This window comes from Dendrobates tinctorius, unplaced genomic scaffold (genome assembly GCF_039654945.1).
Source record: "Dendrobates tinctorius isolate UK_male_01 unplaced genomic scaffold, ASM3965494v1 ptg000001l, whole genome shotgun sequence".
Classification (NCBI taxonomy): Eukaryota; Metazoa; Chordata; class Amphibia; order Anura; family Dendrobatidae; genus Dendrobates; species Dendrobates tinctorius.
The window spans coordinates 7279416-7351504 of record NW_027361669.1 but is presented as its reverse complement, the minus strand read 5'-3'; the positions used below and the strand labels follow the sequence as shown (position 1 = coordinate 7351504).

Below are 72089 nucleotides of genomic sequence, written 5' to 3'. Positions count from 1 at the left end.
AGAGATGTAGACATGGTCCTCACTGCCTATCATGATGTGTCTGGTAATTTTGGAGTGCAAAAGACAGAAGCCACAGGCCACAGGCGATTCTATTGGATTGGCATAAGAGGAGACATTGAAAAATGGTGGCAGGAATGTCACACGTCTGTGGCTATCAAAACTGTGAAAGGTGATCATAAAGCACCACTGCATCCGCTTGTGAGTTGACGTCCATTACAAATGGTAGCCATTAATCATCTGAAGGTAGAGGCCAGCAGGACAGGCCATAGCTACATCTTAAGCATCATCGATCAGTACACCAAATTTGGAGTGGCCGTCCCTGTAAAGGATTTAACTGCCCTGACTACACAGCGGTGGAGCAGGGAGAGGTAAGTATTGCAACTTGCAAGTGCTGTGGCCATGACCAAGCAGGGGGGCACACTTGTGAGAGACGATACTGGCACAGGGCCCCTCATAGTACGCTGGTGTGTTTGATGGCGAGTGGGCCCCCCCACCGTCAGAGACACTGTATTGTACTATGAGGGGCCCTGTGCCAGTGCCGTCGGCCATCAGTGGGCCCATCCACCTGTTCAGGGCAACGACACTTGTCCGGGTGCGCCAGGTGTTGACCCCAGCCCTGGGGGGTGGGGTGGTCAGCCCAGTTAGGGAGATTTAAAAATGGCATATGTTGATGTGTAGGCTGGACATTCAGCAGCTGCAAATGGCAGAATTGGGCAAGTCCGAGGAAGAGGAGGACAAAAGCGAGGCAGTTTTCTGGCAACCTATGTGTCATCAGGGGAAGGTGAGACAAAATCCTTTGAAACCCATGCAGGGTTCATTTTAATGAAGGTTAGATCATCAACATTTTGTTGGGAGTCATTTCTGCCTCTCCTTTGCTGAAATCTAGATCCTCACATTCTGCAGTCTCCTGCGCTTTTCCTGCTGCAGAGGAGATTGCAGAGGAGATTGCCCTGTGGCAACTCTCTCCAGAGGCTAAATCCTTTGTTCCCTCATCTGAGCATGCTCATGGGATGAACTCCCATTGGAGTTCGGGAGTCAGGTGCTCAGGTCCTGTGTCGAATCCCATTGGCTCTTCCTGGAGCCTTGGGGATTTCCGGAAGGTCCCGTTCGGTATAAAAAGCGCGCAAGGCTGTTCCGCCATGCGCTAGTATATTCATATTTGCTGCTATGTGTTTGTTGATGGATGCTCGGACTGGTGAATGACTCTTTTGAAACCCCCATTCCTCTGATAATATGTCTGTGTGAGTGTTTGAGTTCTGCCAGTAGCAGCGCTAGCGCCAGCGCGCATTTGCTCCATCTACCACAGCAGCTTAGCGTCTGACATCGCGCCTGCGTTACCTGCGGTGTCACTAGGTGGCACTATCCACGCCGCGCTGCAGAAGCAGCTTATTAGCGCGTTTGCGGTTGCAACGCTTTGCACACTTGTCTCCACGGTAGGTCTCTACAGGTGTAGTGCTGTCATATTTTAACTACTCCGGTGACCAGTTACCATCTGTGTGCTGCTGAATTCTTGTGCACCTAGCAGGTTCAGCATACTTATATTTATTATTTGTCTATACAACTCTGTGAGTTCAACAGAGTCTGTGCTATGCACTTTGGGTGTAGTTTAACCCCGTGCACACTGCCGCCAAATTGCTCTGTCGTCACTTAGCTGCGGTTTTCCATCCTCCGCACGGTGGACCCCGAGTGGCAAAGGCACTTTATATTTTTATTTAGTGCCTTCCGCCACTCCTAACATTATACTAGCGCCAGGGTCTGGCTAGTGATGGCAGATCAGCAGCAACTTATGCAGTGCATACGGCAGCTGGAGAACCAGCTGGTTACTCTTGAAAAGGCTCTCACCGCTGCACAAGCTACTGATGCTGCTGTACAGGCTCTAATTGATGCGGTAGCCTGTATGTCCATGTCCAACTTTGCACCAGCAGTCACCCACCTCCTGTTACCCGATAAGTTTTCCGGGGATGGTGCCTCCTGTAGGGGGTTCATCAGCCTTTGCTCAATCCACCTGGAGCTGCTGGCCGCGCAATTCCCTATGGAACGGGCCAAGGTGGCATTTGTTATATCCCTACTGTCGAGCAAGGCTCTGGAATGGGCTACGCCTTTGTGGGAGCGCGGTGATCCTGAGATACGGACCACAGGGCACCTGTTAATGGCCATCAAGCAGGTGTTCCTCGGCCCACGGGTCATGCATGACACTTCTCTGCAGTTACTCGCACTGACTCAGGGGTCGCTCTCAGTTAGCCAGTATGCCATCCGTTTTCGGACACGCTGGGGTGGTCCGACAAGGCACTTATCCCCATTTTTTGGCGTGGGCTAGTGGAGCATGTCAAGGATGCTCTCTCAACTAGAGAGATCCCCACCAGCCTGGACGAGCTAAATGTCACGGTCACGTGTGTCTGGATTCAGCGTGTACCGCAAGGCGAACCCATAAGACACATGTGACCCTGGATACACTGCCTCCAGTGGGGCGAATTTAAATAATAAACACGTGCAGCTGAATGCAACGCCTCCAACTGGCGAATTTAGACATTACACGTATATACAAGTCTGGAAACCCCGCCTCTAGTACGGCGAATTTAAACAATAAGGGAAACCTGGGAAACATTAACAATGGTGGGCCCTGCGATAGGGAATAGGGAAGTGGAGACCTCCTGAGTTCCCCTGAGCCAGTGTCCCTGCACTCCTAACGTTCCCTATGCCGGTTCCGCACCAGGTGCGCACAGGAACCTAAAAACCCTAGCTCGCCCTGACCTAAACCCTCACTAGGGAATTGGTCGGTGCGGAAGCTAATCCCACCACTGCACTAAAACACACATGAGGAAAGATGACAAAACAGGGGAAACACTACTTAACTTTCCTCTGTTGCATACGCTCCCAGCAACAGAGCCACCACCTGCGTGCATCTTCTCCTCCACCCGGATCCATCACCATAACTGGATCCTTCACCATAGTGCAGCCTTGGAGCAGAGTCCATCACCAATTGCAGAAGTCCAGTAACAGAGTCCCAAAGATGAGTTCAGCTCCTGCCCAAAAAAGTCAAGCATGCTTGAGTCCAGCAACCAAGTCCCGCAAGCTGAGTGCAACTCTCTCCAAAGTCGCCACTCCACCAAGCCATGCAAGCACTTCCTGCCAACACCATAAACTGTGACTCCACCACGCCATGCCAGCTCTTCTTGCAGACCACATAGCTGCCACTCGTCCCCTCTGGCTGGGCTGCACAGGACTCATGTTCAGCTTTTTCCTCACCCCAGGCTTACTTGCCAAATGAACACACAATATCACCAACAGTGATTGAACACACCTGGCTCTCTTTTATAGAGCCTATCACCTGTTTTATAATTAAGTGCACATTAAACCAAAGAAACTAAAGTGCACTACCGCTCACCACCACCGGGGCAACTTAGAATGAACGACACCACGTGTAATAATTCTAATGGCCGCCGGGGGCAATCACACCATTTTGGCACCAAGCCAAAGGAAAATAGTTCACTTTGTCCATTTAACTTGTCAGATCCAGCCTGGATCATGACAGTACCCCCTCCTTAATGAGGGGCCTCTGGACCCTCAAGACCAATCCTCATAAGGGAAACGCCTACAGCGGGGACGCCCAGATCCAGAGTTCACCCCACCACCACCTGACCCCTCAGGTTTATGACAAACGCACCGCTGGTATTGGCAATACATGTTCTGGAGGAACCACTCATCTCCACAGCCCCGACCTGGGGAACGAGTTTATGTATGTGTATGTTTGCTATGAGCTGATCAGACTCCACAACACACTTCCACAAGATGTTTTTTGGTGGCCACCCATACATGCTCGTTCACACACAGGTCCGGACCTGAACGTTTATTGTCACACATTCGTTTGTCATATTTTGGTGAACTCATTCTGGACTCAACAACAGAGGCGTCCCCCTGTGCCACAACACTCACACCCCCGCTATTCACCAAGGGACACCACCTTCCAACCCTTTCACCATGAGGTCTGCGCCTCCCAGGGTTGGTTAATGGCGAGGGGTGAGATTTGTCCCTACTCCCTCGCAGCACACCTGCTGCTCACACCTGGAGGAGAAGGGAACAGGAATATGGAGGAAAAATACACTCGCTGGTCGCCTTCCTCCACACGACCAGGAGGGGGCGGCTTCTTCGGTGGTATTGAAGATTTGGCGTGAGCCCCGCGGACTATAACACCAGTCTGCTCACTACAGGGATGTACCCCTTCACCTCGGGGAACCCCAGACAGGACTATGTGGATCACCAACTCCACCCACCTGTCTGGTTACATCCGCCTGTATGAACAAGTCCCGCTCCCCAGCAGCGACTCTAGGAGGCTACTTGCCAAAGCCGCCATTTTGATTTCCTGGTTACCTGAGCAGTGGCCCCAGACCTTGATAACTGCTGCTGCAGCGGCTCTAACACACCATGCCGCTCCCCACTCACCTCAGTGAGGCCCGGCAGCAATTACTCACAGGTCTCCACATGGCCAAAGCTCACCAGGAAAAAAAAAAAAAAGTATGGTTGGTGATAATGTCACGGTCACGTGTGTCTGGACGCAGTGAATACCGCAAGGAGAACCCATATGACACACGTGACCCTGGATAAATCGCCTCCAACTGGCGAATTTAGACATTACACGTATATACAAGTCTGGAAACCCTGCCTCCAGTACGGCGAATTTAAACAATAAGGGAAACCTGGGAAACATTAACAATGGTGGGCCCTGCGATAGGGAATAGGGAAGTGGAGACCTCCTGAGCTCCCCTGAGCCAGTGTCCCTGCACATAAAGTTCCCTATGCCGGTTCCACATTGGGCGCGCAACAGGAACCTAAAAACCCTAGCTCGCCCTGACCTAAACCCTCACTAGGGAATTGGTCGGTGCGGAAACTAATCCCACCACTGCACTAAAACACACATGAGGAAAGATGACAAAACAGGGGAAACACCACTTAACTTTGCTCTGTTGCGTACGCTCCTAGCAACAGAGCCACCACCTGCGTGCATCTTCTCCTCCACCCGGATCCATCACCATAACTGGATCCTTCATCATAGTGCAGCCTTGGAGCAGAGTCCATCACCAATTGCAGAAGTCCAGTAGCAGAGTCCCAAAGATGAGTTCAGCTCCTGCCCAAAAAGTCAAGCATGCTTGAGTCCAGCTCTCAGCAACCAAGTCCCGCATGCTGAGTACAACTCTCTCCAAAGTCGCCACTCCAACAAGCCATGCAATCACTTCCTGCCAACACCATAAACTGTGACTCCACCACGCCATGCCAGCTCTTCTTGCAGACCACATAGCTGCCACTCGTCCCCTCTGGCTGGGCTGCACAGGACTCATGTTCAGCTCCTTCCTCACCCCAGGCTTACTTGCCAAATGAACACACTATATCACCAACAGTGATTGAATACACCTGGCTCTCTTTTATAGAGCCTAACACCTGTTTTATAATTAAGTGCACATTAAACCAAAGAAACTAAAGTGCACTACCGCTCACCACCACCGGGGCAACTTAGAATGAACGACACCACGTGTAATAATTCTAATGGCCACCGGGGGCAATCACACCACTTTGGCACCAAGCCAAAGGAAAAAAGTTCACTTTGTCGATTTAACTTGTCAGATCCAGCCTGGATCATGACACTAATTCCTGTCTCCTCGCGTATCGACCTCCGTTTTTCGGAGCGCGGTATGGAGTGTGCTCACCCCAAGCAAAGAGCTAGCTCGGCTCCCAAATTTTTTGAACCTCTTGAGCTGCCTGAGCCAGAGATTCTACCCCCGGAGCCCATGGAGGTGTCTCGCACCGGTTTTGATACAGGTCCGACCCAAGAGCCCATTTGCGGTTGTTACCATGTGTGTGCGGCTTCTCAGGAAGCCAGCTCCCCGCAATGCTCGGAATCTGAACCGGTCGTCAAGACCTTTGTCCCTCCTCATCTTAGGACTCAGGTTCTCGCCTGGGCACACGCGTCCAATGCGCACAACCATCGGGGCTATATGCAAACCACGAAGTTATTGGCCGGTGCGTATTGGTGGCCCCACAGGGCTCGGGACATCAAAAGATTTATTCAGGCATACACCTCATGTGCTCAGGATAGTCTTCCTAGGCAGAGGGTGGCGACAGTCGCCGACTCACGGAGACGCGCTGTTGCATCGGCCGCTCCCGCCATTTCCCAGGTGTCTCTTCTGAAACCTGGTGACCTTGCCTCCACTGATGCTGTCCACGTGTCCCGGTTTACCGTCTCACCTACCAGGACACCAAGCTCGCCTTCGGACGAAGGGCACAGGTTGATGGTCCGGAGGGCTCAGGGAGGAGGGGCCCTGGGGGGTAATGTTAGGAGGCAGATTTCTGCCTCTCCTTTGCTGAAATCTAGATCCTCACATTCTGCAGTCTCCTGCACTTTTCCTGCTGCAGAGGAGATTGCAGAGGAGATTGCCCTGCTGCAACTCTCTCCAGAGGCTAAGTCCTTTGTTCCCTCATCTGAGCATGCTCATGGGACAAACTCCCATTGGAGTTCGGGAGTCAGGTGCTCAGGTCCTGTGTCAAATCCCATTGGCTCTTCCTGGAGCCTTGGAGATTTCCGGAAGGTCCCGTTCGGTATAAAAAGCGTGCAAGGCTGTTCCGCCATGCGCTAGTATATTCATACTTGCTGCTGTATGTTTGTTGATGGATGCTTGCACTAGTGAATGACTCATTTGAAACCCCCATTCCTCTGATAATATGTCTGTGTGAATGTTTGAGTTCTGCCAGTAGCAGCGCTAGCGCCAGTGCGCATTTGCTCCATCTACCACAGCAGCCTAGCGTCTGACATCGCGCCTGCGTTACCTGCGGTGTCACTAGGCAGTACTATCCACGCCGCGCTGCAGTAGCAGCTTATTAGCGCGTTTGCGGTTGCAACGCTTTGCACACTTGTCTCCAGGGTAGGTCTCTGCAGGTGTAGTGCTGTCATATTTTAACTACTCCGGTGACCAGTTACCGTCTGTGTGCTGCTGAATTCATGTGCACCTAACAGGTTCAGCATACTTATATTTATTATTTGTCTATACGACTCTGTGAGTTCAACAGAGTCTGTGCTATGCACTTTGGGTGTAGTTTAACCCCGTGCACACTACCGCCAGATTGTGCTGTCGTCACTTAGCTGCGGTTTTCCATCCTCCACACGGTGGACCCCGAGTGGCGATGGCACTTTATTTATATTTTTATTTAGTGCCTTCTGCCACTCCTAACACATTTTGGGTAGACAGACTGGTCCTTTTTCTGTCAGGATTGATCCAGCAGCACTGAAGACTCTTTCAGATAACACACGAGCAGCAGGGCAAGCAAGCTCCTGTATATTGTGCCAATTAAGGCCCGGTGTCCAGTTTATAGGCACAATACTCAAAGGGGAATGACCTGTGAGAGCGAACATTGATATGGGAGGAGAAGTAGTTTGTAACCATAGTTGACAACTGCTGTCTCCTGTCATTTGCAATCGATGCAGCATTACCAGTCGTGTGAGCGGTACTTGAAAAATCAGTCCACAACATGGTCATGAAACCCTGGTCTCCAACGCCACTTCGGCTGTGTGCACCATGAACACCTCTTCCATTGTGCCCACTACGGCTCGTGGGAGAACCAGCATCGCGGCTGTGTGCTGGGAAAGCCTAGAAAGAAATGGTTTACCAGAGTTGCTTGTTTGTTAGCCAATATTATCTCTAGGTTCTCCTGTGGCATGATGTTGTGTAATTTGCCTTTGTAGCATGGATTGAGGATGCTGGCCAACCAGTAGTCGTCATCCTTCATCATTTTGGCAATGCGAGGGTCCCTTTTTGGGATCCGCAAGGCATAATCACACATGTGGGCCAATGTTCCAGGTGTCAAAAATGCACTGCCACTGCTGGGTGGAGGAGCACTTTCTGGCAAATCCACATCCCTACAGTCACGCACAAACCCTGTACCTGACCTTGGAACGCCAACATTTTCTCTTGCCCACTGAGAAGCATCCTCCTCCCCAAAATAATCATCCCCCTCATCTTCCTCCTCTTCTTCCTCTTCTTCCTCCACCTTGTCCAGGATAGTTCCCTGAACAGACAATGGCTGACTGTCATCAAGACTTCCCTCCTCCTCCTCCTCCTGTTCCTCCTCTGCTGCAGACACCTGATCCTTAATGTGCGTCAAGCTTTGCATGAGCAGATGCATAAGTGGGATGCTAATGCTTATGATGGCGTCGTCTGCGCTTACCAGCCGTGTGCATTCCTCAAATCACTGAAGGACTTTACAGAGGTCTTTCAGCTTTGACCACTGCACACCCGACAATTCCATGTCTTCCCTCAAACTGCCTGCCTATGTATCCTCCCACAAATGCATTACAGCCTGCCTCTGTTCGCACAGTCTCTCAACCATGTGCAGGGTGGAGTTCCACCTTGTTGCAATGTCTATGATTAGGCGGTGCTTGGGGAGGTGGAGCAATCGCTGCAGCTTCTGCATACGACTGGAGTGTACGGGCGAGCGTCGGATGTGCGAACACAGTCTCCACACCTTATGGAGCAGGGCTGTTAACTCAGGATAATTCTTTAGGAAGCACTGCACCACCAGGTTCAAAGTGTGAGCCAGGCAAGGTATGTGTGTGAGTTTTGCAAGGGATATGGGGCTGCCACAAAATTACGGCCGTTATCACTGACTACCTTGCCTGGCTCAAGATGTAGACTGCCCAGCCATGACTCAGTTTGTCGCTGCAAGTAGTCTGCCAGTACCTCCGCTGTGTGTCTGTTGTCGCCCAAAGACATCATCTTCAACACAGCCTGCTGACGCTTACCACTAGCTGTTCGATAGGGGGACAGCTCATGTGCAACACTGGCATCTGTGGATGGAGTGCTCGTGCGACTGCACTCTGTGGACGAGCTTTCGCTTACGGAGGAGGAGGAGGGTCGAACGCCTACAGCCAACTGTTTCCTATACTGTGGGCTAGGCAGCACTGTTCCACCGCCGCTGTTCCCTGTGGAGCCTGCATCCACCACACTAACCCAGTGCACAGTGATGGACACGTAACGGCCCTAGCCATGCCTACTGGACCATGCATCTGTTGTGAGGTGCACCTTTCCACTCACTGGTTGCTTGAGTGCATGGACAATACGGTCTTTCATATGCAGGTGGAGGGCTGGGATGGCTGATCGAGAAAAGAAGTGCCGACTGGGTAGGTCACAGCGTGGGACTGCGTAGGCCATGAGCTTGCGGAAAGCTTCACTTTTAACCAAACGGTAGGGCATCATCTCTAATGAGTTCAGTTTGTCAATGTAGGGGTTCAAACACAGTGTACGCGGATGAGAGGATGAGTACTTTCTTGTCCTACTCAGAGTGTCTGGTAGGGTGAGCTGGACTGGAGTGCTGCATATGGGGGAACCAGCGGTGGACCAGATGGAGTGAGAGGGGGTTGGTGATGGTATTGGTGGTGATGGCCTATATTCTGTGTTGTGCTGCAAAACCATTGTGATTCCCTGAGTGCTTTGGCGTGGCAACGACACCTCAACATTTAGTGCTGGTGGTGTGCTTAATGGTGGTGGTGGTCTTACAGTGGGGGAAGCAATGGAGCGTTGCTGGCTACCTTCAGTCGGAGAAGGTGCACATGTGCTACCTGAGGTTTTGTAGTCCGTCCATGCTTGCAAGTGCATGTTGGTTAAATGTCTAAGCATGCAACTGGTATTCAAATTTCTGAGTTTTTTACCTCAGCTAAAGGTCCTTCCGCACTTCTTACAGGTAACCTTTGCCTCATCATTAGGATTTTGAACAAAGAAGTGCCACACTGCACTCTTCCTACTATGGTATACATTTTCTGGGCTTGCACGCTGTGCTAAGTTGACCGTCTGGCCAAACTGTCCTGCAACTCTTTTTTTTTTGGTCCACGTTTTTGGACATCTCCGGGCCTGTCAGAAAACCGCTGCTGCAATGTCAATGCCTGCTGCGTATCCTTCTGCTTATCTGAACTATTGCCAGCACCATCCTCTTCCCCCAATGGATGCCAATCCAGGTCAAGAACTGGGTCATCCATCACCTCCTCTTCAATGTCATCTGCACCTTCCTCTGTACCTTCCTCTGTGTCACTGTGTAAGGTGGTATAGTATGTAGGAAGCGGCACCTGAGTTTCATCAGGGGCAGATTCTGGCTCAGTAAACTGCAAGGGCAATGTAGTGATGTGGGTCAATTTACCAGCAGAATCATCTATCAGTGGCTGTGCATAAGTGCCCTCCATGTCAGATTCATCTTGGACTGGGGAATTCAGGATTTGACTGGATAACCCAGGCATGGTACAGTGGGGCAAAAAAGTATTTAGTCAGTCAGCAATAGTGCAAGTTCCACCACTTAAAAAGATGAGAGGCGTCTGTAATTTACATCATAGGTAGACCTCAACTATGGGAGACAAACTGAGAAAAAAAAATCCAGAAAATCACATTGTCTGTTTTTTTTTTCATTTTATTTGCATATTATGTTGGAAAATAAGTATTTGGTCAGAAACAAAATTTCATCTCAATACTTTGTGATATATCCTTTGTTGGCAATGACAGAGGTCAAACGTTTTCTGTAAGTCTTCACAAGGTTGCCACACACTGTTGTTGGTATGTTGGCCCATTCCTCCATGCAGATCTCCTCTAGAGCAGTGATGTTTTTGGCTTTTCGCTTGGCAACATGGACTTTCAACTCCCTCCAAAGGTTTTCTATAGGGTTGAGATCTGGAGACTGGCTAGGCCACTCCAGGACCTTGAAATGCTTCTTATGAAGCCACTCCTTCGTTGTCCTGGCGGTGTGCTTTGGATCATTGTCATGTTGAAAGGCCCAGCCACGTTTCATCTTCAATGATGAAGGCATGGTGAGTGGCAATATGGGAGCCGCAGCTGCTGCACCGTGATCGTCGCCAGGATTAGACATCTTCCCCACGAGTTAACCCTTGCAGGGGTACGACTCACCGCTTCAGCTGCTGCAGGTCGTTGCTCCTGTAGGATCCTGGATGGCTGGAGTTTCGAGCGAGGTGTACCAGTAATGCTCCACCTACAGCGATTCCCACCACTACTCACACAGATGGTGATTAGTACTTGAAATGCCAGTTCTTTTAGGACGTTAGGGATTTTTTAGGCGCACAGGATCCTGTTTGTGACGCCAAGTTTTGTATCACTCAGAGCGGGGTACTCAGGTCACCGGACAGCATTGGATTCAGGCGGTCACAGGGGTGGCAGCCATGCCCAGTGCCTGTGTTCCGGAGACAGTGAAATGGGGATTAAAAAATAAAAGAAAAATAAAAGAAATTTGAAAAAAGTATGTGACGCCAGTTGGAGTGTTCGACTGTAAGATAGCCGGCACTGCAGATGATCCTTGGGGGGGTAGATGGTGATGGCAGTGCAGATGTTTACCCCCTCCAACTAGGGCTGACCCCCAGAGATAGTGATGGAAATAGATGGCACGGAGTAACAAGGCAGGAGACAAGGAAAGTCACTTTATCATTTACTGAAGTTCAGATGCAGTTCAGAGGATAAAATTCAACTCTCACCAGGTTTACAGTCTGCTCTGCACGATGGGAGTTATACTTCTCTCTGCTATGACTCAGTGTAAACGTCCTACTGTTCTAATCCCTTCAGGGACAAAGGTTTCCTGGAGTTGGAAACTTCCAGTACAGCCACTTACTCACTGTGTTTTCTCCCCTTGGCAACTCGCAGCTTGAATCCTGTGTGAAGTACAAGTTTCTTCTTGCACAATCTCTCACTGATTCTCTGTTGCTGTAGTTCTTCTGGGAGAAGACACTCCACTGTTGGTTGTATAAACCCACACAGTCTCTCAGCTTACCATCTGACTCTAGAAGCATAGATGGCCTAGGGGCTGAAGCCCTGATTCTCCTCAGCATTGTTCCTGCGGAGAGCACATGTCACTGCTCCCTGAACATGACGTTGGTATTGTCAAGTTGCTCCGAGCAGGGGAGACGGGACCATCCCAAATACCCGCACCCCCCAACTCATATTAACCCCCATACGCCGCATCATAAAACCAAAGACCAAAGGTTTCTTTTTGGAATTTATATGGCCACAGCAGCCTTTTATTAAAACAACAAAACAACAATAATAATAAAAACATTATAAATAACATAAATACAGTAACTTGAACCCGGAGGAGGAGTCCTTGAAGCCACAAGATCTAGGTGAATTGACCCCAAAATGCTGTGGACAGAACCCAACATATTACTCCCAGCCGTTACCCCACAGGCTCGGGAGCACCAACCACCGACACATCTGTCGACTATGCAACTAGGGGATCCGCACTCTTTACGGAAACTCCCTATCCACCTTTCACCAGATCACCACCACCAACTTATAAACGGAGGAGACCCTATACAGTGAATCTCCAAAACCAATTTCCAACCAACTCCAAGGACTCCCCCCCCTTCCAAACCGCCATGACCCAAGTAGACACCAACGCTACTATCCACCAGCTAAAGGGAGGGAGGGAGGGAAAAGCTGCCGGTAAGAGCGGGAACAGAGAGGGAGGAAGGCCCACTGCACCCCCTTATATATGTGCAACGCCCCCATTTCCCAAAACGCTCCCCCCACCCTCTCCTTCCAACCCCCCGTCATGTTGGCCTCCGCCCACGCCTCTTCTGTGAGGGAGGGGGAGGCTCAGCTCCGGCCATTGCTTGATGTTGGTATTGTCAAGTTGCTCCGAGCAGGGGAGACGGGACCATCCCAAATACCCGCACCCCCCCAACTCGTATTAACCCCCATACGCCGCATCATAAAACCAAAGACCAAAGGTTTCTTTTTGGAATTTATATGGCCACAGCAGCCTTTTATTAAAACAACAAAACAACAATAATAATAAAAACATTATAAATAACATAAATACAGTAACTTGAACCCGGAGGAGTCCTTGAAGCCACAAGATCTAGGTGAATTGACCCCAAAATGCTGTGGACAGAACCCAACATATTACTCCCAGCCGTTACCCCACAGGCTCGGGAGCACCAACCACCGACACATCTGTCCACTATGCAACTAGGGGATCTGCACTCTTTACGGAAACTCCCCATCCACCTTTCACCAGATCACCACCACCAACTTATAAACGGAGGAGACCCTATACAGTGAATCTCCAAAACCAATTTCCAACCGACTCCAAGGACTCCCCCCCCTTCCAAACCTTGAACACCTCAAGTGCCCGAGACCCCCCGAACATGCCATGCAATGGCCCGCTCAATGCCTTCCTGAAGACCGAGAGTCCAAATATCGGAGCCAACCCCGTTCAAATGGACCCCATCCGCCAACCAAAAATCGCCTTCGCCCTTAAATGATGCACAGCCACGCCCCGTTCCTTACCACAAAGGAAGACACCGCCCTGTTAACTTTAATCCTGGCCTTGTCGACCTTCACCAGGGACCGCATGGAACGCCACCGCCTGCGTGGAACAATTTCGGACCACACAATGGTGACCCCCCCGATACAACAACCATAACCGCAAACAATCCTGCTTGATGTCCTTTATAAGTTCTCGAAAAGGCCTGACCGCCAAATCATTGCCCCCCACGTGAAGAACAAGAATGTCCGGTGCGCGATCCAAATGGGCACACACATGAATTTCCTGTAAAACCCTCCGCCATTCCATACCCCGAAAGCCGAGCCACCGCACCACCGCTGTGTTCCTGGGGAAGCCCAGTTGTCTGCCTTCATGTCGGACATCGGCTCTCAAGGCTCCCCAATAAACGATGGAGTGCCCAAAAATCCAAACCAGCAAAGGGTCGATACCTGCAACAAAAGGATGAGTGCTAACATCACAAATAAACGACTAAGGCCTAACATAACTCCGATATCGGTTAGACTTCCAACCACCAATGTTCCGTATAGAAGCCGGATCCAAACCCCCCACTGCCGCTTCCATCGCCGCCCCTATCCTGAAAGAATGAGGAGCAAAGCGAGAGTCATCCAGGCCCAGCAACCGAACGGACTTCTTAAAAACGGCACCAAACTGATATCTGGACAAACTACCGCCGTCAAAATGACACAACAGTGACCCAGTCAAGCTGGGATGCAAGTCCCAAAAATTCCTCAAGCACTGAGCAGGGCACATTGCAGAACCAGGCACCTTGCCCAACACCACCCGGCGATCTCTTCCCGACTGATCCGTCTTGGAACGTCGCAACCAAAATTCAACCCCGCCCACAGTCAATACAACATCTCTGGCCAATAACCCCCCAGCCAATCTTTTATTGGAAGAAACAAGTTCCCCAACCCGTAAAGCCCCAAAAAATGCGAACGAGAAAGCCAAACGAAACAACAAAACCTCGTAACGCGTAGAACACACAGACTCCAGTGTAAGGCCCAATTGCTCCAATAAATTAAAGGATACCGGCCTCCTTAAATCCCCCTTGCTTCGGCGCCGACGAAAACCCTTCGCCGCTTGTTTGACTAGAAAAGACTTTGTCAAATCCCGGCTGCCGCGCAAGCGAAAACCAAAGGACAAGCCGGGCAAAATACGAGAAACTTTTGCTCAAGACCAACCCTCAACGGAGCCGCGCCCCAACCAGGCCAACAACATCCCTTCCTGATCCTGCCTGAAACCATCGACAAGGCCAGCTGTAACAACTTCCTCCCACATCCGCCACACTGCCCGGTAAGACTCCCAAGTCTTAGGCGCCAAGGAAGCTTCAATCAGCAACTCTGCGGCCCGTAGGCTAGGTTCCACAGTTCCTCCGGACAAGCTAAACCCTCGACCTCCGCTTCTGGCGCCAACGAGCGGAAACGATCCCACTGCGAACGAGAGAGAGAGTCAGCTATGTCGTTCTTGACTCCGGGAACATGAGACGCAGTCACATGTGCATTCAAGGACAAGCATAGCAAAACCAACTGTTGCAACACTCGAACGACTGGAAGGGACGACGCGGTAAGCCCGTTAATCGTGCCCACAACGCCCATGTTGTCACAATTGAAATGAACGCACCGGTCCCGAAACTCAGACCCCCACAAATGGACAGCCACGAGGATCGGAAAAATCTCCAACAACGTAATGTTACGCACCAAACCGATCCACTCATCAGGCCAACGAGACGCACACCACTGTCCTCTGAAATAAGCACCAAAGCCTATACCGCCAGCAGCATCCGTGAACAATTCCAAGACATCGTTGCCAACGACGTCCGACATCACCAAAGAGCGGCCATTGTAGCCGTCCAAAAAAGACTCCCAAACCGCCAAATCCGCCCTGAGATCCGACGACAACCTGATGAAATGATGGGGGGCCTGGATCCCTGCAGTAGCGCTGGCCAGCCTACGTGAAAAAACTCGCCCCATCGGCATCACCCGACATGCAAAATTCAACTTCCCCAACACTGACTGGAGGTCACGCAACGATATCTTCTTCAAACGACGCGCCCGAACCACTTCCGCCCGCAAATCCACCAACTTATCCTCAGGTAGCCTGAACTCCCATGCAACCGTATCAATTACATTCCCTAGAAAACGCAGACACGTACTGGGGCCCTCCGTTTTACCGGGCGCCAATGGCACGCCAAATCGCTCAGCAACCCATTCAATAGCCTGGAGAATTCTCTGATAACGCAACGAATCTGCGGGACCGACGCACAAAAAATCATCCAAGTAATTGATAACTGAATCCCAACCGGAAACCTCCCGAACGACCCACTCCAGGAAAGAGCTAAATGCCTCAAAATACGCACAGGACAATGAGCAACCCATTGGTAAGCACCTGTCCACGAAAAACTTGCCGTCCCAAAAACAACCCAGCAGCCTCATGCTGTCTGGATGAACCGGTAATAAGCGAAACGCAGCTTCAATGTCGGACTTAGCCAGGAGTGCCCCCCGACCACAGCTCCGCACCCACCGAGCAGCTTCATAAAACGACGAGTAGACCACTGAACAAATCTCCGGATCAATCCCATCGTTGACCTACCTTCCTCGAGGAAACGACAAGTGCTGAATAAGCCGGAATTTATTTGGTTCCTTCTTCGGAACCACGCCCAAAGGAGAAACCACCAAATCCGGAAACGGGGGAGCCTCGAAAGGGCCCGCCATGCGGCCCAAAGAAACCTCTTTTTCAATTTTTTCCGAAACAACTGAAGCATGAACCAGCACAGAACGCAAATTTTTTAGAACTAGCGGAATAACGAAAGGGGGCTGAGGAATAACGAACTCCTCCTTAAAGCCTGCATGTAACAATGCCACTTTCTCTGTCTGTGTATCTATTTAGATAAGGGACCATCTTTTCCAGATTCACCGGAGTCTCCCCCTTTGGAATTACTGCCCCCAGCTCCCGGCTTCCCTTTCTTAAAACACTTAGATGCTCCGTGTGAGGCCCCGTTGCAGGTGGAGCAGAGATGTTTGAATTTGCAGTTCGCCCCAAACTTGCACTGCTCGTCGTTGAACTGCCAGAAAACCCCCACCTTGTGATTTCCGGACTGCCCCTGCCCGCTTCCACTCGTGGCACTGGTGTTTCCGCTACTCTGGCTGGTGCTGCCTGCCCCCCCCATGAAAGGAGCTCCCAAACTTGTTTTGCGCTATGACCCGCATCCACAACCCAATATCCTTCTGATCCCAACGAATGACTGGCCGAACGGCCTTCCTCTGCCGGAATTGCTCGTCATATCGAAGCCAGGCCTGACCCCCATAAACTCTGTAAGCCTCCCCAATCGCATCCAGGTAACAAAACAATGCCGAGCAATTGTCTGGGGCCTTTTCTCCGACGACGCTTGCAAAAATAGCAAACGCCTGCTGCCAATTCACGAACGTCTGAGGAATGAGTCGCCACCTACGCTTCTCCTCCTCCTCCTTTTTGCTGTCCTCTTTCTTACTCTTGTCCAAATTAAATTTCTCGAGAGGTAATAATGAAAAAATTTCCACGTGTTTGTCCTTCCAAATACGCTCCTTTACCTCCTTCTTTAAATGAGCCCCCAGAGGGCCTTCAAAACAAACGTATACCTCCCCATGAGCCCTGTCATCCAAGTGCACCCGACACTCCTGCTCCTTCTCCATTTGCACAGACACCGACACCGGATCTCGTACACGCCTGGTCGACTCCGACCCACTCGGCCACACCTGCCCCCCGGCCTGTGACCCCACCCAAGCCGCCAATGGAGATGACGCAAGAAAACCCCGTTCTAAGCGTGACAACAAATTCCGCACGTCCCATAACATGTCAACTACGCCCCCACCCACCCCAGTACCATCCGCCAGGGAGCCCACACCCGCCGAAGAGGAAGACAAAACAGTAGACACAGAGGCATACTCACCGGGCTGCGAGGGGGCTGTGGGCCCTCCCGCCGAACGACCAGGATCCACAGATGAAGGTCCACCTGTTCTTGCAGCGAAGCTGGCACCGCTGGACTGACGCTGACGCTGATGACTCTCCCCCTGAGGATCCGGGGTGCAGGACCCGAAACCCAGGGTGGATCCCGCTAGCCGATCTCCTGGCGACCACGCTGCCTGGGTCGCCGCGTTGTGGGTCCTGGATCCCCCACCATCTGACCCCGCTGAAATGGCCCCCGGTGATGAAGTACGAGCCTCCGAAGCGCGCCCACTGCCGCCGTCTGTGGGGGTGGAAGCCACAGGCCCTGCCGCTCTGCAGGCTGCTGGATCCCTGCTGCAGGACCTCCAGTCACACCGCCCGGCGTGAGAGGCAGACCACGGTGTGGGCACCCCCCGCCGCAGGCCCCCGACCCACCCGAAGTCCCCCTCCCGTTGAGGGGTGAAGTGCTGGGCCCTGCCGCCTGGCAGCAGTCCTGGATCTGCCTGACCGCGAACCGGAGCAGGAAGCAGGCTGTGCAGCTAGAGCGCCATCAGCACAGCCCCCCGATGCCTGTGTGGAGCTGCGCCGCCCGGCGCGTGTCAGCCCCGCCCCCTGAAGAGAGCGAGACGTCGGGCTGGACACCTCCGCAGGGCCTCGCCGGGCTTGCGGATTCCTCCCAAGCCGGGGCCCGCTATTATGGGGAGTGCGCGGCGCCCGGCTTGGAGGGTCCCGGGAGGGGCTCCTGCGCCGTTGCGAGGCCCGGGGAGCCGATTCAGGGGAGAGCCGCTCGGGAGGCCTCACCCTTCTGGTCCGTCGCTCCCTCGTCCCCGGCTGAGCTGCCTGCTCAGAGGTCCCAAGCGTGATGGAGGCCAGCTGCGCCGCTAACCAGCCCGGCGGCTGTGACAAGGACGCCTCCCGGTGGCATTCCAAGGCCCGATCCACGGCAGACATGAATGCTGGTGACAAAGCTGCCGGTAAGAGCGGGAACAGAGAGGGAGGAAGGCCCACTGCACCCCCTTATATATGTGCAACGCCCCCATTTCCCAAAACGCTCCCCCCACCCTCTCCTTCCAACCCCCCGTCATGTTGGCCTCCGCCCACGCCTCTTCTGTGAGGGAGGGGGAGGCTCCGCTCCGGCCATTGCTATCTCCATCATGTCACACCGTCTTCCTCACAGACCAACAACTCACTAAACTTCTCCACTCCCAGTTAGGTTACGTCTCCAAAGCTCCAAGCTTCAGGAAAGTAAAGGCCCCATCTCAAATAACAAGATCGTTAGCAAGATCGCTGAAACGTCACAGGTTTTGTGACACAACAGCGACCTCGCCAGCGATCTTGCTATGTGTGACACATAGCGGTGACCGGCCCCCCCTCTGGATATTGCTGATCGTGTTCGAATGTCCTGGGCCATTTTTTGATCGTTGGTGTCCCGCTGGCCAGCATGCATCGCTGTGTTTGACGCCGACGAGTGACCTCGTTGGCGATGCAGAACTCAGGGACGCAGGTGTGAATCGTCAGAATAGCTGCTGTATGACAAGGTCCTAATGACCGCCAAGGTCATTATACAGATCGCCGTATCGTTGCTGCGTCGTTGAATAGATCTGCCTGTTTGACAACTTACTAGCGATCATGTAGCAACGTACCAGCGATCCTTACCTAGTCGTATTGTTGTCGGGATCGCTGGAGCGTCGCTTTGTGTAACGGGACCCTTAGGGAGTGAGGTAAAATTGTGTGTGTGCAGTGTCTCCAGCAGAGAACGCGTAACTCCCATCATTTACAAAACACATATAAAATAATACATATTTGATCATTTTGGGGCGGCAAGGACCAGGGCGCCACATTTTCATCTAGGAACATTAAACTAAGTGCTTTTGGCAAAGTTGGATCCAAAGATCATTGGTCCCTATCAGATCCTAGAGGTGGTCAATTCTGTGGCATTTAGATGAAAGTGTCCTCCATCCCTTCGCATCCCTAACATGTTCCATAAATCCATACTAAAGGACTTTTCTCCTTTGGCATTGTTTCCCTCATTACTGCCTCCTCCGGTTTCAGTCGACGGTGGCTTTAAGTATGAAGTTCAGAGGGTTGTGCATTCTCAGAGCGTCCGAAAGTCTCTCCCATACCTCATCTACTGGAGGGGATACAGACCAGAGGACAGGTCCTGGGTCCCAGCTCGAGATGTGAAGGGAGATCAGTTAGTCAAGGACTTAAGTCTAAAATTTCCTAGGAAACCTAGGGGTCCGGTGGCCCCCCCTAGAAAAGGGGGTTCTGTCACGGTTCCACCCCTCAGTGTGTCTGGGATGCAGTTACTTACAGTTCAGATGTTCAATGTGGTACAGGGGCATGCTGAAGATTTCAGTATTTTGATTGCCTTATAAATTAAAATTAGGGATGAGCGAGCATACTCGTGGGGATTCGGTACTCGGCAAGTAATGCGGTACTCGCGGTACTCGAAACCTCGTGAGTATTTCACTACTCGCCTCGCAATATTCGGCACAGTCCCTGCACAGCCCAGCACAGTCCCCGCACAGCCCAGCACAGTCCCACAAAGCCCAGCACAGTACATGCACAGCACAGTGCCGCACAATCCCCGCACAGCCCCTGAACAGCCCAGCTCAGTTCCACACAGCCCAGCACAATCCCGCACAGCCCAGTACAGACCCACACAGTACCTGCAAAGCCCTGCACAGTCCCGCACAGCATGGCATAGTCTTCGCACAGGCCGGCACAGTCCCCGCACAGGCCAACACAATCCTGCACAGCCCGGCACAGTCCCCGCACAGGCCAGCACAGTCCCGCACAGCCCGGCAGAGTCCCTGCACAGGCCCCGCCCAGCTCAGCACAGTCCCCGCCCATTAATCGCATTTCCCATAGACTTACATTGGACTCTGTACTCGTAACGAGTACCGTGAGTCCTAATACTACACTACTCGCTCATCCCTAATTATAATCCTTGCTGGTGCAACCTAAAAAAAATATCAAAGTAACATCTATTCTATTACCGCTTTTAGCTGCATTTAGTGTAGGGATAGGTGCTAGGTAACATCTGCTATAAATGAGTCTTCATTTTGGTGTCATATCTCTTCCACAGTCCATAACTTGACTGCTTTTTCCATACACTTATTGACAGAATACTGTTTTTTTATGGTGATCCGTACTCAGAAATTCATCAAAGCAGGCAAAATTAACTGATATAATGTGCCTAGTCACTGTTTTTCTGTAGTATCTGTATGCAAGAGGTAGTGATGGGAGATTTAACAGTACTGCAACTGGATTTACCACTTGTGAACTCTGCTTTCTTTCCATCCATTTCTTGCTGCTTCTTGAAGTATGTTTGGGATCATTGTCCTACTGGAAGACCCATGACCTAGGATGCAAACCCAGCTTTTTGACACTGGACACCACATTGCGACCCAAAATCCTTTTGGAATCTTCACATTTCATGATGACTTGCTCACAGTTAAGGCACTCAGGGCCAGAGGCAAAGGGCTATGAGGCAAAGAAGATGAAGCCAGGTTCTCTGGCGTGACGCGTCGGGCTTTCTTGGGCCCCTGCCTCCCTCACTACCTTGATTCTCTGCTGCATGAGCGCTACTTGTCACTTTGATCTGACGTAGGCTTCCATTCTCTGGGCACAGGTTGTTTTTGGCACTCTGCTTCCCCGCATTCTGGGGTTGTATTCGATATCCTTTATTCAGCAGAGTACACCCTGTTCTTTCCTTCTTTGCCTCATAGTTCCTGCAGCACCTGCTCATGTGTTTTTTGACAGTATGTTAGCTGTGGCTCTATTTTGTGAATGTTGTGCACAATATTATAGATGCATTTGCCTTGCCTTCTAACAGTCTGTTTTTGTGGGGTCCGCGGCAGGGGTCTTCTAACCCTTTTGTGGGTTTTGTATATTTTCTTTATTGCATTTTTGCAGTTTTAAAATGTTTTTAATGTTTCCCAGTGTGTTTTTTGGTGAAATAATAAAGCTTTAACATTTTTTGACAATTGGTGTCTGGTGATCCCTGAGATGTACATGCTCCTTTTTGCTCTTTGTAATTACTCATTACTAGCATGTACTGGTGATCCTGTGCAGTGGTGCCCTCCAGCCTCTTCATACTGGTAAAATTAGTATGGCAGCTTTATTCTTCAGGTCACTACAATTACAGCAATACCTCATTTATATTTTTTTATGTTTTGGTGATTTTTACACAATAAAAAGTTTTATAGAAAAAATAATAATTTTTGCATCACTTTATTCTGCAAGCTATAACTTTTTTATTTTTTGGCTGATGGAGCTGTATGGTGGCTTGTTTTTTGCGGGATAAGATGACGTTTTCAGCGGTACCATGTTTATTTATATCTGTCTCTTTGATCGCGTGTTATTGCATTTTCTCCAATGGTATGATGATACCGCTTGGAAAAAGTATAATTTGCTACTTTTTTGTGGGGTTTTTTTTACGGCGTTCACTGAAGGGGTTAACTAGGTCCCTGCTCCCCTTGCCCTGCCTCTCAGCTGTCATAGACAGCTGTTGGCACTAAACACTGGCACAATGACAGCTCAAAGGTATCAAGTGCACAGTCCGTCCTGGTGCAGGAAGTTACATCCTGCCATGACGGACTGTGCACGTCCATAGACATTAAGGGGTTAATAACCAACATTCTACTTAGGTCTACAGTATATCTGCATCACCAGACCTTTGATTTTATGAGGATGTTAGAAGGATAAAAAATCTAAAACAAATTTCATATTTTTTGAAGGACATTTAAAAATTATATTTTGACGCCGAGCACAACAAATTGCAACCTGCTGCGTTTGGCGCTGGTCGGCGCAGTGTCAAAAGGACGCATGCGTCACCAAATGCATACTGCGCACGGCCTGCGTCCCCAGTGCTAAAGATAGGGGACGCAGGACGCATGCAGCGTCTTGCGTCCGTAGGCGGAGCTACCGGCGGAGGCATGGCAGAGGGCGTGGCTTAGCTGCAGCCGTGCACAGCCCGACGCTGCGGCCGTAAACGCTAATGTGAAACTAGCCTTATTCAGTTTTAAAGTGACTTCAGAGTACTATGGCTGTCAGGAAATTTGCAAACAATTCAGAATCTTTGAAGAAATTAAAGCAAAGTGGAAAGAAAAACTGAAAATTTACATTTTTTTCCAGTAAAGTATTGATTTAGCCTCTTCTATGCCATTTTCAGAAGTGGTAATAAGAGAAAATGGGCCCCACAATTTGTTACACAACTTCTCTCAAGCACGAAATAGTTCTAGATGAAGTAAAAAACTACGGTTTGGACATATGGCAGGACTTGGAAGGGAAGAAGTGATAGTTGACTTTTGGAGTGCAAATTTGGCTGGAATAGATTGCAAATAACATGTCACATTTGCAGAGCGCCTGAGTTACCAAAAGAGTAGAAACCCCCCCACAAGGGACCCCATTTTGGAAACTAACCTTCTCAAGGAATTCATCTAACGGTGCAGGGAGCATTATTAATCCACAATGCTTCGCAGTGTGTAAATGAAGAGTTTTATCTTTTCCACTAAAATGTTACTGTATTAACAAATTTTTCATTGTCCCAGGGAGTAAAAGTAGAAACTGTACCCCATGTGTTGTACACTACTGTCTAAGCACATGGCAATGCTCAGAAGGGAAGGAGCCCGGTTTCTCTTTTGGAACTTATACTTTGAACATATTTGGGGCCTTTAGCAAATCTCCAAAGGTGCCCCTGATATATTGAGTGTTGACGGCTTTTCTATACAGCTCTCTGGTTTGAGGGCTCTCCCTACACAGACATAGGGAGAGAACTGTCAGACAGGCCCCAAACCCTCTGACTAGTCGGCTTTTGCTTTGGCCTATATCTGTATTTGTGACTAATGTTATACAATAATGTAAATATATAAAGACCCTACAGTGCCCTAGAACAGAGGTCTATATCCAGGAAGGCTTGTTAATGCCCCATATTCAGTCCGATGTTTTGGGATTGAGCATTTGTCCATCAGCCCACATTATTCAGGAGTTTCCAATAAGTTCACAAACACTTTTATTGTAATGCTCAGAAAGAATTTATTGTCAAGGAACCAACCGCAAGCATAATAATAGATTGTCAGAATAATAATTTTCAGCAGATATGATTTTTCATCCCATCAGAAATTTATCCAAAATTTAATGATTTAGAAACTTAATAGAGAGAAATCTCTCTTATGACATGACTTTGTCATAGTGATGAGAAGGACCTGCAAAAAATAAGAAGCCATCGTTAGTGGTAAATCAGGCTACATACTATATACAGTACATGTATGTGTGAACATTATCCTTCTTAACTGGAATCTGTCAGTAGGACCAACTCCCCCCAAGCCTTCTATAAGGGCATGTAGGTCATAGGGAGCTGAATCAGATGACACCTTGATATCTGCAATCCGATGACTGGTTCTTGAGAAATCAGCGTTTTCTTGTACTCCTAATGAGCTGAATAGATCTCTGTGCCAGATTGCATACAAGAAAAAAATGGACTTCTTAGGAATCCTTTTTCAAAGTGCAGAGATATATACAGTATACAGATGACTTAGGAGGGTTGATCCTACTGACAGATCCCCTTTATACGTGCCATAGCCTCCTACAGTAGGGATCACTGGTGTCCAATCAGGTTCCTCAAGTACAAAAATCCTACTCATACTATTTTTAGGGAACTTGTCATGAGATTCATGATTAATTTCACATATATAACGACCAGTGTTAATGAAAACAACGTCAGGTAATCATAGATTAGTCGGAAGCATTGGTTAGTACATTCCTTGCATGGTCTTATAAACTATTTGTGTGTATGAGATAGGACTAGGAGACTTTGAACTAGTTGTGTAAATATTGGAAGTAAATAGATATAATTGTATACTTTGTTACCTTTGTTTAGCCTCTCAGAATAGAGCCAAGGACACTTCCTACACCTCCTACAACACCTCCTATAACGCTTAGGAGAGCTCCTACCAGTCCGCCAACAGTATTGACTGCACCATCAACGAGAACCGCAACACCTTTAAGGGTAACACTCAGGGAGGCTAGAATGCCTTTAAGGTCAAGATGCAGAACTTTCAAACATCCAGGCAGAACCCCTTCAAGACCCTGGAAAAAAAGATTGGTCATCAATTAGTATTTTGAGATCAAGCATACCGTACAAATACTCTCTCTGGTTTAATAATTATTGCAATATTAACCCAGATTTCTTATCACTCGTCCATCCCATTTCTTTGCTATGGGAGTTGTCATGGCAAGTTGCCACTGATCCATTTTCTGAGACCCAGCCATTCATGCAAGGGGCTATGTATCTCTGCTACCATGGTGGCTGTAGGGTATATGTCACTCTTGCTTTATGGAGTTGGGGTCCTGGGTTCTGATCCCACCAATGACAAAATCTGCAAGAAGTTTCAATGTTCTCTCTCTATTTGTGTGGGTTTCCTAACACACTCAAAAATTATTTCCTATGGGAAATTTAGAATGTGAGCCCCAATGGGGACAGTGATCTGGGTTTCCAACCATCCAGAAATTCTGTAAAAATAGGGCTTTTTTTTGCTGTGTTCATAGAATATAATGAAAGTGTCTGTGATTTGTTTAAGCTGTAGAATGACTGCAGCTCAGCATTGTGTCTGAGTTATGGGCTGTAGGCTTATCTCACCTACAGTTATGATGATTTATTAGGGTACCAATGCGTCCTAACAAATATTGTATGTCCACGATTTTTTGATTAGCTGTTAGGAGAAAATAGAAAGTCAAGTTGGCAATCCTGACAGTGATGACGATGTGTGTAAAGTGCGGTGGAATTAATGGGACGATGTCAGGGAGCAGAATACATAAATGAAGTATTGTATGGTAGCTGTAATGATGAATGGCTGTGCATGAGCGCCACAGATGGCCCCAGTCTCTCAGAGCTGAGTATGTGGATGGAGAAGGAGAGCTGAAGACGCCCAGCTTATGCGGCCATATAATATCGTTTCCTTTACTCACCGGCTTTACTACTTGGTATATTATTATAAATAAATAGAATGGAATAAGATAGGTACAGAATGTCGGCTGGTTAAGGGTCCTCTGCTCTGGCTCACACAGAGTAGTTATCAGAGAACTGTCCTAAGCTGATGTCCACATGAGACTGTACAGCATTTGTATGGGGGTTTACAGTACCTCTGACATAACAATATATTTAACCCCTAAATGGCATGTTCTACATTGTAATAATTCATAGGTTTGCTCTTCTTACAAGTAACACAATTGCTGGTCCAATGTTGCTTCTATGGTGGTGACAGCTGCACCACAGCGGAGCTCAGTGATAGGGCACTGGACTCAATTTTAGAGACCACATATAGTACCCATTAATAAAGACCAAAATGAGGCTGCAAAGGTTAATACTGCATGAGAAAAATGCTATGAATGTGCCTGAAAGATAGCTCCATTTTTTTTACTAAATCTGTGTATTTGTGCGTGAATATACTCATCTACCGCCACCTTCTCCAGGATCCAGCGCCGGTCAGCTCTGTTCACTCCATGCTCTGTGTGAGCTCGACATCTCTCTTACAATATATATATACACTCACTGGCCACTTTATTAGGTACACCTGTCCAACTGTGTGTTAAGACTTAATTTCTAATCAGCCAATCACATGGCGGCAACTCAGTGCATTTAGGCATGTAGACATGGTCAAGACAATCTCCTGCAGTTCAAACCGAGCATCAGTATGGGGAAGAAAGGTGATTTGAGTGCCTTTGAACGTGGCATGATTGTTGGTGCCAGAAGGGCTGGTCTGAGTATTTCAGAAACTGCTGATCTACTGGGATTTTCACGCACAACCATCTCTAGGGTTTACAGAGAATGGTCCGAAAAAGAAAAAAAATCCAGTGAGCGGCAGTTCTGTGGCCGGAAATGCCATGTTGATGCCAGAGGTCAGAGGAGAATGGGCAGACTGGTTCGAGCTGATAGAAAGGCAACAGTGACTCAAATTGCCACCCGTTACAACCAAGGTAGGCAGAAGAGCATCTCTGAACGCACAGTGCGTCGAACTTTGAGGCAGATGGGCTACAGCAGCAGAAGACCACACTGGGTACCACTCCTCTCAGCTAAGAACAGGAAACTGAGGCTACAATTTGCACAAGCTCATCGAAATTGGACAGTAGAAGATTGGAAAAACGTTGCCTGGTCTGATGAGTCTCGATTTCTGCTGCGACATTCGGATGGTAGGGTCAGAATTTGGCGTAAACAACATGAAAGCATGGATCCATCCTGCCTTGTATCAACGGTTCAGGCTGGTGGTGGTGGTGTCATGGTGTGGGGAATTTTTTCTGGGCACTCTTTGGGCCCCTTGGTACCAATTGAGCATCGTTGCAACGCCACAGCCTACCTGAGTATTGTTTCTGACCATGTCCATCCCTTTATGACCACAATGTACCCAACATCTGATGGCTACTTTCAGCAGGATAATGCGCCATGTCATAAAGCTCGAATCATCTCAGATTGGTTTCTTGAACATGACAATGAGTTCACTGTACTCAAATGGCCTCCTCAGTCACCAGATCTCAATCCAATAGAGCATCTTTGGGATGTGGTGGAACGGGAGATTCGCATCAGGGATGTGCAGCCGACAAATCTGCGCCAACTGTGTGATGCCATCATGTCAATATGGTCCAAAATCTCTGAGGAATGCTTCCAGCACCTTGTTGAATCTCTGCCACGAAGAATTGAGGCAGTTCTGAAGGCAAAAGGGGGTCCAACCCCTTACTAGCATGGTGTACCTAATAAAGTGGCCAGTGAGTGTATATATATATATACACTCACTGGCCACTTTATTAGGTACACCATGCTAGTAAGGGGTTGGACCCCCTTTTGCCTTCAGAACTGCCTCAATTCTTCGTGGCAGAGATTCAACAAGGTGCTGGAAGCATTCCTCAGAGATTTTGGACCATATTGACATGATGGCATCACACAGTTGGCGCAGATTTGTCGGCTGCACATCCCTGATGCGAATCTCCCGTTCCACCACATCCCAAAGATGCTCTATTGGATTGAGATCTGGTGACTGAGGAGGCCATTTGAGTACAGTAAACTCATTGTCATGTTCAAGAAACCAATCTGAGATGATTCGAGCTTTATGACATGGCGCATTATCCTGCTGAAAGTAGCCATCAGATGTTGGGTACATTGTGGTCATAAAGGGATGGACATGGTCAGCAACAATACTCAGGTAGGCTGTGGCGTTGCAACGATGCTCAATTGGTACCAAGGGGCCCAAAGAGTGCCCAGAAAAAATTCCCCACACCATGACACCACCACCACCAGCCTGAACCGTTAATACAAGGCAGGATGGATCCATGCTTTCATGTTGTTTACGCCAAATTCTGACCCTACCATCCGAATGTCGCAGCAGAAATCGAGACTCATCAGACCAGGCAACGTTTTTCCAATCTTCTACTGTCCAATTTCGATGAGCTTGTGCAAATTGTAGCCTCAGTTTCCTGTTCTTAGCTGAGAGGAGTGGTACCCAGTGTGGTCTTCTGCTGCTGTAGCCCATCTGCCTCAAAGTTCGACGCACTGTGCGTTCAGAGATGCTCTTCTGCCTACCTTGGTTGTAACGGGTGGCAATTTGAGTCACTGTTGCCTTTCTATCAGCTCGAACCAGTCTGCCCATTCTCCTCTGACCTCTGGCATCAACATGGCATTTCCGGCCACAGAACTGCCGCTCACTGGATTTTTTTTCTTTTTCGGACCATTCTCTGTAAACCCTAGAGATGGTTGTGCGTGAAAATCCCAGTAGATCAGCAGTTTCTGAAATTCTCAGACCAGCCCTTCTGGCACCAACAATCATGCCACGTTCAAAGGCACTCAAATCACCTTTCTTCCCCATACTGATGCTCGGTTTGAACTGCAGGAGATTGTCTTGACCATGTCTACATGCCTAAATGCACTGAGTTGCCGCCATGTGATTGGCTGATTAGAAATTAAGTCTTAACACACAGTTGGACAGGTGTACCTAATAAAGTGGCCAGTGAGTGTATATATATATGTATTTATATATAAGCCAATGGATCCTCGTCCTGATGCTTCATAGGCTCACATTGGAAAAGCCACTTCTGGATCACGCTGAGCGCAGTGTGACCCCAGGGATCTGAAGAGCGGTGACGTCACTGAGAAGTGGAGCGGGACAGCGGCTAGATCCCGGAGAAGGCAGCAGTAGGTGATTATATTACCATGCACACATGACACTACATGCACATGTACACAGAGTTAATGACACCAAACCTTCATGGGAGGGCTTCTATTAATATTTTTTATCTATCTATATATATATATATATATGTATATATATATATATATATATAAAATTGAATATGTGTGTGTGTATCACCAGCCAATCCCGAAGCATCTTTCATTTCACCAGAGCTGTTTAAAAGAAGCTGAGCTGTGATTGGTTGCTATGACCAACAGTTTTTCCACTCCACAACAACACCTCAGCAGACACTGACCGGGTGGGAGAAATCTAGCATCCCCGGGAACATAAGCTCCCAGCCATTATCTGCCCCCCAGAAAGGAGCAGAGAGCACATGACAGAAATGAATACCCCCCCGCCCATATACCCATCACACATCCTCCATCCCATAGGCACATCTTCCCTCTTAAAGGGTTCTCTGGTATGGAAGTCAGGGCAAATCCATCCATCGCTTTGGTTTTGACCCCTGGCCTCTCTTAAAGGGATCCCGGTATGAAAGTTAGGACCGTTCCACTCAGCTCTGTGGTTCTGACCCCAGGCCCCTCTTAAAGGGATCTCCGGTACGGATGTGAGGGCAAATCCACTCTGCGCTTTGGTACTGACCCCAGGCCTCTCTTAAAGGGATCTCTGGTATGGAAGTTAGGGTAAATCCCTCCACTCTCTGATTCTGACACCAGGCCTCTCTTAATGGAATCATTGGTATGGAAGTCAGGGCAAATCCACTCTGCACCTTCGTTCTGACCCCAGGCCTCTCTTAATGGGATCCCTGTTATGGAAATCAGGGTAATTGCCTTCAAATGCTCTGGTACTGACCTAAGGCCTCTATTAAAGGGATCATTGGTATGGAAGTCAGGGCAAATCCATCCAAAATTTTGGGTTTGACCCCAGGCCTCTCTTAAAGGGATCCCCGGTATGGAAGTTAGGGCAATTCCACTCAGCGCTCTGGTTCTGACCCCAGGCCCCTCTTAAAGGGATTCCCGGTATGGAAGTTAGGGCAAATGCCTCAGCACTCTGATTCTGACCCCAGGCCTCTATTAAAGGGATCATTGGTTTGGAAGTCAGGGCAAATCCATCCAGCACTTTGGTTTTGACCCCAGGCCTCTCTTAAAGGGATCCCCGGTATGGAAGTTAGGACCGTTCCACTCAGCACTGTGGTTCTGACCCCAGGGCCTCTTAAAGTAATAATTGGTATGGAAGTTAGGGCAATTCCACTCAGCGCTCTGGTTCTGACCCCAAGCCCCTCTTAAAGGGATTCCCGGTATGGAAGTGAGGGCAAATCCACTCTACGTTCTGATTCTGACCCCAGACCCCTCTTAAAGGGATCCCCAGTATGGAAGTGAGGGCAAATCCACTCTGTGCTCTGATTCTGACCCCAGGCCCCTCTTAAAGGGATCCCTGGTATGGAAGTGAGGACAAATCCACTCTGCGCTTTGGTACTGACCCCAGGCCTCTCTTAAAGGGATCTCAGGTATGGAAGTTACGGTAAATCCATCAGTGCTCTGATTCTCACCCCTGGCTTCTATTAAAGGGATCATTGGTATCGAAGTCAGGGAAAATTCACTCAGCACTCTAGCTCTGACGCCAGACCTCTCTTAAAGGGATCCCCAATATGGAAGTTAAGACCGTTCCACTCAGCACTCTGGTTCTGACCTCAGGCTGATGGGATGATGTGAAATATTAGGGGTAGTAGTCCGGTGGCATTGGCTGATGGGATGATGTGGGATATTAGGGGAAGTAGTCCGGTGGCTCTGGCTGACGGGATGATGTGGGATATTAGGGGTAGTAGTCCGGTGGCTCTGGCTGACGGGATGATGTGGGATATTAGGGGTAGTAGTCCGGTGGCTCTGGCTGATGGGATGATGTGGGATATTAGGGGTAGTAGTCCGGTGGCTCTGGCTGACGGGATGATGTGGGATATTAGGGGTAGTAGTCCGGTGACTCTGGCTAACGGGATGATGTTGGATATTAGGGGTAGTAGTCCGGTGGCTCTGGCTGACGGGATGATGTGGGATATTAGTGGTAGTATTCTGGTGGCTCTGACAGGATGATGTGGGATATTAGTGGTAGTATTCTGGTGGCTCTGGCTGACGGGACGATGTGGGATATTATAGTGAGTGTCTATGAAGAGTGGGCGGAGCTATACACTCACATTTATATATATATATATATCTAATATATAAAGCTCAAAGTGTGTATGTGTGTGTGTGTGTGTGTGTATGTCCGGGATTGGCATCCGCACCGTCGCAGCTACAGCCACAAAATTTGGCACAGTCACACGTCTGGACCCCGAGAGCGTCCTAAGCTATGTTGTGAGGCGAAATTTCAGCCCCGCGCGTTCCAATTCACCAAACAATTTTGCCCCTATCTACATACTGGGGGAAATCATAATTTGTTATAATTAACCGTAGTTAGTAACTATGCCCGGGCAGCGCCGGGCTGCTCAGCTAGTACAGTATGTTATATAGACTAAAATATGCTGCTGACTAGTTGAAGTCTGAGTCCGGAGGCTCCAGCCCAATAATTCTCTTAAGCGTTCAGTGCTCAGGTCCTGCGTGAGTGGATGCACAGAACAGTGAATAAACCCAGAGCTGAGACCTGCTTACAAAAGTGAGCTATCAGACGGATCAGACACTGGACCCTCTCCGATCAGCAACACATTTACAGTGGTTTTCTCAAGTTAATAGTTCTGAGCAGTGTTTGTAAGCATGCTCTTCTCGCCTAGGAGACTGGGAGCCACAGATAGATGGCAGAGAGGCCGGTAACCTAGACAACAAGAATTAAACTCTAGAATTAATAACCCCTCCATTTCTGAGAACTCAGGGTAAAGTGCAAATTTTCCTGTGATTTGCTATTTAAACAGGTTGCCCACTACTTTTACATTGATGACTTTTGACTTTTACATAGGATAGGGCAGCACTGTCTGATTGCCAGGGGGTACTACACATCCGCCTCCTACTCAAATCAATGGGAGGCAGATATGTAGTAACAAGCCTCGGCCACTAGAAGTAGATGGCCAAGTAGGCTCTTCCGGTCGGTGGCTGCTGCCGCTGACACCAATAATAGCTGTGGATAGAGCATCAATGTAAAAGTAGTGGACAACCTATTTAAAATGAAGAGATAATCCCTTTAAGTCTGTACAACATATAGAAATAATTTCAAATAATAGGTACCCGGTAAAGTTAAAGGGGTTTTCCACTACTCAAATAACCCTTTCTGAATCCTTATGTTTCTACCCAGTAATATAATAACACTTATATTCCCCTCTGGTGTTGGCATTGGATCTCCTGGAGATCATGTGATATTATCATATAACGTGATCCACAAGGCCAATCAGCGCTGGCATCACTCTCCCCACCATTAGACAAACCATATACATGTCTTATGGTGTTCGACAGCCGTAGCTTACACAGGGATAGCCTATCAAATGGGCAATCATTGCATGTGATGTGGCTGTCACATAGGGACTGCCTAACAAATGGGCAATCCTGCATGTGTTGTGGCTGTCACTTACATAGGGACTGCCTAACAAATGGGCAATCTCTGCATGTGTTGTGGCTGTCACTTACATAGGGACTGCCTAACAAACGGGCAATCCCTGCATGTGTTGTGGCTGTCACTTACACCGGGACTGCCTAACAAACGGGCAATCCCTGCATGTGTTGTGGCTGTCACTTACATAGGGACTGCCTAGCAAATGGGCAATCCCTGCATGTGTTGTGGCTGTCACTTACATAGGGACCGCCTAGCAAACGGGTAATCCCTGCATGTGTTGTGGCTGTCACTTACACCGGGACTGCCTAACAAATGGGCAATCCCTACATGTGTTGTGGCTGTCACTTACATAGGGACTGCCTAGGAAACGGGCAATCCCTGCATGTGCTGTGGTTGTCACTTACAAAGGGACCGCCTAGCAAACGGGTAATCCCTGCATGTGTTGTGGCTGTCACTTACATAGGGACTGCCTAGTAAACGGGCAATCCTTGCATGTGTTGCGGCTGTCACTTACATAGGGACTGCCTAACAAACAGGCAATTGCTGCATGTGTTGTGGCTGTCACTTACATAGGGACTGCCTAGCAAAAGGCCAATCCCTGCATGTGTTCCAGCTGTCACTTACATAGGGACTGGCTGGCAAACGGGCAATCCCTGAATGTGTTGTGGCTGTCACTTACATAGGGACTGCCTAATAAACAGGCAATCCCTGCATGTGTTGTGGCTGTCACTTACATATGGACTGCCTAACAAACGGGCAATCCTTGCATGTGTTGTGGCTGTCACTAACATAGGGACTGCCTAGCAAACATGCAATCTATGCATGTGTTGTGGCTGTCACTTACATAGGGACTGCCTAGCAAACGGGCAATCCCTGCAAGTGTTGCGGCTGTCATTTACATATGGACTGCCTAACAAATGGGCAATCCTTGCATGTGTTGCGGCTGTCACTTACATAGGGACTGCCTAGCAAACGGGCAATCCCTGCATGTGTTGCGGTTGTCACTTACATAGGGATTGCCTAGTAAATGGGCAATCCTTGCATGTGTTGCGGCTGTCACTTACATAGGGACTGCCTAACAAATGGGCAATCCCTGCATGTGTTGCAGCTGTCACTTACATAGGGACTGCCTAGTAAACGGGCAATCTCTGCATGTGTTGTGGCTGTCACTTACATAAGGACTGCCTAACAAATGGGCAATTCTGCATGTGTTGCAGCTGTCACTTACATAGGGACTGCCTAGCAAACGGGCAATCCCTGCATGTGTTGCGGCTGTCACTTACATAGGGATTGCCTAGTAAATGGGCAATCCTTGCATGTGTTGCGGCTGTCACTTACATAGGGACTGCCTAGTAAATGGGCAATCCTTGCATGTGTTGCGGCTGTCACTTACATAGGGATTGCCTAGTAAATGGGCAATCCTTGCATGTGTTGCGGCTGTCACTTACATAGGGACTGCCTAACAAATGGGCAATCCCTGCATGTGTTGCGGCTGTCACTTACATAGGGATTGCCTAGTAAATGGGCAATCCTTGCATGTGTTGCGGCTGTCACTTACATAGGGACTGCCTAGTAAATGGGCAATCCTTGCATGTGTTGCGGCTGTCACTTACATAGGGACTGCCTAGTAAATGGGCAATCCCTGCATGTGTTGCGGCTGTCACTTACATAGGGACTGCCTAACAAATGGGCAATTCTGCATGTGTTGCAGCTGTCACTTACATAGGGACTGCCTAGTAAACGGGCAATCTCTGCATGTGTTGATGCTTTCTAACATCTGTGAGACATGCAGCCGAGGGAACTCGGACATATATTTCGAGCACGCTGAAGACACTCGATCAGCACACGAGCATGATCGGATAACACCTTATTTGAGCACGTTCACTCATCACTAGCTAGAACTTAAACCAGTTTTCTGGCTTACATTAAATGAAATTTATTGCCTGTAGTCGGCCTGTAGTCTATTACTAAGCCCCATCCACTAGTTAGAAACATACTAAGGCTAATCTAAAACAGAAATTACAAATCATTTTTCTCAGGTATCACTTGTGGTAAATATGTGAATTTTTTATTTAAGAAAATAGGCAAAGAAAGAAGGATAAAGTGGCCACCCCTGTGAGTAGGCACACATAGGAATCCATAAGGAAATTCTGCACTTACCAAATCTCCAGTTAGTTTAGTCACTAGGTCAAATAGAACATATCCTAATGTCCCCAAGAGTCCTTCCTGAAAATTATGAGAAATGTAAAAACATGAGATAGATTTACAAATACTGTGTATCCCTTAGCCAGCTTACAGGAGCACTTTCATCAATATTTTTGCTCTAAATGTATGTATATGTGCATGTGGTGTAGTGTGAGTGTATTAATACCTCTTTCTGCATGATCCAGTGCTCTTCTACTCCACTTCTCGGTGATGTCACCACACTTCAGACTCTCCAGATCATGCTACGCTCTGTGTGAGCTGGAAATCTCTTTTACAGTGTAAGGACTATGGAGATTTATTCTGACGTTTCATAGACTTACATTGTAAAAAAAAACTATGGGGTCACGCAGAGCCCAATGTGATCTGGAGATTCTGCAGAACGGTGATGTCACTCAGAAGCGGAGCAGAGCACTGCTGGATCTTGGAGAACGCAGGAGTAGGTGAGTATATTATTACACTCACACTACACTTCATGCCCAGACTTAGGCAATGCGCCAGAATTGGAGCATCTCATCGATTCTTCACTTCTAGGGTGGCTGCAAGCTAGTATTTTCAGGCTGGGAAGGGCCCAATAACTATAGACTTTCCCAGGCTGATAATCTCAGCTTACAGCTGTCTGCTTTGCCTTTGCTGGTTTAGAAAACTAGGAGGCCCCACGTCATTTTTTTTTCCAATTATTTATTTATGTATTAGAATAATAGATGTCCAGTAAGCTACAGATTCAGGGCACAAATTATATATGTGACAGATATCTATTTATCTATTTATTATCTATCAACCTATCTATCTATCTACCTACCTACCTATCTGTGAGACTTGGATAAACTCCACATGTATTTTATACAGTATAGTGTTAAGTAGATCGCTTAGAAATCAGATTTGTTGGCTTTGCCAAATTTTTACCAAAAATTTGATAAATTCTTTGCAAATTGAATGTTCCTTGTTATGGTCTGGGGTTTCTCCAGACCCCAAAGAAAAGTAAATGTAACATGTAAAAATAAAAGTAACTAGTATTCACCTTACTGCTCACCTATTTAGCTGCCCACCTACTTGCAGTTCGCTGCCCGCCATCCAGTCTTGTTCTTTCTGTATTTGTGCACCTAGTCTCCATCCTCTTCACTATAGGCCAGGATTTCCAGCCCGTTATAAAGTCACAGTGCGTGTCGTGATATCATGGCATTGCAACCTTACTATGCAAAGTCACCCTCAAGGCCTGATTGTGACTAGTCCTGGCCTAGAGTGAAGAGGCCAGAAATGTGGAGCACGATAGTGGAGAGGAGGACACTGCGGCATGTAGCAAGCACAGGGGCGGCTGGAGAACAGTGAGATGAGCATAAGTTTTCTTTTTTTCTTTTGTTTTTTTTTACCAATTGCTTAAATGGCGGCCAAACACTTTTTGTGAATTGCAAGGTGCTCGCACTCGAGTGGAGCCGTGAATTCCAGGATATTCAACTAGAACACCAACATCTGTGGATTGATCCGCTCATGTCTGATTCTATAAAATGTGCCCATATGTATATATATAGTTTGCTTGTGCTTAGTGCTATTTTCTTGTCTTTTGACCCTACTTGTCTTGGAATGAGTTGTACATAACTGAAGCTTACCACCAAGCAGAGTATTTCTTCTAGAAGGTAATCAATATCCAATTTCAATTCCAAAAGCAGATCCACGTTGCCTTCCTGAAAGGTAAAGATTGATTTACTACTATATATTAATTTAGTAAGCCATTTTCATCATTAGAAAGTAATGTAATCATGCATTAACCCATTACACCAGCCCTTCGGGATTCCTTAGCAGGTACATCACTCAAAGAGGAGATCCCAAAAGGGAAAAAAAAAAAAAAAACACCTGGTTCCCGCGCTGCTATACTTCAACCCTCAAATGGAGGAAATCCAGTCGATTCTAGGAGTAGGTTAAAATATCAATGCTTTATTTCATGGTACATACAAAGACAACGCGTTTCGAGGTCCATTCCATGACCTCTTCCTCAGGTCGGATGTACAAGCAGGTACATGACAGATGTGTGTATATAAGCAGCAGATGACAAATCAGGGAGGAATTTAGACCATCTCAACTCCTGTAGACAGGACAGCTAATTGGTATCACAGAACACAGCTCTGCCGTAATGCAGCGGAGCTATACATTTGCCACCAAGTATTGAATAAAACACAGGTAAGCAGAACCTATATTGCTATATAACAGGAGTCACCTGACAGCAGCTCTACCTTATAGCAACTGGTAGGAGACATGAACAGAAAGCTGCTTTAACCTCTTCACATTCTTTGATGTACGTCAAAAATTATGTCCCTTGCACGTCGAGTCCGTACCTTTCCCAAAATAGTATGCCTGATTTAATCAGCCATCATGTGCCTATAATAGTGCTGAAGACCCCGTGCTTGTCAGGATGATACCCCTGTGGAAGCAAGATTGGGGCTGGCGTTCATAGGAGATCATGATTTCAGCGTAGCAGTGCTGGTGCTCTGCTATCTGGTACAATCGATAGGATGATCGCAGCTTCAAGTCCCCTATAAGTACTATTAAATACAGCGAAAAGTTTAACAAAATTGTTTTTCTCCTCCTTTTCCCTCCTGTAAGAAATGTACAGATTTGGTATCGCTGCACTTGTAAAAATCCGATCTATCAAAATATAAAATAAATTAATCCGACCGGTAAGCAGCTTAACAAGAAAAAATTGAAAAAAATTGAAATGCCAGAATTATGTTTTCTTGTCTGCTAAAACATTAAAATAAAATCAAATAAGAGGCTATAAAAACATTGCATCTACCCAAAAATGGTCCAATAAAAACAGCGGCTCAGGGCTAAAAAACTGAAAGAGATACAAGCCTTGGAATATAGCGACACAAGCAAACTTCTAAAATAAATACAATTCCTAATTTTTTTCACTACTTCAATAAAAATAAACTACATCATGGTAACTGCGTAATCGTACTGACCTGGAGAATCACAATGTCAGGATAGTTTTACCATATAGTGAGCATGACAAATACAAAACCCAAAAAACAATTGTGAAATTGCACTTCTTTTTTCAATTTTAACACTCTTTGAAAAGTGCAACATGTCCCACAAAATCTAAGCCCTGACATGGATATGTAGACGGAAAAATAAAAAAAGTCATGTCTCTTAGAAGAAGGGCAGGAAAAATCCTGAAATGAAAAAAAAAACCCTATATTTGCCTGGATGTGAAGGAGTTAGAGGGAATCGGTCACCAAGTTCTTGCCACTTATTCTGAGAGAAGCATAATGTAGAAACAGAGACCCTGATTCCAGCAAGGTATCATTTACTGGGCTGCTAAGCGTACTTTTTATAAAATCCCTTTTATCAGCATATGAATGATCACTGGAGGACTGTAAGGCTATGTGCACACGCTGCAGATTCTGCTGCGGATCCGCAGCGGTTTTGGTCCTGCGGTGTTCAGTACCATAAAATCCTATGGGAAATAGAAACCGCAGTGCGGATGCGGATTTTTCCGTGCAGATTTGCTGCGGTTTCTAATCCGCAGAAAGAATTGACATGTCAATTCTTTCTGCGGATTCCACTGCCGTTTACCATCTCCTCCATTGTAGAGGTGATAAACCGCAGGCTAATCCGCAGATAAAGCGCAGGTCTTCTGACCTGCGGATTTACCTGCGGATTTTACAAAAATCCACGCGGCCAAATCCGCTGAGCAATCCACAGCGTGTGCACTTACCCTTAAGCCTGCTGTCAGGTAGTCAGAAATGACCATTATTAGCTTCTGTCTGTGTGTACTCTACATAGGCAGAAAGCTGCCAATCAGTGGTGGTGGTGTGGGGTTTATACAGAACGCAACATTCAGATAACAGCTAGATCTTCAGCAGAAAGGACACTGATTTCATCAAAATGACAGCAAGTAGCCCAGTAAGTGATACATAGCTGGAATCAAGGTCTCTGTCTCTACATGATGGGTTAGCAAAAACCTGGTGGTAACTGATTTCCTTAAAAGCCAACTGTGTTTCCAAAAGGGACATATTAAAGGTTATGTCCATTTAGTGCAATCATAAAAAATACATAATAAAATTGGATTTCTCAGTGAGACCATGCTCGCATAAAGATTTTATACAATTTTATTTTTCAAAAAAAGGAGCAGTCAGATATGTTGAAACGTCATTAGTGTTGGAGTAAGGCTGGTTTCACATTCGCGCTTTTTAAGCGCACGCACGGCCGGGGGTAGCTCCGCCCCCGAGCCGGCTCTCTGCCCGGCGTGCCCGCCCCTTCCTTGTAGCGCCGCCTCCTAGCGCACAGCGGCGCCTGCGATCGGCACACCCTATCTTTAGCATAGGGTGCGCAGATCGTGCGCAGGCCGTGCGCTAGTTGCGCTTTGACCTGCGCTGCGCACTTTTGACGGTGCGCCGTGCGCGCCAAAATCAAACTTTTCGGATTTTGGCGCGCACGGCGCACCGTCAAAAGTGCGCAGCGCAGGTCAAAGCGCAACTAGCGCACGGCCTGCGCACGATCTGCGCACCCTATGCTAAAGATAGGGTGCGCCGATCGCAGGCGCCGCTGTGCGCTAGGAGGCGGCGCTACAAGGAAGGGGCGGGCACGCCGGGCAGAGAGCCGGCTCGGGGGCGGAGCTACCCCCGGCCGTGCGTGCGCTTAAAAAGCGCGAATGTGAAACCAGCCTAAAAGACAGAACTTGTAGCCATTCTTAGTCTGATTTCTATTTTTTTATTTGAAAAGTCTCTGTGATTTTATGTTATTGTAAATTCTATATAAATGAATGACGTAAGCACAGTATTTTTGGGGGAGTGTTTTTGTAGTGTTTTGGGAGGCAGCGGCATTTTCCATATTGCAGAATACTCTGTGTATTGTGATTTTTCTTCTAGCATTTTTCTCTATAAGTTTACATAAAGGGCATCAAAATCACCAGAAAAAATTCATGTAATGAAAAAAAAAGCTTGAAAAAAATGATATATATTTTTATTTGTGATTTAAGATGGTAAAGCGGTAATGTAGTAGGAGTCCACTGGGGAACATAGAAGGAGCCTGCTTTTATAACAGAAATATCACAAATTTGTACAATTCGGGACAAACCCTTCACTTTTTATTCAGCAGGAATCCAATAATAAATGATAGAGAAGATTATTTCCTTTTTATAGTGAAACCTTTCCATTTCAATACGTATATATCCAGAAAGCCATACAACTTGTGGGATTATTTTTATGCATATTTCTATATTTATTCTATGTAAAACTGAAAGTTTGAGAAAAAGCTTGATGAACCAAATCTTTGTGCCGGTGTTTAGGGCAGAATGTCTGTAGGATTATGTTACCCAGTTACAAGAAATCTGGGGTCTTGTTTAGTCCGTGTCCTATATATGATAGGGCTTTCTTGTAGGATGAGATTATACAGGAAATATCACTAAAACGCTTATTTTTCGTGGCACATTCTCAGGATCCCAATATTACTCGTATTTCGCGTCAGATCTTTTCTGATTGAGCAGAATTGGTTGTAGCACGGAATCCCATACACTTCTGTCCACAAAACGCAGAAGGGAATCACATGTACAACGATCGCTCTACATCGGCCGATGTGCTTTCTGATGTGATAGTGACAATATACTATTCATGTACATGTTGTGTTCTATTCGCTTTCCAATTCAATCAATATCCAAGAATGTTAACACTTCTAATATATTTGATCCTACAGTGAATTCCTGTAACAATAAAACTTTGCCCCACAATGTCGTCATTTCCCTTTATTTGTCATTTGTTCTTTTTAACTCTCTTACTGCAAAGAGAAGTGAGACACGAAACGCGCGTTGGGGTGATTGGACATACACCGGCTCTCATGTAAGTTTCTCTTTGCAGTTTTTGTCTTGTATTTGCATATTATACACATGGGACTCTGTTGCAATTGCTTACGGCCACTTGGTTGATACTTTTATATTAGTCCACATGTAGTCTATTTAGCATGTAGGAGATTCAGTGCTGATTTACTTGTACTCCATTTTTTGCACTTATGCCTATATAAATACTTGCAGATTTGCACATATATATTTATTAATTGGCACATTGCACTTTTTTGGAGTTGTAATAGTATTTTTTAGCCAGTGTGTTGTCCTTTTGTGTGGATTGGTAGCCTCTGTTTTAATCATGGATTTTATAATTATTGATTTTGAATAAAATTTAACATTTTTGGATTATGCTCTTGTTCTGTTGTTTTGTGTTAAAAGCATATATTATGTAACTTACAAACGTTGATTTAATGACCTTCTGATCTGACATTATATATGATACTGTATGTCCATTCCTCTTTTTTGTGGGTTGTTACTTACCAAGATACAGTTAATGTAATCAATAGACAGTCCCTAAACAAGGAAAACAGAAAGTACAATAATTGCATGTATTCTTATCCTTGACAAATATTTTCGTACCATGTATATATAGATTTTCAGGCTCTCCTGCAGTTCTCAGAGGTGTCTCAGCTCCTAGATCTGTCCCTGACATACACTAGTGTGCACTATCTTGCAGTTTGGCACCAGTTTATTGAGTCTTTTTCACTGCGCACTCTGACAATGAATAAAAGATGTTATAACTGTGATTGATGTGGACATTATTTGCCGTTCTTATATACTGTAGATCAGACTTGAGTGCAAATGTGAATGTGCACGTGTTTAACAAATGCCATTTTTTATGAATATTTCCGATATATGGATATTTTTTAAAATCAAATTTTTTGTCTTCTCCAAATTTTCCCCAAGAATTTGATTTATTTTCTGAATACATTTGTCTGGAACAGCAATTCTGAAAAGCCTCTTATTGGCCATAAAATACAGGGTGGGCCATTTATATGGATACATCTAAATAAAATAGGAATGGTTGGTGATATTAACTTCCTGCTTGTGGCACATTAGTATATGGGAGAGGGAAAGGAAAACTTTTCAAGATGGATGGTGACCATGGTGGCCATTTTGAAGTCGGCCATTTAGGATCTAACTTTACTTTTTCCAATGGAAAGAGGGTCATGTGACACATCAAACTTATTAAGATTTTCACAAGAAAAACAATGGTGTGCTTGGTTTTAGCATAAGTTGTTTACATGAGTTATTTACAAGTTTATGACCGCTTAGAAAATGTATTCAAAGTGCTGCCCATTGTGTTGGATTGTCAATGCAACCCTCTTCTCTCACTCTTGACACACTGATAGAAACACCACAGAAGAAATGCTAGCACCACAGGCTTCCAGCATCCATTGTTTCAGATGCTGCACATCTCATATCTTCACAGCATAGACAATTGCCTTCAGATGACCCCAAAGATAAAAGTCTAAAGGGGTCAGATGAGGAGACCTTGGTGGCCATTCAACTGGCCCACGACGACCAATCCACTTTCCAGGGAACTGTTCATGTAGGAATGCTAAGACCAGACACCCATAATTGATTTATGGTGTGGTTTATGGGGTACAAAGATAGTGGGGCCATTCTTCATCAATAGAAACCTCAATGCAACTGGACATCTGAAATTGCTACATGATGATGTGTTGCCCTCTTTATGCACTGAAGATAGCACGTTCCCTCAGTTTTTCCAGCAAGATGGTGCACCACCACATTATGGGTGTCAGGTCTGAGCATTCCTGCAAGGAATCTGACCCCCTTAGACTAGCATTTCTTCTGCGGCGTTGCTATCAATGTGTCAAGAGTGGGAGAAGAGGGTTACATTGACAATCCAACACAATGGGCAGCACTTTGATTACTTTTAATAAGTGGTTATAATCTTGTAAATAACTCATGAAAGAATAAAGTTATGTTAAAACCAAGCACACCATTGTTTTTCTTGTGAAATTCTCAATACGTTTGATGTGTCACGTGACCCTCTTCCCATTGGAAAAAATAATGTTGGATCGAAAATGGCTGACTTCAAAATGGCCGCCATGGTCACCACCCATCTTGAAGTTTCCCCCCTCCCATATACTAATGTGCCACAAACAGGAAGTTGATATCACCAACCATTTCCATTTTATTTAGGAGTATCCATATAAATGGCCCACCCTGTACATTTCTAACACTCCGATGTCTCCTAGCTGTGTACTGAACCTTTTTTAGCTCTGTAATAATAACACTTTAAAACTTATTACGGAGATTTTGCTTAAAAAAATAATTGACATGATCCCTGAAAATATTGCGCCATAATCCCCTATCTCTACACTGTACTGGGATAAAATGGCGCTCCATGGCTTGCCCCATCTATTATACCGGATGTGATAGCCTCCCTTATTAGCATTGTGGGGAAGCCGGCACTTCTTTTCCGCTCCACTCTGTTGATGGACGGGACTTCCGAGGTCATTCTGATTGACAGCTGGATCCCGGCTGCCTAACTGGGGGAGCCTGCTGTCAATGAAAATGACCCTGGAAGTCCTGCCCTGTCACATCAGCAGAGGAAGCTCAATCCCCAGCAGGAGCAGTCTGTGACCGCTCTGTGCCGGGGAGAACAGCGCCGTGCACAACAGGCAGTAAGCTGCAATTACCTGCCTGCTAATGATTAGATACATGTTTTCTTTTTTAAGTCCCAGGTACCCCCCATAAATGCTTCCCCACCACTCCATACTATGAACATCTTCTGCAGTGGAAGCAATGGTGGGCTTTTGTAAAATAGGATGCCAAGCTAGATTTACAGTATTTGTTCTACTAGTCTACATATGATGGGGTGTTATTAATGTATGTCATGTTTTACATTATCATTGTAAGGATTAAATCATTAGATCCAAATGTAATAGCAAAATCATTCACCTTGTTAAGGTTTAGAAAAAAACTATCAATAATATAAGATAAGCAGGAAGGAACTTACTGAACATCCTAGAAGATAGTCCACTGGACAATTAAGCTCAAAAGCCAAACATCTCTGGAAGGAAAAAGGATTGATGGAATCAGTAAACTTTTGTAATAGAACATGGGACATGAGTTACATTTCAAGAATAGATTATTACAAGGGGTCGCTGGAATGTAAGAATATGGATGTTGTTATATGAGCTAATAATGATACGCTGAATTTTATATTCATTTATTCCAATGTTATTAACCATTTATGTGCTGTCCTAATTCTTATATTTTTTAAAATGTTTAAATTGTTTCTTGTTAGATCAAAATGACATTCCTTGACGTCACTTCTATAAAAAAAAGAAAAAGAATAAAAAATATATAATGTAAGACAAAATACCACTAGATAGAGGATGTCGCCTAGTATGCAATGGGCCTGTGTATTCCATCCAAGGCCAGTAAGTAGCTGTAAAAAAGAAAGAGTTGTCTTAATTATATTGTGGCACAGGTAGACAAACTGTGTGGAAAGGGAACCCATCACCTCGGAAAACCCTAATTACCTACGGATATAGGCCCTGATTCAGCAAAGCTTTTGCACCAGAATTTTGGAGTCAAATGTCATAAAATTTTGGCATAATTCAAGGCTGGGCAGAAATGTTTTCTACTTTTGGTGTTCTTAAGCCATTTTTCGCCCAGGTTTGATAAATGAATGACGAGTGTTGACATTCACTATGACACAAATTTTACTCCAGCAGGGACTTGAGTAAGATTTATGGCAAAGATCACTCAGGCTTTGACGCCAATTGTCCAATGGTCCTGATTCATAAGGAAGCTTGCACCTCTTAATGAATCAGGGGAATCTGACTCCACAAGACCCCCTCATCAAGGGATCTGCCAGATTTCAGTCGTATAGGCATGCCCGGAGTGGTTACAGGCTGTAAGCGCGGCCGGCACTTTGATTGACAGCTCCCTGGGCATAGATGCAATGAAGACACTAGTTGCAATGATGAAATTTCTTATGTACATTTCCACCAGGAAACCTTGTTTCTCACTTGTTATATCCGGCATGACTGATTGATATTGGTATTTTCATGACTAATAGCCAGACAAATTACCTTCTCAATGTTTTCATAGATTTAATATTATACTGAATATATTTGTAGAAAAATTTACCTGAAGTTCCTCTTGTTTGCACGCAATTGAGTAAATGATACGAACACAAGATGGAACATTCACATTCTGAAAAACAATTCACAAGATTGTCAGCAAATGTCAGTAAGGAAAACATCATTTTTTGCTATGTCTAAATAACCATAAATAGATTTACACTAACACCGTGTACACCCATATCCCTGTAATGGGAACTGCATGAGGTATTTGTGGCAAGCGGCAATTTCTCCACTTCTGTGATTAGTTATTCACTGAGGATTCAAGATGGCCGTCTTTATAAGGACTATTGTGATGTTGAGACATTCCCTTCAAACTGAGATAACAGTAACCTTAAAGGGTTTTTTACAGGTTTAGAAAGCCCATAGTAAATAAACTGGCTGGTCATTCTGATTAAATAGAGGGGACCCTTCATATTCTTACCCTCCATAACTCCATAGCCTCACTTCTCCTCCATGTGCAGTGTGTGGATAACGGAGCTATGAGATGATGTGTAGATGCTGTAGGGTAGCCAGGTAGCCTTGATTTGAGCATAACATGTGTCCTAGTAGGATGTATGTATGTATATATATATGTATGCATGTGTGATTGTACCTTCACTCTTTATATATATATATATATATATATATTTATATATATGTATATGCATATACAGTTTATATATAGATATTTCTATGCATATATCCTTTTTCACTCTATAACTTCCCCAAAAAACCCTTCTTTAATACCTGATGGCACTTGTACAAAGACAAAAGTTGAAGCCACACTAGTCGTTATGTGCGTGGCACCACTATCAGCTATCTATAGAGCGTCCCATTCCTCAATTATTACAATCCCCCCAAAAAGAAGATTATGGCACACAACAGCTTTTCCACATTGGATTCTGCAGTCGCCTTTTAAATCCAAAGTGTTCTCGGTGATCTAGGGTGTCGGGGTCAGCACTGAGGTAATGTACTTGTTATCATAGGGATGCCACCTGAATTTAAGCCAAATCTAGTAGGACATCACAATGTCATTGGGAAATGTTACTCTGTTTATTCATGATACCGTACGATAGGAAGAACAGATCCCAGTGATGGCGGGATCTTCTACACTGCGTAAGAAGCTGTAGAAGTCTGTAATGGGCTCTTACTTGGACAGTAAGCACATATTGTGCGTTACCGGTGTCTGTAAAAAAAGAAAAAGGTTGAATCAATGTTAACAATATCAAGAGCAGAAATATTTTGGAATTATTTATAAATTGAAGGAAACATTTGAAAGTTCACATTCATCTCAATATGACAAAACCCCGATATCTAAAATTACACACATGCTCTCTTCTGTCTTCTGTGGCTCATTCTGTTTTATCTGTGCCTGGTTTTCACAGATCTTTTTGTTGAACATCTCCGTGTCATCTAATCCTTTACTCTGCTGACTATTTTATGTATTATATATAAATATGTATTATGTATGTATATATATATAAGAATTTTTGGCCTAAAACCACCAGAAATGGTCAAAATTGCCCCCTCTGTTGTCCTAATTCAACCTTGGATGTATTTATTGCAATCTGGGGGAAACGTTGTCAACTCCTAGACCACTGTAACCCTATAATGCTAAACTGACGTCTTACAATAAGTTTTATAGGATGTAACCTGCCACCCTGAAGCAGGTGAGCAAGGAGTTACAAAAATGATTCCATGCTATGAAGGCCAAGCATGCGTAGTCACTAAGGGGTTAAGAGCGCAAGTCTGGTTATACCTAATACATAGAAGTGAACATTTCAATTATTTTGTGATGTCCTAGTGGATCATCTGAGTGTGATTTTCACTATAAACATGGACCCTTTTATTATTACAGCCAAAGCCTATTAACCCTTTACATACTGTAAACCCGCTGCCTAGACAGGCTAGAAATAAGGTGGAAATTATATGTGATATTTCTGTATCTTTCTCTTTATCGATCAGATGCATGAGGCAATTATGATCTGTGACAGTTTATCATTCACTCATTGATGGAGTTCATTCATTTTTCCAATATATTGTCTTACATTAGATTTTCTATAATCCTCTATATAAAGAGACAGCAGAGTTGGTATCTACCTCACATTTTTTATTTCAATATTGAGATTTTGACCAACCATTGTTCAGTCTATTTTCTTTGCTTTAGAACATTAAGCACAGCAGCAACTAATATTAAAGGCAATCTGTCACCAAGATTTTACCATCTAATCTGAGAGCAGCTAAATGTAGAGAGACGCTGAGTCCAGTGATGTGTCTCTTACTGGGCTGCTTGCTGTAGTTTTGATAAAATCACTGTTTTAACAGCAGGACATTATAATTAGAGGACTAGTAAACCTGCTGCCATGAAGCCTTCCATAGTCATGAGCTCTTTATAACCCCATCTCCACAACTGATGGCCAACTTTCTGCCTATGCAAAGTGTACACACAAAGCTGTCAATCAGAGGTGTGAGTGAGGCTATGGAGAGCTCAGCATTCAGAGAACTGGAACTGCAACAGATAATACTGTGATTTTGTCAAAAGTACAGCACGCAGCCCAGTAAGTGATATATTGCTGGATTTAGGGTCCCTTTCCCTACATCATGTTGCTCTCAGACAGAGTGGCAAAAACCTGGTGAAATAACAAAATAAAAGAAAAATTAAAGAAATGTCCAAATATTGCTTTCAAATACGTAAAATATTATGGAAATCAAAATATTTAATTTACAACATTTTTCGATATAGGGTGACCAATATAGTAACTTACCAATAAAGCTGGCAAGGGCCAAGCAAAGGAAGACGACTGCAATCTTCATGATGCAGGTACGTTGGTTAGCTCTTAACTTCAATGGAAAGTAAAAGCTGAGGATGAATTGTATCGTCGTCTGCTGCTCTTATATACACCCCGGACGATGCTTCAGGGTGATCTTGTCACTTTTCCTTATTTGCTGATTGGCACAATATAAAATATCGTCATTGTGCCATTTATTACGCGGATGTAGATCCTGTTATTAATTCTAAAAAATATTTCTCTGTAATTAATTTGTTTGCTTTTAGTCTTCTTCTGCGCACTGCAATATCATGCAAAGATTATCTAAATGTATAATTTAAAAAAAAAAATTACTTACCCATTATTTTCTATTTTAACTATGGTATAGACAATTAAATACTTGGCAGATTAGTGGAGACTTGCTCCTGAGACCCCCACCAATCTGTTAAAACATTAGTCTGATGTTTGCTGCACATGAAATACCTTATCAAAGGGGTCGCCCACTACTATAACAATCCCTTCTCACCCTGAATGAACACTTAGGCCAGGGTCACACTAACCGACGCAAAATACGGTCCGTAGTTTACAGGCGTAATACGGATGAATGACCCCTAAATAGTGCTCCGTATGTCATCCGTAATCAAGGTGTGGTCGCGTATTTTGCGCATGTAAGCATCCGTATGTAATCCGTATGGCATCCGTATGCAATCCGTATGGCGAGATTTTCTCGCCGCCTTGCAAAATGGACATATAATGGAGCCCTATGACAGGGTTTCTAACAGAAACGAAATAATAGATATAGACACATAGAATCATATATATATACTGTATGTATATATATATATATATATATATACACACAAGTCATTGAGATATATATATATATATATATATATATTTCACAGAGTTCGTCATAGCAGAATAGCCGCTAATTAAATTGACGGCTTCTATCAAATAATTCCCCAACCCGACGTGAAATGACACATGCTTTACATTCAGTAAAGCATTTCATTTCATGTTTTTTAATATGTCCCAGACTAATAATTAGATGAGGGTTTGTGTGCAAAATTTGGGAGTTGTAGTTGTTATTTTAAGGGGTTAATTCGTTGTTAAAAAATGTGTGGGCTTCCCATTGCCCTGTAGCGGTGGCGAATGGGTTAATCTAACAAAGGGTTAAAGTCACCTACAATCGAATGGTGACATTAACCCTTTGTTAGATTAACCCACTCGCCACCACTATAGGGCAATGGGAAGCCCACACATTTTTTAACAACGAATTAACCCCTTAAAATAACAACTACAACTCCCAAATTTTGCACACAAACCCTCATCTAATTATTAGTCAGGGACATATTAAAAAACATGAAATTAAATGCTTTACTGAATGTAAACCATGTGTCATTTCATGTCGGGTTGGGGAATGATTTGATAGAAGCCGGCAATTTAATTAGCAGCTATTCTGCTATGAAGAACCCTGTGAAATATAATATATATATATATGTTTGTCACAATGACATGTGTGTATATATATATATATATATATATATATGTATGTATTCTATGTGTATATATCTATTATTTCGTTTCTTTATTAAACCTGTCAGTGTGAGTTTACTGTATAGCGCACTGAATTGCCGGCTTTTCTAAAAGACACCGGGTGTGTATTTCTCGCAAGTCACATGTGTGGTCCATGTGTAATGCGTATTTTTAGCGCACCCATAGACTTTCATTGGCGTACTACGGGCGTAGTACGCTGACAATCACAGCATGCTGCGATTGGCATGGACCGTAGAATACGCCGGAGAAATATACGGCTGTTGGGAGCAAACCCATAGAGAATAATTTGTCCGTGTGTAATGCGTGCTTTTAACGCCTCTCACTCGTCCGTATTCCTCGCCAGTGTGACCCCGGCCTTATAGTCATTTCTGGTGCCGGAGCCGTTCCAGCACTGTCGCCACTCGTGTTTCTGGTGCTCACGTGAGGTTATGTCATGTGAGCCCGGATGGTACCCAATCAGCACTGTCGTTACCGTCCCAGCCTTCGGGAGTATAAGTAATCAAAAGATAGTGGGAGTTGCACCGAAAGCAAGTAGAAGTGTTTTATTTTAAAGGGGGCAAACATCAAGTTTGAGAAGGGGTTGTCCCAGTAGTGGACAAACCCTTTAATTCAAGCATATTTTGCACAGAGAGGCATACAGGCTCATAGATTTTCTATTGAGCCCCAACACCACTGTGTGTGTAATAGCAGAGCGCTCCTCCTTCCTGAACAATGTATATCAAACAAGTGTTTTGAGTGATTGGTCACAGTCTCAGGACCTGGGTCCGCACAAATATGCAAAGGGTTCAGCATCAGCACTCATTATATAGTTGAAAACTATAATAAAGTGTAGGAATAGAGATGAGTATGGTATGGGCATGCGCGTACTCTGGCGCCGCACTTCTCCCCTGGCCTTCAGGAGAATGTGACAGCGCTGGAACACAGGGAAGAAAGGTGAGAATAATTTTTTTTGCATGTGTGCTGTTTAATAGGGGTGAGGGGGACCATGCATACCAGGAAAGGGGTCGAGGGGACCATGCATACCAGGAAAGGGGGGGTGAGAGGGCCATGCATATGAGGAAAGGGGGGTGAGGGGACCATGCATACTAGGTGTTACGTGTTACAGAACCACTCAGCACCCAGAATATGTTGTGCAGTTATATGTATGTATAATAGGTTCTATGTGAGATGCATGTCCCTAATGCATCAGCCCACAGGCTGCGCCCCGTTCAGAGGGGACAAGATATTCTCCTTTTGTCCGCCCTCCCCCCACCTTTGTAATTCCCACAGTAAACATCGGCAGGCTCCGACCACCTGTGGCTTTTGTAATGCATGTCTGGCCTGCCGCTTTTCTATTGGCCTGCCCTCAGTATCTGTGTGATATATTCTGTGTCCTGTGAGTAAAGTGTTGTCAGACTGGAAAAACGTGGAGAAGCAGTGATCTTTTATATGCGCCCAGGTAACCAAGGAATTCCAGCCAGCGTCATTCATTCAGACTCCAGCCAACGCAGAGCGGACCTCCGAAAACACGGGGTGGTACTGAAAGAGGTACTCCAGCTTGAGAGACCCCGTTACACTGGTGGCAGATGGCGGGATATGATACCCCTTCTACAGGAGGAAAGGAATGAATGGAAAATAACTACCAGAAGTTAAAGAGGACTACAATAAAAGATCTGGTGGAAGCTCGAAAGTTGATCACCAGCAACAAAACAAAAGCGGATTTGATAGCAGCCATCATGGAACACGACTTTGCAGCGCTCCCCAACGTGGATGTGGAGGAGACCGAATTCCAGAGGGAGGTAAAGAACAGACTGGCGTTCTATGGCCTAGACCCTGCAGTAGAGATCATACGAGAGATGATGGCTGATGTGCATACTGATCTGAAGGAAAAGATAGCCGAGCGGACCAGGATAGAGCTAGCCATGATGGAGATGGCAAAGCGGACCAAAGTGGAGCTGGCCAAGATGGAGATGGCAGAGCAGAGAGAGGAGAGTCAGCGAGCAGGGGGAGCTCTGGCCTTCGACCAGGTACCTTCAACAGTAAGCCACAAAAAGATCCAGTATATTGCCTTCCGACAGTTGGGGGAGGCAGAGGAAGACATTGAGGGCTTTCTGCAGGACTTTGAGCGGCAGTGTGCCCTTCATCAAGTGAAGCCGGAGGAACGGGTTTAGATTCTGGCCAGCTAGCTGACAGGCCGGGCAGCGGACGCCTATCGCACGGTACCAGATGAGGACTGTATGGACTCTGACCGGATCAAAGAAGTGATCTTGGCCCGGTATGCGCTGACACCAGAGGCCTACCGCCAAAAGTTCCGCGGACTTATAAAACGAGTTACCGATACCCACGCTGAATGGGCTTGTAAATTACGGCGGTCACTGCTAAGTGGGCACAAGGGAGCCAAGCAATCACTAAGGAGGACGTCCTCCAGCTCTTCCTGTTAGAACGATTCTTTAATGGACTAAACCCTGAGACACAGGAATTGCTTCGGGACAGGCGGCCAACGACTCTTGAGGAAGCTGCTCGTCTGGCTGATGAACATCATGATGCCAGGAGGCCGCAGTTGTCCGGAACAAAGGTGGTCACTAGGGGCCAGCCCATGGACCTGGAGGTCCCCAAACCACCGAAGATTGTAGGGGGACCAGTTAGAAACCCGGCCTACCACAGTTCCTCTGGGGCGCGATGCCACACCTATCGTCAGCTGGGCCACCTGCAAAGACAATGTCCCAACTGGACTCAGCATACCCAATGGCCAAAGGCGGGAACAGCTACCTTCAGCCGGGCTGCTGTACACTGCTACCAAGGCGAAGCTGACCCGGCATTGGGGGCTACGACTAACCAAGGGGTGAAAGAGATGGAGGAAGAGCTGCATGAAGTAGACCCTGTGCAGGGAGCCCGGGCAGATAATCGACAACAGCATCGACAGGTCATGTGGGTTAATGGGAAACGTTTGCAGGGACTAAGAGATTCTGGGGCAACTTTGACCCTTGTGAAGCCTCATCTCGTCCGGGACCAAGAGAAGACGGACCGGACAGTGGCAGTCCGTGTAGCAGGGGGAGCTATACATCGACTGCCCACTGCCAGGATTCACCTGAACTGGGGAGTCGGGGATGGCCTTGTTGTGGTCGGCTTGATGGTGGATTTGCCTGCAGACGTCTTGCTGGGAAATGACTTGGGGCCCATGTTGTCTGCATTCTCGGTGGCCCCTCTGGCTGAGACCTATCCTGTGACCACCCGGAGACAAGCTCGAGCTGCGGAGGCGGAATCACACTCAGAGGAGGCTCAGGTAAGACATCCCAGCCCTACACGTATTCCGATAGCCAGACACATTTCTTGGGCCACCCCAGATGAATTTAAGAGGGAGTTACTTGAGGATCCTTCATTAGAGGGATATCGTGGGAATGCACAGGAGGGGAGTACTGGAAGGGGAACAGTTTGTATGGAAGCAGGGACTCCTCTACCGGATCACAGTGCAGCACCACACAGGGACGAGCCCCACTATAAAACAACAGCTGGTAGTTCCCAAGAAGTATAGGCAGGAGTTACTGCGAATCTCTCATGATATACCCTTGGCCGGGCACTTCGGCGTCAGTCACACCAGGCATCGTCTGACACAAAACTTCTTTTGGCCAGGGGTGACCTATGATGTTTGTCAGTACTGCCAGACCTGTGTCAGTTGTCAGCACATTGGCAAGAGGGGAGATCGATGCAAGGCCAAATTACGCTCCCTCCCCATTGTGGAGGAACCATTTAGCCAAGTAGCGGTCGATCTGATAGGGCCGTTAGCCAAACCCAGTCCGTCCGGGAAAAATTATATATTGACAGTGGTAGATTATGCCACACGGTATCCAGAGTTGGTTGAGTTACCTAACATACTGGCAGAGATGGTGGCGGCCGCCCTGCTCCAGGTTTTCTCACGGGTTGGATTTCCCCGGGAGATTATCTCGGACCAGGGTACCCAGTTTAAAGCAGAGGTGACCAACCAACTGTGGAAGCTGTGCGGCGTAAAGTCCATTAGAAGCGCCCCGTACAACCCGCAAACCAATGGGTTGTGTGAACGCTTTAACGGGACATTAAAACAGCTCATTGGGACTTTTACCAGGACCTACGGGGACTGGGAGAAATTCTTGCCACACCTCCTGTTTGCCTATCGGGAGGTGCCCCAAGAATCCACGGAGTTCTCCCTGTTCGTGCTGGTATACGGGAGACGGGTAAGGGGACCCCTAGACTTAGTGCTGGAACACTGGGAGGGGGAGGGCCTCATAGAAGGGGTACCTATTGTACCCTATGTGCTGGAATTCTGGGACCGCCTACAGGAGCTGACCCAGGTTGTACAGGAGAACCTGCAGGCGACCCAGCGGCGCCAGCGCGTATGGTACAATCGGAGGGCCAGAGAGCGCACTTTGGAAATAGGACAGAAGGTACTGGTGTTAGAGCGCACTAAGCAGAATAAGTTTCAAGCTGCATGGCAGGGGCCCTACCAGGTAGTGGGGAAAATAGCTGACACAACCTATAATGTCGCCGATTGTGACGACCCCAGGGTTATCCGCATGTTCCACGTGAATATGCTGAAGCCCTACCGGGAGCGCCCTGAAGAGGTATTGGCCATCTGTGCACCTGAAGCAGAGGATTTAGCCGGACTTCCCTTGCCGGATGTCTTAGGGGAAAGGACTCAGTTTAAAACATGGGACCAGGTACACTTGGGTGAAGACCTAGGCCCCCGGGAGAGACAGCAGGCGGAGGCATTGTTGAGGCTGCGACAGAGGATGTTTTCAGAGAGACCGGGGTACACTCGCCTGGCACAACACAAGGTTGAGACCCAGGATCAGACCCCCCCTACGACAAAACCCCTTCCGCGTCCCTCAGTCTGTACGAGAGGGGATGCGACAAAAGATACAAGAGATGCTGCGTTTAGGGGTCATTGAAGAGTCAAACAGTCCCTGGGCATCCCCCGTAGTGTTAGTGCCCAAGAAGGATGGGACTACACGGTTTTGTGTAGACTATCGTAAGCTCAATGAGAAAACAGTGACGGATGCTTACCCCATGCCACGTGTGGATGAGTTGTTAGACCGGCTGGCAGGGGCAAAGTATTTGACCACCATCGATCTATGCATAGGCTGCTGGCAGATTCCCCTTATTCCTGACGCTATTCCCAAGTCGGCATTTGTCACCCCGTTCGGCTTATTCCAGTTTCAAGTTATGCCATTCGGGATGAAGAATGCCCCGGCGACCTTCCAAAGGCTGGATGACCGGCTTCTGAATGGTCTCCAGGACTATGCTTGTGCCTACCTGGATGAAATCGCCATCTACAGTGCGACATGGGAAAAGCATCTAAATCACCTAGAGACAGTATTGGACAGGATCCACCAGGCCGGAATCACCCTGAACCCAAACAAGTGTCACGTGGGAAAAGCAGAGGTTCAGTATTTAGGGCATTGGGTGGGAAGTGAGAAACAGCGACCAGAGCCAGCCAAGATTGAGGCCATAGCCAAATGGCCCATCCCACGCACTAAAACCCAGGTCATGGCGTTTCTAGGGACAGCGGGGTATTACAGGAAATTCATTCCCAATTACCGCAGCGTAGCCAAGCCCCTCACTGATCTGACCCATAAGAACCAACCCCACCAGGTAACCTGGACCTCATAGTGTGAGGAAGCCTTCCGCCAACTAAAGGACGCCCTCACCAATACCCCTGTATTGGCCGCACCCGATCCAACTAAACGTTTCCTGGTTCACACAGACGCTTCTTTGTTTGGATTGGGGGCAGTACTGAGCCAAGTCGGGCCGGACGGCCAAGAACACAGGGTAGCTTACCTGAGTCAGAAACTACTGCCCCGTGAAGTAAGCTATGCGGCCATCGAGAAAGAGTGCCTGGCGGTAGTATGGGCACTCAAGAAGTTGCAACCTTATTTGTATGGACGACAGTTTTCCCTCCTAACGGACCATAATCCCCTAGTCAGGCTTAATCGGGTCTCCGGAGACAACGCCAGATTGCTGCGGTGGAGTTTAGCCCTACAACCTCTGGACTTCACCATCCACCACAGACCTGGCAAACAAAACGGTAATGCCGATGGACTAAGTCGACAAACGGAACTTGTACCAACCCCATAAACTTTGGTCATCCCCAAACCGATCCGTTGAGGATCAGACTGTGTATGCCGATCGCGTAGCTGAAAAGGGGAGACATGTTACGTCTTACAGAACCACTCAGCACCCAGAATATGTTGTGCAGTTATATGTATGTATAATAGGTTCTATGTGAGATGCATGTCCCTAATGCATCAGCCCACAGGCTGCGCCCCTGGGCAGAGGGGACACGATATTCTCCTTTTGTCTGCCCTCCCCCCACCTTTGTAATTCCCACAGTAAACATCGGCAGACTCCGGCCACATGCGGCTTTTGTAATGCATGTCTGGCCTGCCGCTTTTCTATTGGCCTGCCCTCTGTATCTGTGTGATATATTCTGTGTCCTGTGAGTAAAGTGTTGTCAGACAGGAAATACGTGGAGAAGCAGTGATCTTTTATATGCGCCCAAGTAAAAAAAGGAATTCCAGCCAGCGTCATTCATTCAGACTTCAGCCAACGCAGAGCGGACCTCCGAAAACACAGGGTGGTACTGAAAGAGGTACTCCAGCTTGTGAGACCCCGTTACACTAGGATTGGGGGGTGAGGGGACCATGCATGCCAGAAAAGTGGGGTGAGGGGACCATGCATACCAGGATAGGGGGTGAGGGGACCATGCATACCAGGATAGGGGGGATGAGGGGGACCATGCATACCAGGATGGGGGGTGAGGGGGACCATGCATACCAGGATTGAGGGGCGAAGGAGCCATGCATACCAGGATTGGGAGATGAGGGGTACCATGCCTACCAGGATGGGTGGGTGAGAGGACCATACATACCAGGATAGGGGGGCCAAAGGACCATGCATACCATGATTGGAGGGTGAGGGGACCATGCATAGCAGGATTTGGGGGGTGAGGTGACGATGCATACTAGGATAGGGGGGTGAGGAGATCATGCATACCAGGATTGGGGGGTGAGGAGATCATGCATACCAGGAAAAGGGGGCGAGGGGACCATGCATACCAGGATAGGGAAGGTGAGGGGGACCATGCATACCAGGATAGGGGGGTGAGGGAGACCATGCATACCAGGATTGGGGGGTGAGGGGGCCATGCATACCAGGATTGGGAGATGAGCGGTACCATGCATACCAGGATAGGGGGGTAAGGGGGACCATGCATACCAGGATAGGGGGGGCTAGAGGACCATGCATACCGGGATTGGGGGGTGAGGGGACCATGCATACCAGGATTTGGGGGGTGAGGGGACCATGCATACTAGGATAGGGGTTGAGGGGACCATGCATTCCAGGATTGGGGGGTGAGGGGACCATGCATACCAGGAAAGGGGGCGAGGGGACCATGCATACCAGGATAGAGGGGGTGAGGGGGACCATGCACACCAGGATAGGGGGGTGAGGGAGACCATGCATACCAGGTTTGATTGGGGGGGCAAGGGGGACATGCATACCAGGATTGGAAAATGAGGGGTACCATGCATACCAGTATATGGGGGGTAAAAGGACCATACATACCAGGATATGGGGGCAAGAAGACCATGCGTATCAGGATTGGGGGTGAGGGGACCATACATACCAGGATTGGGTGGTGAGGGGACCATACATACCAGGATTGGGTGGTGAGGGGACCATACATACCAGGATTGGGTGGTGAGGGGACCATGCATACCAGGATTGGGGGGCATGGGTACCATGCATACCAGGATTTGGAGGTGAGGGGATCATGCATTCCAGGATAGGGGGCGAGGGGACCATGCATACCGGGGTTCAGGGACCATGCATACCAGGATAGGAGGGTGAAGGGATCATGCATACCAGGATAGAGGGGTTCGGGAACCATGCATACCAGGATAGGGGGGTGAGAGGACCATGCATATCAGGATAGGGGGGTGGGGGGGGCCATGCATTCCAGGATAGGGGGGTTCAGGCACCATGCATACCAGGATAGGGGGGTGAGGGGACCATGCATACCAGGAAAGGGGGGTGAGGGGACCATGCAAACCAGGATAGGGGGGTGAGAGGACCATGCATACCAGGATAGGGGGTGAGGGGACCATGCATACCAGGATAGGGGTCAAGAGGACCATGCATACAAGGATGGGGGGGCGAGAAGACCATGCATTTCAGGATGGGGGAGCGAGAGGACCATGCATACCAGGATTGGGGGGTGAGGGGGCCATGCATACCAGGATTGGGAGATGAGGGGTACCATGCATACAAGGATAGGGGGGGTGAGAGGACCATACATACCAGGATAGGGGGGTTAGAGGACCATGCATACCGGGATTGGGGGGTGAGGGGACCATGCATACCAGCATTTGGGGGGTGAGGGGACCATGCATACTAGGATAGGGGTGAGGGGGCCATGCATACCAAGATAGAGGGGGTGAGGGGGACCATGCATACCAGGATAGGGGGGTGAGGGAGACCATGCATACCAGGTTTGATTGGGGGGGCGAGGGGGACATGCATACCAGGATTGGAAAATGAGGGGTACCATGCATACCAGTATAGGGGGGTGAAAGGACCATACATACCAGGATAGGGGGGCAAGAGGACCTTGCATACCAGGATTGGGGGGTGAGGGGACCGTATGGTCCCTGGTATGCAAGGTCCTCTTGCCCCCCTATCCTGGTATGTATGGTCCTTTCACCCCCCTATACTGGTATGCATGGTACCCCTCATTTTCCAATCCTGGTATTCATGTCCCCCTTGCCCCCCCAATACCAGGATTGGGTGGTGAGGGGACCATGCATACCAGGATTTGGAGGCGAGGGGACCATGCATTCCAGGATAGGGGGCGAGGGGACCATGCATACCGGGGTTCAGGGACCATGCATACCAGGATAGAGGGGTTCGGGAACCATGCATACCAGGATAGAGGGGTTCGGGAACCATGCATACCAGGATGATGGGGTGAGAGGACCATGCATACCAGGATAGGGGGTGAGGGGACCATGCATACCAGGATAGGGGCGTGAGGGGGACCATGAATACCAGGATAGGGGGCGAGGGGGCCATGCATACCAGGATAGGGGGGTGAGAGGACCATACATACCAGGATAGGGGGGGCGAGAGGACCATGTATACCAGGATTAGGGGGTGAGGGGACCATGCATACCAGGATTTGGGGGCAAGGAGTCCATGCATTCCAAGATAGTGGGTGAGGGGACCATGCATACCAGGGTTCAGGGACCATGAATACCAGGATTGGGGGGTGAGGGGACCACGCATACCAGGATAGAGGGGTTTGGGAACCATGCATACCAGGATAGGGGGGTGAGGGCATCATGCATACCAGGATAGGGGGATGAGGGGACCATGCATACCAGGATAGGGGGGTGAGGGGACCATGCAAACCAGGATAGGGGGCGAGAGGACCATGCATGCAAGGCTAAGGGGGGACGAGAGGACCATGCATACCAGGATAGGCGGGGGAGAGGACCATGCATACCAGGAAAGGGGGGTGATTGGACCATGCATATCAGTGTAAGGGAGGTACAGGGTCCATGCATACCAGGATGGCAGGGTGATAGGACCATGCAAACCAGGATTGGGGGGTGAGAGGACCATGCATACCAGGATAGGGTGGTGAGGGGACCATGCATACCAGGATGGGGGCGTGAGAGGACCATGCATACCAGGAAAGGGGGGTGAAAGGACTGTTATGAATGAGTCACCGAGGAGGAAAAACAAAAAGCAAGCTAAGCCCAGAAAACCGGAGAGGTTGGTAACTAGCGGATTGCAGGCCCCTGATCCTATCCACACAACTAGCAGTCGCCGTGGAGCGTACCTACAATGGTCCTAGACGCCTCGTCACGGCCGGAGAACTAAATAAGCCCAAAGAAAGAAAAGGGAAAATCTAAACTGCCCCAGAGCAGACCCCAAAGCAATAGACGGCCCCCAACATATATTGTTGGTGACACAAGATGAAAACACAAACAAACATAGAAAGATAGGCTGAGCAAATGATGGGGCCACACTAACTAGAAAGGATAGGAAAGGAAAGCTGCTGTCTTCAATCACACAAAAACCCTGCCAAAAAGATGTCCAACACGTCTGATAGAAAAAAGCCCTGAAGTTGCTAGACTTCAATTCCCTATATCAGCACTCAGGTATATTCTGAAGGCAGAGCAAAAGAGATCAACTGATCAGAGACAAAAATGGGAATTCAGCACAGCCCCAGCCGGGGCTGGCTGAACACAAAAAACTAAGCAAACCAGACAGAAACTCAAATGAATAATAGCAGAGCAAAAACTTAGCTCGAGAATTCAGGAACCAAACTGGAAACCAGAAGCCCCAGGCAGGAGAAATCACCAGCAAGAAAATAGGGAGTCAGCTGCCTTAAATCCAATCAGAGACTCCTGATGTCCAATCGCAGTCCTCCTCCTCAGGTGGCAGGTCTCTGCCATTTAGATCAGCTTCATTACCTCTTGTCACCAACAGAGGGAGTCCAGATTGAGAACTCACGACTCCTCTGTCAGCACAGCCAGCTCCATCCCCCTCACCAGAAGCCAGAGGTAAACCCAAAAATGAGTTCACAACAGAGGACCATGCATACCAGCAAAGGGGGGTGAGAGGACCATGCATACCAAGAAAAGGGGGTGAAGAGACCATGCATGCAAGGAAAGGGGGGCGAAGGGACCATGCATACCAGGACTGAGGGGCGAGGGGACCATGCATACCAGGATATGGGGGGTGAGGGGGACCATGCATACCAGGATAAGGGAGTGAGGGGACCATGCATATCAGGATTGGGGGGTGAGTGGACCATACATATCAGGATTAGGGGTTGAGGGGACCATACATACCAGGATTGGGGGGTGAGGAACCATACATACCAGTATAGGGGTGAGGGGACCATGCATATGAGGATAGGGGGCGAGAGGACCATGCATACAAGGATGGGGGGAGAGAGGACCATGCATTTCAGGAAGGGGGGGCGAGAGGACCATGCATACCAGGAAAGGGGGGTGAGGGGACCATGCATACCAGAATGGCATGGTGAGAGGACCATGCATACAGGGATGGGGGGGCGAGAGGACCATATATACCAGGAAAGGGGGGTGAGGGGACCATGCATACCAGGATAGGGGGGTATGGGGACCATGCATTCCAGAATGACGGGGTGAGAGGATCATGCATACCAGGATAGGGGGTGAGGGGACCATGCTTACCAGGATAGGGGGGGTGAGGGGGACCATGAATACCAGGATAGGGGGTGAGGGGGCCATGCATACCACGATTGAGAGATGAGGGGTACCATGCATTCCATGGTAGGGGGGTGAGAGGACCATACATACCAGGATTGGGGGTGAGGGGACCATGCATGCCAGGATTGGGGGGCAAAGGTACCATGCATACCAGGATTTGGGGGCAAGTGGACCATGCATTCCAAGATAGGGGGGTGAGGGGACCATGCATACCAGGGTTCGGGGACCATGAATACCAGGATAGGGGGTGAGGGGACCACGCATACCAGGATAGAGGGGTTTGGGAACCATGCATACTAGGATAAGGGGGTGAGGGGACCATGCATACCAGGATAGGGGGGTGAGGGGACCATGCAAACCAGGATAGGCGTCAGGAGGACCATGCATGCAAGGATAAGGGGGGACGAGAGGACCATGCATTCCAGGATAGGGGAGGCGAGAGGACCATGCATACCAGGAAAGGGGGGTGAGTGGACCATGCATACCAGTATAAGGGGGGTACAGGGTCCATACATACCAGGATGGCAGGGTGGTAGGACCATGCATACCAGGATTGGGGGGTGAGAGGACCATGCATACCAGGATAGGGTGGTGAGGGGACCATGCATACCAGGATGGAGGCGTGAGAGGACCATGCATACCAGGACTGAGGGGCGAGGGGACCATGCATACCAGGATAGGGGAGTGAGGGGACCATGCACACCAGGATTGGGGGGGTGAGTGGACCATACATATCAGGATTAGGGGTTGAGGGGACCATACATGCCAGGATTGGGGGGTGAGGGACCATACATACCAGGATTGAGGGGTGAGGGGACGATACTTACCAGGATAGGATGGGGGCAGCACATACCAGGATAGGTGACCATGTACCAATAAAAATGCTCTCCACCTGGGCTTAGAACGGGTTCATAGCTAGTACCTTATAATTGTATAAGATAATATAAGGAATATGTACGTAAATTGTGGTCTAAAAATTAATCTTCTTGCTTGGGCAGATGCGTGCATTGACATTGTTTCTATACGGGAGGTTCACATGGAAGAAGCTGTAGTAGTTGCAGCTATTTGGGGAATATCAAGAGTTTTGCCATTTGCTAAATGAACAAGTGATGGCTTTTTTGCAAGCCATCCAAAAATTATCTATTTAACTGGGGAAGACAAATCAAGTGTACTGCTTAGAAAGTGAAGAAGAAATGGCTTCTCAACTAGATGTGAGGGGTCCACAATCGATTTGCTAATTCCAAAATGATTAAGCAATTACAAAAACTTTCTCATCAAACCTGTCAAAAATTATCCCCTTTTTCTTTAAAGGGGATTTTAATTTCTTTACATTATTTTTTGAATGTGAAGAAATTGTGACTTGTTGTCACCACAACATTTTTAAAAAAAATAACTTTATTTGAGAGCAGTATCTTGAGGGTACATTTATTTGAGAACAACACTAGTGCTATTTTACGCTATAAAGCACAATGAACAGCCAGGATTTTTGGACTGCTGGCTACACCAGGAGCAACACAGTAGAGAGTTAGAATGGGGCAGGCAAGGAGATAGGTAGCAGTTTGGGGCCACCAATGGCAGTCCTGGCGGAAGCAAGTACAGTCTAGCAATATGGAACACAGTGGGCTGGTGGAAGATGCATGGCTATGCAGTGACTGCAGAAGGAGCAGCATGGTAAAAAGCTTAGATGAGGATGGCAAGGAGATGCATGGCAGATCAGGTCCATCAACTGTAGCCCTGACAGCAGCAATACAGTCTAATGCCGGGATCACACATGGGAGAAACTCGGACGAATTTCGCACATCAATACCCGGCACTGCCGCTGGCACTCAGGAGCGGAGCGTGCAGCTGCATAGCAATACGTGCAGCCGCACGCTCCGCTCCCGAGTGCCGGCGGCAGTGCCAGGTATTAAGACGTGAGACTCTTCCGAGTTTCTCACATGTGTGATCCCGGCCTAACACTATGAAACAGTGGATCAATTATTGGAGCAATGAAGAAGGCTTAAAAAAATGTATTTTAAACAACACACACTTTAGTAGGTAAACACTTTGTTTAACCCCTTTATGACCTTGTGATTTTCAGTTTTTGTGTTTTCTATTCTTCCTCCCCTTCTTCCAAGAGTCAAAGCATTTTTATTTTTCCATCAATAAAACCATATGATGGCTTGTTGTTTTGCAGGACGAGCAAGGTCTGGTTTTAGGCAAAGTGGGGCCCTAGGCAAAAGTTTAAAATGGGGCCCCAAATGCTAACATATTGCACATCACACAGAAGCATTTCAGTTTTATTTATGTGCGCTGTGTTCAGGCCACAAAATGAGTGTGATCGACAATATTGAAGTCGTTCGACGCTTGTTTCCCTGCCTCTTTACACCAACTGAGAAAGAATGATTTGAACAGAACAAAATACCGCAACACCATGTCCAAAACACATATTACCACCACATGGTGACTGAATACTACAATACTGATCAGTAATAAAAAAACCCAATACTATCGCCATAAGTGCCATTATACACAGGGGATCTGTACTTACTATTCAGTGTCTGTGTACAGTAATACAGTGATCACTGGTGACATTATACACAGGACCTCTGTATATAGTATATAGTATATAGTATATAGTGTCAGTGTACAAGTAACACTAATTCACCAGTGATGTCTCTAGGTAAAGGCCTTCATCCTTGCTTTTCATCTTTCATCCAGCACAGATCGCCATCACTTCTTCCAGCCAGGGCTCGTCTCTGCAGGAAATAACACAGTTATCTAGAGCTCCACTTGCAGAACACATTACTTGTTTTTTTCCCAACTTCTACACTACACCACATGAAGAGAAAAAGGCAACATAGAATCACTCTACACAGTAACAGGACTGCCCCCCATTTAAAACAGTATACTCAAAAAATAAAATAAATACATCACTGCAGTAATAATATCCTTTGATTAGCCCCTATGGTAATAATATCCCCCATCCTGGCCCCCGTGTGTCTCATTCCTGGCTTCAGCCATATGTTCTCCCATCCCACCCTCATGAGTATCCATTGTGCCCCATATGATCTCCCCATCTGTCTCCATCGTATCCATCCTGCCCCATGATCCTGCCCCATCTGTCTCCAATCCTGCCCCATGTCTCCATTTTGCCCCCTTTGTCTGCAATCATGCCCCCTGTACCTGCAATCCTGCCCCTATGTCTTTCATCCTGCCCCCTGTATCTCCAATCCTTCCCCCTGTGTCCAATCCTGCCCCGTCTCCACCCTGCCCCAATCCTGCCCCCAATGTCTCCATCCTGCCCCCTATGTCTCCAATCCTGCCCTGTCTCATCTTTCTCCGAATGTCTTCAATCTTGCCCCGTCTCCATCCAGCCCCCATCTCCAATCCTGCCCTGTCTCCATCCTGCCCCCAATGTCTCCAATCCTGCCCCATCTCCATCCTGCCCCATCTCCATCCTGCCCCCAATGTCTCCAATCATGCCCTGTCTCCAGTCCTGCCCCGTGTCTCCAGTCCTGCCTTGTGTCTCCAGTCCTGCCCCCAGTGTCTGCCATCCTGCCCCCAGTATCTCCAATCCTGCCCCCTGTGTCCAATCCTGCCCCATCTCCATCCTGCCGCCAATGTCTCCATCCTGCCCCATCTCCATCCTGCCCCCATCTCCATCCTGCCCCATCTCCATCCTGCCCCCAATGTCTCCAATCATGCCCCATCTCCATCCAGCCCCCATCTCCAATCCTGCCCCCAATGTCTCCATCCTGCCCCATCTCCATCCTGCCCCCAATGTCTCCATCCTGCCCCATCTCCATCCTGCCCCCATCTCCATCCTGCCCCATCTCCATCCTGCCCCCAATGTCTCCAATCATGTCCCATCTCCAATCCTTCCCCGTCTCCATCCTGCCCCTGCCTCCAATCCTGCCCCATCTCCAATCCTGCCCCATCTCCATCCTGCCCCATCTCCATCCTGCCCCAATGTCTCCAATCATGCCCCATCTCCAATCCTGCCCCCGTCTCCATCCTGCCCCTGCCTCCCATCCTGCCCCATCTCCAATCCTGCCCCATCTCCATTCTGCCACGTCTCCATCCTGCCCCCAATGTTTCCAATCATGCCGCGTCTCCAATCCTGCCCCAGTCTCCATCCTGCCCCTTCCACCAATCCTGCCCCATCTCCAATCCTGCCCCATCTCCATCCTGCCCCCAGTGTCTCCAATCATGCCCCATCTCCAATCCTGCCCTATCTCCATCCTGCCCCTGCCTCCAATCCTGCCCCATCTCCAATCCTGCCCCATCTCCATTCTGCCCCATCTACATCCTGCCCCCAATGTCTCCAATCCTTCCCCCATCTCCAATCCTGCCCCTGCCTCCAATCCTGCCCCTGCCTCCAATCCTGCCCCATCTCCATCCTGACCCCAATGTCTCCAATCCTGCCCTGTCTCCAATCCTGCCCGTCTCCATCTTGCCTCCCCCTGTCTCCAATCTTCCCTGGCAGGATGGAGACACATGGTCCACGTGTCTCCATCCTGCGGGGAAACATAATAAATTTAAAAAAAAAATCTTACCTGGCCAAGCTCCTGCTGGAGGATGCAGCTCCTGTGTGAGGCGAGCTCAGCTAAAGGACCTGTGGTGATGTCATCATCATGTTATCAGGGGGCGGGAATATCTATGGTGAAGGCGTGTGATCAGCTCCGCCCCCTGATCACATGACAATGACGTCACCACGGGTCCTCCAATGCTTCGGCGCTGCTCTCCTCTCCTCCTGCGCTCCACATGGCTAATTTGAAAATGGAATAATTAGCCATGTGGTGCAGGAGGCTGGAGGGGCCCCCCTCTCCCCCGGGGCCCCCGTTCAATGAACAGTCTGCATGGGCGGTAGGTCCGCCCCAAGGTGTATGGAGTGGACATGTGTGTGCTTTTTGGCATGGGGGGGCCCATTTGAAAGTTCGCACTGGGGCCCATAACTTTATAGTTACACCACTGGTCATTGTAAATAATCTGTTCTTTGTATTGTACAGTTTTTTACTATTACTGTTACAGAAATACCCTATATGACTGTTATCTGCTGATTTGATATGTTCATTTTTTTTAAAGTCCATTTAAAATGTCATTATTATAATATTTTTTTCATTAATTTTTTTATTAATTTCATAAGAAAAAATAAATCTTTAACTTTTATTTTACTTCTAATATACACAGAAATGCACTGGTATATAATGATGTATCTCTATGTACCTTCCAATTTGCCTAAAAAACAGAAGAATACAATTCATATTCAGCTCTAAAAACATGTCAGTGCGACATACAGCTCATGGCGATTGCTGGTCACTTTCACAGATTGTTTAACCTCTTACTGATCTCACATGTAAGGGGCGGATCTAAAGGTTTGGTCACCGGATGCTATTGGGGCCTTTCATAAACTAAAAGAGTGCTTCATGTCTGTTCAGGTTTTGATCCAACCTGATCTTCAGAAACCATTTATCATAGAGGTGGATTCCCTCAGAGGTTGGGGTGGGGACTGTTTTGTCTCAAGGTCCTAAAACTCTGATGAACTTACGGCCATGTGCATTTTTTTTCTAGGAAATCTTCTTCTGCTGAGAGAAATTATGATGTTGGAAATCAGGAGCTGCTTGCCGTCAAGTTAGTGTTGGAGGAATGGAGGCATTTTTTGGAGGGAGCTACTTTTCAGGTCACCGTTGTGACTGATCATAAAAATGTAGCTTATATTGAATCTGCTAAATCTTTAACCACTTGACTGGCCAGGTCCTTATTTTTTTCTAGATTCAATTTTTTCATCACGATCAGGCCGGAGACCTAGAATGCTAGGGCTAACGCTTTGTCACTTAGCAGTGATTCAGTTTCTCCTCCAGAACATCCTTCCTCCATTCTTCCTCAGGGTATAGTAATTTCTATGGTGTCTTCAGAGTTGGAGGCTGAGATTCGCTAAGTCCAGTCGTTGGCTCCTTCTGCTACTCCTGGGTCTAAATTATTTGTGCCCTTGTATCTAAGATTACGAAAAAGTGAAGAAAGTTTCACCTTCTGGTAAAATATCAAACAGTATCTTTATTCCATCAAGGTTAAAAAATCAAAGACAGGATGGTCAGCAAGCAACATGTTTCGAACAGTAGCTGTTCTGTTCTTTGTCAAGCTTAGTTAGAAATGACCAAACAGAAGTCTTAAATACACAGGTGAAGTGAAATCAGCACACATGGATAATAAATAAACAATTAAGACTGACATTAAGTGAAAAAGAAGCAAAAAAATTATAAAAAAGGTTAAATCATCAGAAACATGTGACATTAACAAAGACATATAAAGTTGAACAAGAAAAAAGTCAATAAGTGATTAAAATAAGTAAGAAAAAGAGGGGAAGGAAGTAGGGAAATAGCAAAAAAGAAAAACATTAATAGTCATAATTTCAATAATGATATGCTATTTCATTTAATAAATTTAGTCCTAGAGGAAATTGGGGACCAAGATCAAAGATCAAGAAGGGTTATCTTATTAGTAAACGCCTCTGCATATTACCATCTCGAGCAGGTTTGTTAATTTTTTCAAAGCCAAAGATGTTTAAAGATTAAATATTTCCGCAATATGTGTCAATAAAATGTTTGGATGCAGAGGATATATTACTATGATTGCTATTAATTATATCTTAATGTGTTCGTTAAAGCGTATTTTTAGTTTACTGTAGCTGCGACGGTGCGGATGCCTATCCCGGACATACACACACACACACACACATACATACACACTTTGAGCTTTATATATTAGAGATATATATATATATATATATATATATATGTATATATATATATATATACAGTATATATATAAACAAACACAATACTCACCTCTCCTCCTTGCTCCCACGCTGATTCCGGCTCTGCTCAGATGTCAGGAGCTATGCTGCCGTCTGCCCGACACACAGCAGGTACGCGGTGAAGTGACGTCATCGCACACTGGCTGTGTCTTGAGTGTGTCTTCAGTGTGTCCTGGTTGTATTATACCCTATGAGTGGGGCTTCATTGTATCCTATGAGGGGGACTGCATTGTACTATTTGAGGGGGCAGCATTATTCCCTATGAGGGCAGCATTATACCCTATGATGGGGCAGCATTATACCCTATGAGGGGGCTCCATTGTATCCTTAGAGGGGGACTGCATTATTTCCTATGAGTAAGGCAGCATTATGCCATATGAGGGGGCTAGATTATGTTCTATGAGGGGGCTGCATTATTCTATATGAGGAGGCTACTTTATATTCTATGAGGGGGCTAAATTATATTATATGAGGAGGCACATTATATTCTATGAGGGGGCTGTCATATTCTATGAGAGGGCAACATTATTTTCTATGAGGGGGCTGCATTATACAGTATGAGGGGGCTACATTATACTACATGAGGGGGCTACATTATATTCTATAAGAGGGCTACATTATACTATATGAGGGAGTTACATAATATTCTATGAGGGGGCTACATTATATTCTATGAGGGAGCCACATTATACTATATGAGGGGGTACATTATATTCTGTGAGGGGGCTACATTATACAATATGGGGGGGCTACATTATACTATATGAGGGGGCTACATTATATTTCATGAGAGGGGCTACCCCAGCTCCTGCTAAATAATTAAGATGTGTACTACCTTATATTATACCCTGATATTAGCGCATTTTACTGCACAGTTGGTGGTCTTGTATTTATTTCTATGTAGCTACATAGTGGGCCCCAAGAATGTTTTTCTCTGGTAGGCCCAAGGTGCTCCAGTCCGATGATGCCAATGAGGATAAGCAACATAAGTATACATATGGTTATGTACTGAAAGCTGCTACCATTACCTTCAGTTTTTGTTCTGGCACAGAGCAGAGTGACAGTCTGCACTGTGGATATAAACAGACTGACATTTTCAAAAGGTTTCCATTTTTTGAACTGACAGTTTTTTCTTAAATTATCGGCAAATTTTTAATTAAGTATTACATATGGCTCAATAGTTCTTTTTGTTTATATGTATACACAGTCTTGTCTTATGTATATAACCATGGTTCTACCTTAATGAGTGAATAGCGTGACAGATTTCTTTATAATCATTTTCCCAGGATTTAACTCTATTTGCCATTCGTTTCATTTGGGTGCCTCCTCCCCAAATAAAAAAACCCCAAAAACTGTTAGCTACCTCAGTCTCTGCCTCTTCCACCTACACCACCATGTCCACTCCCTGGCTGCAGCTTGTTAGTTTATATTGGGCTCATTCTATGCTGTTTTAAGTTAGTTTAATAAAAAAAAAACACTTTTAAAAAGGTAAAAAAAATACAAAATTACACTAGTGTTGGATTATTCCTCCCTTGCCTCTTCCACTCAAACCACCACATCCACCTCTCCATCCACTTGAACCTACACCTCCTGATTCTAGATTTCTGGTTTTAGTTTTGTTAATTTTAGGTTGTTTAAAGTCAATTCCATAAAATATATATATATATATATATATATATATATATATATATATACCGTAATAAAAAACACTGAAAGAGAAATACAAACCATACAAAAAACAGTGTTGGATTACTCCTCTCTTCCACCTATACTGCCACATCCACCTGTTCTTTCACTCGGACCTATGCCTCCTGGTTTTAGATTGCTAGCTTTCGTTTTGTTAATTATAGCTTGTTTTAAGATAGTTCCATAAAAAAATGAAAAAAATAAAAAAACACTGAAAAAAAACAGTGTTGAATTACTCCTCCCTTGCCTCTTCCACTCATACCACCATGTCCATCTCTTCCTCCACTTAGATCTATAAATCCTGGTTCTAGATTTCTAGTTTTAGTTTTGTTAATTATTGATTGTTTTAAGTCAGTTCCTTAAAAAAGTTTTAAAATTTAATAAAAAAGCACTGAAAAAAGTAAAAAAAAGTGTTGTATTACTCATCCCTTGCCTCATCCACCTACATCACCATGTCCACCTCCACATCCTCCTTCTCTTTAATCTCCTCCTCTAGATTCAAGATTATTACTTTTTTTATTCTACGCTATTTACGGTAAGTCATTTAACTATCCAAATTTGTTTGCAGGGCACTTGTCCAGCTTTTATTTCCATTTAGCTTCCTTTTGCAGTCCCCTAACCCTTACTGTAATCATTTTACAGACATTTTAAAGCACTGAAGTTCAAGTCCCCATTGACTTGTATTGGGTTCAGGTTCAGGTTCAAGTTCGTATACCGAGCCAAACTTTTTATTCTAGTTGGGCCGAATCCGATGAACCCGAACATCCACAGGTTTGCACATCTCTAATATTGAAACATAATCTTTAGGGAGGCCATTGATCCAATGTCCTTCAAATACAAGTGAAACCAATCATCAAGGAGGCACTCTACTGTAAGATAGCGCTTACTGCATGTGTTGGGGGACACTCGCTTGGAAACGGGATTAAGGCACACAGGCATGTTTTTCCACTTAAACAGTCTATTTTGGTTTATTCAGGCCTCATAAATAGCCGTAGGTCCTGTTACACATCACAGACCTCACATTGTCCATAGCACTTCATAACATACAGCTTTAACTAGCAGTCCCTAAACACGCTGGACTTCTTTGTCCAGTTACCATGGGCAACTGCATGCCGAACAGTTCATTAATGTCCACGGAACACAACAGGCACCAACATATGACATTACGTTGCAGTCTGTAAATAAGGTGGACCTTACTGACCCATTAAGTTGCAGTCTGTAAACATGCTGGACCTTACTCCGTCCAGTTACCATGGGTGACCGCACAGTTCATTGACATCCATGGAACACAAGAAGCACCAACAGTCTTTTCCAGTGGCAAATACTTGTCTGCCCATAACCCCATTGTCTGGAGCTACCTTACAGGAGCTCCTGCTCCACACCCTGACTCCTCGTCAGTCCTCTCTCCTGGGGAAACTGCCTTACTGGGATCACGGTCTCAGCAGATGCCTTGGGACAAGGGCACTCCCTACAGTCCAGACCCTCAGAAGGTCCATAGCTTCCCCAATGCAGTGCTGTCACAGACTCTGTACACACATGGTCTCACCCTGTGCTCTTCAGGAATCTAGTCCCCTCGTGGCACCTTCCAACACAGCGACGATTGAGCTCCATGGCCTCTCCATGTGCTATTCAGGAAGTCTGTCCCCTCATAGGACCTTCCAAAACACAGGCCTTCAGGTCCATGGCCTCTCCATGTGATATTCCGAAATCTGGTCTTACTCCCAGGACCTTCCAACACACAGGCCAACCAGGACCTTACACACCGAACCATGTGACCCAAAATATGTAGCTGAAACCACCCCCATAGGTGAGAGTTGTGTGTGGTTAGCTTGTCCCGCCCAGCTCTCCGGCTAGCCCTGTAAGGCTCCCTTAGTATAAACAAAAGCAAAAGCTCATAGAACAACAAGTCCTAGAGCAATATTACTGGCTTACATCGCAGAGGATCCCCCTCCAATGCGACACATACCGGCCATTTAGACAATGCCAGTCACTGTATCACACTACCCATAGCCTTTCTTTTAGAAGCGAACCAATCATCAAGGACGCACTTGATTCATAGCCCTTCTTGGCTTTCAACAGCAGTTCTTATGTGATACTTCTATGCTATGTTGTTTTAATGAGGCTGCTCAGGAGAAGGGCTATGTAGGCTGAAAATTACTTTAAATAATTGTTATCAACATTCCTATTGTTTCAAGAGCATAGAAAATCCATTTTTGCTGTTGCATTGAACTAAGGGAAAAAGAATTTATGGTAAAAAATTAAACTTTCTAAGTTAGGATGACTATTTCAGGATAGAATGCTAGTGGATGAAAAGATCTCGAAAATATTATTATTAAACGGTTTACTTCATCCCACCTTCAACTGGTTTGCTGTGTTTCCTTCTTGGGGTGTACCTTCTGGCTTATGCTCAAAGGGTAGCTGAACTGCCTCTGAGAATTTAATAATTTTCCTTCTTCCTGCATGAAGTATTGTACGGTATCACAGCCAAATTAAATAGAATGTCTCTTTTGCAAAAGGCATGTTAGACTGCTCACCCTATTTACTCCATAGGAACCTTGAAAAAAAAAATCATACTAGCGAAGAAAAGAGACAAGGCCTCAAATCACAGATGTGTCCAACATTATCTGTATATAAATTTTGGTAAAGACTATGAATTCTCACTATATGTTTACGCTCATATAACACGGCCGAGTGCTATCTGATGTTTCTTAGGATAGCTCTTGGCCCAATGTTATACTATTCGGCATGAGAAAACATTTGCAGCATTCTGAGTGGGTCAGATAATCAGATCACACGCACCGATACAAGTCTATGGATGCGTGTGACAGTTGGATGTCATCCGAATGCAGTCTGATGTACACTTACAGACAGGGCCGCTATCAGGTCATTACTACCCTTACTGGCATATGGGGCTCGGTGCGGAGGAGGGCCCGGTCCAGGCCCACCTCCTCACCTGTCTGGGACCCCTCCTTGCCGGGCCCAAGGTGCAGGATACTGCTGTTGGCTAATAGCTGAACGTGCGTCCGAGGTCAGTTACAACCTATTGCTGTGCAGGACCACTTCCTGCACAGCAATAAGAGCCTCCAGCCAGTCAGATGCTGGCAGCTGTCCTCAACGCGCATTTTACCACTAGACCCCAGCCAGGTAAAGAGAAATTTTAAACTCAAATCCGCAATATGGGAAGATATATGGAGTTCCAGGATTAGAGGACAAATAAAAGGGCTGGATGGATACATATGGGGAGCAGGATGGAGACACATGGGGGTCCAGGATGAGAGTTCATATATAGAGGCAGGATGGAGACATATGAGGGTCCAGGATGAGAAGACATATGCAGTGTGGGAACAAAGTATTTGATGCTGTCCTGAATTTGTAAGTTTGCTCACTGACATAGACAATCTATAAATTTAAGGGAAGGTTAATTTTAACATTGAAAGTGTTTAGCGTCAGATTCCAGACACTGCACAGTGGGAAACCAGAGCCAGACATCCAGCAGTCTCCCATTCTCCTCTGACCGCTCCAGGTGCTGCTCAGCAATCACAGCGAGCCAGGTGTGCTACTCAGACTTGCTCTGACAGCCTGGATGTTGCTGCCACCTCTGGTGCAGCAATGGTAGCACATCATGTTCTGCAGGGAACGGCTCCAGAGGCTAAGTCCTCATGCCGTGCTACTGGGCATGCCCGCAAGGTGACCTCTCACTGGAGAGCAGGGGTCACATGCTCAGGTCCTGCGTCGGATCTGATTGGTCCTTTCCAGGGTACTGGAAGGTCCCGGAAGCGCATGGCTATAAAAAGCCCGCATGGCGGCTCGGCCATGCGCTAGTGTAGCATATTATGCTGTGTGTGTATGGTGATGAATGCATGGACTGATGACTGACTTATTATGAAACCCCTTCCCTTGGATAATACGA

The 72089-nt window shown here is 46.9% G+C and overlaps 1 protein-coding gene across 1 annotated transcript; it reads right to left on the bottom strand.

Moving 5' to 3' along the window:
• Positions 1–23255: 23255 nt before the first annotated feature.
• On the bottom strand, positions 23256–47012 carry LOC141073528 (uncharacterized). The gene is made up of 10 exons (XM_073561155.1): positions 46862–47012; positions 45248–45282; positions 44122–44187; positions 43349–43414; positions 42980–43033; positions 40471–40503; positions 35762–35836; positions 34113–34178; positions 24115–24333; positions 23256–23450 (listed from the first exon to the last, which is right to left on the bottom strand). Exons 1-9 carry the CDS (start codon positions 46908–46910, stop codon positions 24121–24123), a joined length of 657 nt encoding a protein of 218 aa, XP_073417256.1. The 5' UTR covers positions 46911–47012; the 3' UTR covers positions 23256–23450; positions 24115–24120.
• Between the last annotated feature and the right edge of the window lie 25077 nt (positions 47013–72089).

Bases quoted from the DNA above. Each gene is read 5' to 3' on its own strand.
- LOC141073528 (XM_073561155.1), bottom strand. From the start codon at position 46,910: ATGAAGATTGCAGTCGTCTTCCTTTGCTTGGCCCTTGCCAGCTTTATT. The intron at 43,415-44,121 runs GTAAATTTTTCT...TCTTTTTTACAG, and splicing joins GCAAACAAGAGGAACTTCAG to CTACTTACTGGCCTTGGATG. The intron at 24,334-34,112 runs GTAAGTGCAGAA...CTTTTTTTCCAG, and splicing joins CTAAACTAACTGGAGATTTG to GGTCTTGAAGGGGTTCTGCC.